Below are 60,083 nucleotides of genomic sequence, written 5' to 3'. Positions count from 1 at the left end.
CTCGCCGAGCAGTGAAAGCATGTAGTCCATTCGCTCGGAAGGGCGCGTGTCACCGAGCTCGGGCAGGTCGAGCAGGCGCCGTGCGCGTTCCGCCGATGGGAAGGCGAAAGCGTCGAGGAGAAGCTTCTTAATCGCGCCGTATTTTTCAGCGGCTGGCGGGCTCTCGAGGAGGCTCAGGGTGCGGGCCGCGGTGGCCGAACCGAGCGCTGCTACCACATGGTGGAAGCGGTTGTCGTCGGCCGTGATGCCTCGCAGGGCGAACAGGGAATCCGCCTGTGCGAACCAAACCGCCGCGTGAGCCTCCCAGAAGGTAGGCAGTTTAAGGGCGACTGCCGTGTCCATGTCGGTAGGTCACCAATGAAGGAGCTGCGGCTCCCACGTCGATCGGAAGAATGGACGCGACAAAAAGCTGGAATTCATCCGAGTTGCTTTAATCAAACCAAACACTCAGGCACTCTGAAAAGCCCGTTTATCGGGCAGCAATATATATACATATTATCCCGGAGCGTTTGCCCAGGAAAGGCGAGAGGGGGCGTGGCCCAGCGTCCTGGCTGCGGCCTGGCAAGTTGAGGGCGAGCCTGCCCGGGCATGCCCGGGCGTCCCGACCGAGGCCTGGCAAGTTGAGCGCGGGCCTGCCTGGGCGTCCTGGACGAGCCCGGCATGGTGATCGCTCCGCGTCCTTGATAGGTGCAAGGCGATTGTGAAAACCCAGCGGTAGCCGCTACAATGTTATCATTACGAAAATTATATATAAAAAAAAAAACCGAGGTGAATTGCTTACTTCCGCTTTTACACCGCTTCAATCCATCAACTTTCCATTCATGACATTGGGATAAAGTGTTATGGTTATATTTCCTATACTATTATTATTACTACGAAAACGATACCACTGTATTAAGAAACCTGGGTTTAATTTGTCCGAAGTAGACGGTGAGTCATAACGCCTAAGGCCTGTACTTACTGTATTGTTGGAAGAGACGTAAGGCTGATGCTTTCGTTATTTGATGGTCATTTTAACAATCGGTTTGTTTGTGTTTCACACTGAATGAAAACGGAAAGGTAGAGCATGGCGATTGTCATATATGACCTGTTCAACAATATGTTCAGCATTAACGGCATATAAATCAAAATGGTGGTGCGTGGAGAGTCAGCCGCAGCACCGCCCTAATGACGACAGACGTAATCACATCACCCTGTCATGTGACCAGATTTTCAGCTCTGATTGGTATAAGTTTGAGGGGACATACATACATATAGAAGGACAAACACTGTTCTCGATGGATCTGCCCGATGGGCTACGCCATACAAAAAACTGTCTGCTACTGAGGTAAATGGAGGTATCCTACATTAATTCGATCATGCTGATTCCAAATCTGAAGTCAGAATTTACTCAGCATATCAGAACCATTGCTCAGCATGTCAGGCACAAAGCACAGTTGTAAACAGGCATGTGGATTTACTTTTGTGTCATAAAGAAAAGTATGATTATTTTTCAAAATAAAAATACAATATATTATGTTTGTCGGAGGTAGGCAGTGATTACCTTAGAGCCAGGTAGAGTGTGTAGATTAGTGTGCCCGACTGTCGTGAAGGAGAAATCCCATGTAATAAGTAGGAAATTTGTGTAGACCGTATGTCAGATAAGCTTGTATCTTCATCCCCATGAGAGGGGTGGGGTATGTTAATTAGTGAGGGATTATGGGTAATTAATCCCCTGTACGTAATTGCCTCTGTTTATATTTTCCTGTGTTCCTTATGACACCACACTACGCACCATAGCCGCGTCAAGCAATCGACACCATAATTAATAACGCTAAATAAAAACCAACCGGGAACCAGGCATCAAGTACTATTGCTGATAACACCGACTTGGTGAGCGCAGAGGCACAAAAGGTTCGTGAAGCCACGCCTCAAAGAGCAGTGATTGGCACAAAGACTGCTAAGATGAGACTCGCTGATAGGAGCGGAGACGGAGACGTCGTGGGATGACGTTAGAGCCTCAAGTACAAAATAGGTGGAACGGCGGACATTTTTCCTTCTCGTTCTGGACCCCATAGCAAACGGTTGCTATTGCTCGTGCGCAAGGAAGATTAATCATGAATGGTCGTGTTCCGACATCTTGATAGTGATCGTGAGGAGAAAGAGCTGCGGACCGATAACTGCAGTTTCCCAAGCAAGAAGGATGAGTGGACGGGCGCTGCCTGCTCGCTGCGCTCTTGACAAAGCCAGGAGTGAGCGGAGGCGCAGCGAGGCCTAGTTCGCGCCAACGAGCGCATTTTTCCGCCAAGGACGCGAGGGGGTTTTGACGATTCCTGACGAGATTCAAGAGCCGATTCGAGTGAAGTGCCACAAACTACACATTTATTTTTCAATTATTTTATCCTTTGTCTGTATTCGGGTCTGTATGGGAGCGCTTCACGTAGGAATCATAGTTTTCGTGCATTATTTTGTGAACGGAATTTTCTTTAATAAATCCGGTATTTTTTGTACATTTTAATTCCGTGTCGGTTTGTGTTGATTTATTGCAGGGTCGAGGACGTCGGGTGGACTCGTGAGGTAAGCTCTTCAGCCTCCTTTCCCTCGCGTGTAACGAAGGTCTGCCATTGAATTAAACGCCTCGGAGTGTTCAACTCGTCTGGTCATCTGTGTTACCCTGCCGTGTTCACCACACAGGGTAGTCACATGACAATACAATACAGTATATATATATATATATATATATATATATATATATATATATATTGTTACAGACACGACTTTGATGTTAAGGTGGGCCGAGCGGAATGGCCGTCGTGTCCGCACAAATTACCCGATTGTACCCGAACGTTGACGAAGCCGCGCCACGCTGGCTCAATAAGGAAAAAGAAGACACCCGGCTGGGTTATAATGACAGACACCAATGTTTCGATTCTCAATTATATTCGTAAGGAAAGGTTAGATTACAGGGGCTAGAGGTATATCACAGGAAGACAGGCACTTAGACACACTCTTATATTAACCCGGACAGACGACAGGTAAACGGGACAACGGCTGACTCACACGGGGATTGATGGCAAGGAAAGGCAGATAGCGATGGCTCAAGGTGCACTCTTGGCTCAAAGCAGGGTACAGTCCGGTCCAAAGATGCGGGGAGGTCACAGCGCTCGGAGGGGACGTTCTTTCTCAGGCGGGTCTTTCTCTCTCAGCGATCGCAGGCAACGTTCTTTCTCAGGCGGGGCGCCTCTGACTCAGCGCGCGCAGGTACTTCTTTCTCCAGCTGGGGGCGCATCTCTCCTCACTTCCGGTAAGTCGCCACGTATATCCGGCGGGGAGTGACACGCCCTCGGCTCGCTAGCGCCGCCCCAGATGGAATCGGTCCGCCCTTCTGATTGGGTGCGGGGGGTTACCAGGCTCCGCCCTTGAGGAGGAGCTGACAGCCAGCCCCTCCGTGGTAACCCCGTGGAGCGCGTGGTCAATGGCGCTAATCGAGCCGGTGTGAGGACGCATCCTCCCCCGCGCCGCCGCCATCTCCTCTGTTGTTGTTGTAATTGTTGGGGAAGAAGATGGAAGGAGGTATGGGAAAGGTCCTAAACTCACTACTGATGCCATATAATCACATTCTGGTGCAACGAAGAGTCATAATTAATGGAAACGAGGCCTTAACTGACATAGACTAAGAATAACTAGCAAGATGTCCGAAAGTTGTCTACGTGTGGTGCGGTGGACCTGGGCACGACATTTAATGGGGGAATAAGGGGAAGGTCGGCTCTACTGATTGTTATTTACATGCAATGGGACTAGGGAATGGGGGATTGGGGAAAGTTGGGGAGTATTGGAGAAATAGGGGAATATTTACAAGCGGATATGGAGGCCAAATTCCATATTCGCAACAATATATATATATATATATATATATATATATATATATATATATATATATATATATATATATATATATATATATATATATATATATATATATATATATATATATATATATATATATATATATATATATACTGTATATATATATTCAAAGTGATAACGGAATTTCAAATGATCGAGTAAAATTACTCACCTACATTGACACGCAGGGTGCCAATATTTTGGCCACGACTGTATACATATGTGTGTATATACACATATATACAGTCACGTGAAAAAGTAAGTACACCCCATGTAAAGTTGACTTTTTCAACATATTTCAACATACAGCTATTTGATCTTCATTTCAACAATATTGATAGATAAAGTTGATATAATATAACAAATATCATGAAACATTTACATTTTGTAGTCCATTGTATAATTTAAATAAACATAAATGCAAATTTCGCATGTGGAAAAAGTAAGTACACCCTTGACTCTTTTCTCCCGCCTCTGGAACAAACTCCCTCACTCTCTTCAATCCCACTCCTCCCTCCAGGTCTTTAAAACGGCTGTTCACCACCATCTCTTATCTTCCCCAATCCAAAACCTTGATCTTTTCTACCCCTGCTAATTTCACCCCAAATCCACTTTTTTGAGGTGACTTTTGACTTCTTTCCTTGAAGTCCTTTGTGTCCTTGCGTTTTATACCTATCCTGCCTCCCCCCAGGCCCTCTCCCTCCAAAAACATCTCCCGATGTCCCTGCTCTCAAATGTTGTGTTTGTGTGCTTCCTCCCCTTCTCTCCCCATCTTGTCAACCGCTCCCCTTTTTATAGACTTTGTTTGCTTGTTTGTTTGATTTGTTTGTTTGATAAATGTTAGCTCTTTCACGAACCTCGACTCTGTGTACAAAAAAAAAAGAAAAAAAAGGTGGTATTGCCCTCTTTGGCAGAAACAACCTCAAGTAGGCGTTTCTTATAACTGTCTACCAGTCTCTGACATCGACTGCGAGGAATTTTTGCCCAGTCCTCCATGCAGAATTCTTTCAGCTGTGCAATGTTTGAGGGGTTTCTTACATGCACAGCTCGTTTAAAATACCCCCACAACATCTCCATGGGATTTAGATCCAGGATTTGACTTGGCCATTCCAGAACCCTCCATTTCTTTCTTTTCAGCCATTCCTTGGTGGATTTACTGGTATGTTTAGGGTCATTGTCATGTTGCAAGGTCCACCTTCGGTTGAGCTTCAACACTCCGACAGATGGCCTCACATTGTCCTCAAGCACCCTCTGGTACAATGAAGAATTCATAGTGGATTCTATGATGGTGAGCTGCCCAGGCCCTGATGCAGCAAAGCTGCCCCAAACCATAATATTTCCACCACCATGCTTTGCAGTTGGTATCAGGTTCTTGTGGTCAAATGCTGTCTTTGGTTTTCGCCAAACATGTCTTCTGGTACTGTGGTGAAATAGCTCTACCTTTGACTCATCTGTCCAGAGTACATTGTACCAGAAGTGCTGGTCTTTGCCCAGGTGTTCATTGGCAAACTTTAGTCTTGCCCTGATGTTCTTTCTGGACAGCAAAGGTTTCCTCCTGGCCCACCTCCCATGTAGATCAAATTTGTGCAGCCTCTTTCTAATGGTTGACTCGTGCACTTTGACATCAACAGTGGCAAGAGCTACCTGCAGGTCCCGTGATGACATTCTGGGGTTCTTCGAGACTTCTTTCAGCATCTTGCGGTCTGCTCTCGGGCTGAACTTGCTGGGGCGGCCTGGCCTGAACAAATTGGCAGTTGTTTGGAGTCTTCTCCACTTGTAGATGATCTTCCGGACAGTCGAATGATTGATTTCAAATTGTTTGGAGATCTTTTTAAATCCCTTCCCAGACTCGTAGGCATCCATAACCTTCTTTCTGAAGGTCTCAGAGCTCGTTTGATCTTGGCATTCAACAACAAAGAGCAAACCAAACTAAATGTCCGAGGTTTAAATAAGACGGGTTCCTCCAAGATCCTCTCTGACGATGTTCTAATCATTTGCACCTGAGCTGGTGCACCTGATTCTAATTTTAGGTATTTGAAGTAGTGATAAATGTAGGGGTGTACTTACTTACTCCACATGTGAAATTTGCATTTATGTTTATTTAAATTATACAATGGATCACAAAATGTAAATGTTTCATGATATTTGTTATATTATATCACCTTTCTCTATCAATATTGTTGAAATGAAGATCAAATAGCTGTATGTTGAAATAGTCAAAACTTTACATGGGGTGTACTTACTTTTTCACGTGACTGTATAGTGTATATATACAGTGCATTCAGAAAGTATTCAGACCCCTTCACTTTTTTCTCATTTTGTTGTGTTGCAGCCTTTTGCTGAAATCGTTTAAATTAATTTTTTCCCTCATCAATCTATACTCAATACCCCATAATGACAAAGATAAAACAGGATTTTAGAAAGTTTTGCAAAATTATTAAAAAGAAAAGACTGAAATATCACATTGACATATGTATTCAGACCCTTTGCTGTGACACTTGAAATTTAGCTCAGGTGCCTCGCATTTCCCTTGATCATATTTGAGATGTTTCTACACCTTGATTGGAGTCAACCTGTGGTAAATTCAATTGATTGGACATGATTTGGAAAGGCACACACCTGTCTATATAAGGTCTCACAGCTGACAATGCATATCAGAGCAAAAACCAAGCCATGAGGTCGAAGGAACTACCTGCAGAGCTCAGAGACAGGATTGTTTTGAGGCACAGATCTGGGGAAGCCTACAAAAAAATTCTGCTGCATTGAAGGTTCCCAACAGCACAGTGGCCTCCATAATTCTTAAATGGAAGAAGTTTGGAACAACCAGGACTCTTCCTAGAGCTGGTCGCCCGGCCAAACTGAGCAACCGGCAAGAAGGACCTTGGTCAGGGAGATGACCAAGAGCCCAATGACCACTCTGACAGAACTCCAGAGTTCCTTGGCTGAGATGGAAGAAACCTAGCACAGCTCATCACCCATCGAACATCACCCCTACCATGAAGCCTGGTGATGGGAGCATCATGCTATGGGGATGCTTTTCACGGGCAGGGACTTTACAGGTTTCAACGATGACAACTGTTGCCATTCCGATGACGTAGGAACAATGTACCCGCCGCTGATCATTCTGTGGACGGAGATCCCATACTGCTGGCATCTGATAATTGGTGCAACTCCACACACTTCACCTGTTCAAAGTCCTTTGGCTTGAAGGAACGTTGGATCTGTAGGCTTCCGAACAGAACAAGATTGCTTCTCCATTGCTCCCATTGTAGTCTAAGTTTTAGGTAGAGGGCTATCCCAGTCGTTTCCATCTTTTTCATTTAACTGAACAATAATAAATTCCTGCATGAGGCTAGTGTGAAAAAATTCTGACTCGACCCAGGACTTGAATCCAAGGACCTCATTACTTTATGTAGTGACAGCCCTCTGAGCTATTGAGTCTTCAGTTTAACCTCAGAAATTTCTCACTAACTGCAAGCTTTATAATGACCGATGTCATGCGTGCCTGCTAGGCAGACGACCGACCGACAACTGTGTGTGTGTGTTTGTGAGTCAGGCTGGATTTGTAGATGGCGGCATTCCATCTGCCACGTCTTTCAGCTTCCTGTGCAACACTGAAAACCAAAAAACCAGGTGGGCATATCTCTCCGACTAAGACATGATTATGTCTTTGTTTGTATTGTAGAGTGAGCTGAGTTTTTTTACTCCAATAAATAATGGTTCTCGAAAGGATATCCAATCCTGTACTATTTTCTCCCATAAAAAAATTAATTCCCAAAATGCCAAATTGGCTCTGATCCCAAAATCATTTTACATGCCGCGAGCTCAGATAGTATTGCATATAGGTGCAGAATATGAAAGAAATTCATGCAGTTATTTTCAGACAGATGACGGATGAACAGACAGGACCTAAAATATAGGCCTCGAGGTGGGGTTATGCTGGGTTGGGGACTAAAAAGCTGAAGGATGGAATGTAGGCCTAACCCATTGGATATTGGCATAAAGATACTTGCACATACTCTTTTGGGTGTGTGTGTGAGCACACTATGTATGTAAAACTTAGACTTACCGTTTCGGGGTTTGTATTTTAAATCATTTAAATGTGTCCTTAGGGCCAGGTGAAAAAGCTTCATTTTAAATGGCAATTACATGGTGTTGTTGAAATAGTTAATGTTAAGCCGAGTTTTAAGAAAAATGGTGGGTGTTCCTCCTGCAATGCTGTACAGCTGTGTTTCTGTGTCTGTGACCAAGTGATAACCCTTTGGTGATGTAATCCCGGACTTTCCTATTGCATTATACTCTATAGCAACGTTATCTTTACGGACGGATTTGTAGCAAGACATGTCCAACTGTCAACAAAAAGGAAGTTCTTTTTTTTTTCCTTTTCTTGTATACAGAGTCAAGGCTTGTGGAAGAGCTGGAACAATGAGTCAGGATGCAACAGAACAAAAGGAACAATAGAGAAAGAGAAAGAGAGAGTGAGAGAGAGAATGAAAGAGAGAAAGAGAGAGAAAACGAAAACGAAACAACAACAGCAGCAGGCAGAGTTGAAGGACAAAATAGAGGGAGACTTGGACAAACAATGGGTGGGAGAGGATTGAGGGGGTAGGACAAGGCATGGGGTGGACAAGATTGATACAGAAGCATGAAAGTCTCAGGAAGGAAATACTGGAAATGGGGAAGGAGGTGGGCTTGGGTGGAGGGTGGGTTAACGTGGGTAGAAAAGAACATTGTTTTGGATTGGGGATGACATGTAATGGTGGTGAACAACGCAATTGAAGGCCTACAGTGCGTCCCGCAGAAACCAGGGTGGGACGAAGCTTGGAAAGAGCAGCGGGTGAAAGACCAGAGAGGATGCGGTAAAGACAGAGAGACCACCAGCCGGTAGGCTAATCATAGACTCGGCTTCATTGCGGGAGATTCCAACGATCTTAATGGCTTTGGTTTCCATGGAATCAAGCTGAGCACAATAAATGCGAGTCAGGGGAGCCAGCTCAGAGGGGAGAGAAGTACTTCATCAAGCTGCGGATGAAGGCTTTGTAGGTGGATAGGAATTTAGGAGTGCCAAGGAAGGTCTTTTTACAACGTAGAATGCCCAGTCTGTGACTGGTATTGGAGACCAACTTTGAAATGTTGTTTGCCCAAGACTGATGCCTGATAGTGAGACCCAGGAGTTTGAATGACTGCACCTTCTCAAGAAGATTGATAAGAAAGTAGATGGGAGGGTTTGGTAGACAGTCCTTTCGGAGAGAGATAGTGAGAGTGTGAGATTTGTCGGGATTGAAAGAGATATTCCAAGTGTTTGACCATCTTGTGATTTTGTGATAGTCTGAAAAGAGGGAAGATGCTGATTCCTCACATCCCTTATCTTCGATGTCTCTCTCTATTTATTTATTTTAAAAATGCATGGTCATTTTGTCCCTCGATCCTGCTGTTTTCTTTTGTTGTTGCTTTAAAAAAAAAAAAAAAAAATTGTTACGGAAACGGAGTACGGCGCTCCCCTTAGCGGGGGGGGGGGGGTTAATCCCCCTTCTATTTGCACTGGCCGTCTCCAATCCTGAAGCTACCCCGCTCCACAAGGCAGGGGGGTAACTCCGCTCGAACCCCGGACAAGATGTTATTTGCCGAGTGGTTTTTAGCGGCCTGCGGTTCGAGCCATTTAACAAGGACTAAACCCGATTCATATGCGTCGGCCAAATCGTGCCACAGGTACTCAATGGGGGAAATCACAAAGACGAACGGATGTGAAGGAAAGAAGGCAAAATTAGGAAGAACAGGAATTTATTACTAATTATGTACACAATCAAAGAAACCAAGGGAGAAGGAAAGATACGAAAATACCTTGAAGAAGAAGAAGAAGACACAGTGCAATTCTAGCTTATCTATACAGGCTTAACTTATTCCCCAGACAGAACAAACAGACAGATCACAGTCAGACTTACACGAAGGGGAATGAAGCAGGAATGAATGGCTGGAAGGGGAGGAAGGTTCAGCTGGACGCTGGCTGGAGCTTGATCCCGCACGGGACGTCAGGCTGGAAATCGACGGCCACCGACGCCACCGCAATCTGGTTCCCACGGCGGCGTTGCTTTGCAGCAGCGGATCGAAACTCTGCGTCAAAGCTCAACTCCTCAACTCTCAGCTCCTCCTCAACGCTCAGCTCCTCCCCGAATGAACTGCTCAGTGCGTCCTCCTCACTCATCTGCCTAAGCAGTCCCTCCCAACCTCCTTTTAGAGGCGCGTGGCAATCAAGCCGCCGGCCTTTTGGAAACGCCCATTGGTGAGCTCGCCTCGGCCTTGATTGGTCGCGAGGGCTCACCGATCCCGCCCCTTGATGAGGCGTTGGCAAAGCCACACCTTGTTCCTGGCGCTTGGCTGACTCCTCCCACCTTCTGCTCTGAGATGACCTCGTGTTCAATGGAGTTTGGGGGCGATGATGATGCCAATAACCCCACCCAATGCAACGGTGGCGAAACGCCGCTTTGGAGGCCACGGCGATATTGTAGGGGATCTATCTTATTTCATTTGGTGCAATGCAATGTCAACTAGTGGAAAACAGAGCCTTAACTGATACACATAATAAAGAAATAACTATAAAGAGGTTCTATGATTGGCTACGTGCTTGCACATGGACTAGCTAAGGGGACGACCTTTGACCTTTATCACAAATGGAGGTATTTACAAGAACTATTTACTAGAGGGTCATATTTACAAACACAGGATTCTCAAATCCACAACAATATATATATATATATATATATATATATATATATATATATATATATATTGAACACAGAATCGAGACTCGTGTAAGAGCTAACACATTGAACATGAAAACATGCACAGACACATAAAACATACAATGAAGGGAGCCGGAGACAAGAGGGGGAGTGAGGGAAGCACAAGCACAACAACAGTGGGGAACAAGCACGTCGGTAGATCTGTGGAAGGGGGAGGGCTGGGGAGGAGGGAGGGGTACATGGTATAAAGCAAATGAACACCACTAGGAATTTCAGGAAAGAAGTTGGGGATTGAAAGGCGGATTTGGGGTGTATAAACGGGGGTAGGAAAGATCAAGGTTTTGGATGGGGGAAGAAAGGAGATGGTGGTGAACAGCTGCTTTAAAGAACTGGAGGGAGGAGAGGAATTGAAAAGAGTTTGGGAGTTTCTTCCAGAAGAGGGAGAAAAGAGGAATGAAGGAGTGAAGGTGAGCAGAGAATCTTGATTTTGGCAGTTTCACCAGAAGAGGGTTGCTGGCAGATCTTGTGCGTTCTGCAAGAATATTTGGGGGCCAGAGCACAGACAGAGCAGGGGGAGCAAGGCCGGAGAGGAGTAGGTAGAAGACAAAGACCACCAACCTGCCTGCGGTGAGAGAGAGAGAGAGAGAGAGAGAGAGAGAGAGAGAGAGAGAGAGAGAGAGAGAGAGAGAGAGAGTGTGTGAGAGAGTCCCTCAGAATCGGCTTTATCGCGGGAGATTCCAATGATTCTGTATGCTTTGGTTTCAACCGCGTGAAGCGTAGCGAGGTGTGAGGCAGGAGCACCAGCCCAGAGGGGAGAGCAGTATTCCATTGAGCTGTGGATGAAAGCCTTGTATGTGGTGAGGAGCTCCGGTGTGCAAAGGAAGGACTTCGCACGACGGAGGATGCCCAGTCGGCGACTTGCTTTGGAGGCCAGCTTGGAAATGTGGTTTTCCCAGGAAAGATCATGGCATATAATGAGACCCAAAAGCTTGAGTGACAACTTGTGGAGAGGATTGTTTAAAAAGTAGATGGGAGGGTTGTCCAGACGGTCTTTTCGGAGAGACAAATTGAGAGTGAGATTTGCCAGGATTGAAAGACATGTTCCACTTGTTTGACCAGCTTGTGATATTGTCCAGGTCTGCAGAGAGTGAAGAGGCTGCTGCCTGTCAATCTAAGGGATGAGGAATGGAGCGGCAGAGATTGGAGTCATCAGTGAAGAGATAGAGGGGATTTTCAAGAGAGTCAGAGAGATCATTAATGAAGACCAGAAAAAGCACAGGGCCCAGAACACTGCCTTGAGGAAGTCCAGCTTGAACAGGAAGGGGAGATGAGAGAATTCCATTCAGGGCCACACGTTGAATTTGACCGGCGAGGAAATCCGCAAGCCATGCTTGGAGGTTTCCGAGGATAACATAAGAGGAGAGTTTGGTGAGCAGGGTGGGGTGCCAGACCGTATCGAAGGCACATGATATGTCAAGGGAGACAGCTCTGATTTCCTGTTTGGCATTGAGGACAACCATTCCATTGTTGAGACAGCAGAAGCAGCATGTCCAGAGTAGAATGACCTGGTGTGAATCCAAATTGATGATTGGAGATCAAGCCATTGAAGAAGAGGAAGGATTTGATATCCGAAGCAATGATGGATTCCATGACTTTGCTGATAATTGGGAGAAGGCTGATTGATCTGTCGTTGCAAGGATCTGCTTTTGCACCATTTTTGTGTACAGCGGTAATGTTTGCTGATTTCCAAGATGCTGGCAGATTACCTTGAGCAAAAGAGAGGGTGAAGAGAACAGACAGAGGGTGAGATAGAGCGGAAGAGCAGGATTTTGGGACCCGTGGGCTGATGCCATCTGGTCCAGTTGCAGAATCAGAGTCGAGGTTTGACAAAAACGTCACCACCTTGTCAGGAGAGAAGGACACAGAGTCCAGGAGCAGCTTGCTTCGACTGGGTGAGGTGTGTATAGACTATAGAGAGATATGGGTTCAGGACACAAGATTTTGAGGCAAACACAGAGTTGAAGCATTAGGATTTTTCACGTGCGGTGTCAACTGTGGAGCCGTTTGAGGTAAGGGAAGGGATGGAGGGGGAACAAACACCAGAAATAGATTTGACCAGATGCCACCAGGATTTGGAAGATGGAGACAGGTTTGAGGGTTAAGTCTTGACTCTTGAGTGTGGAGAGTTATTGTTTCTTGGCTCTCCTCAGGGTAGACACACACTTGTTCCGAGCTTTGTGAAAGGATCTGAGATTGGCTTCCGTTGGATTAGCCTTCCATGAGGCGAAGGCAATTTGTTTCAAGGCAAGTGCTTCACCACAAGATTCAGTGTGCCATGGATGGGAGGAAGAGTAAGACAATTGAAGACGAGATGGGATAAATCTGTGCATGAGAGAGAGCAGTTTACTTTGGAAAATTCGCAGGAAGAATTGATGTCAGAGCAAGTAGAGATGGGAGACCAGTCCAGATGATTGATGGCTGCTTGAAGACCGTGCCAGTCGGCCTGAGTGAAATGCCATACTCGTCGATGCCTCACCGCTCAAGGAGGCTCTCTGAGAATGGCCAGAGAGATGCCCACTTCAACAAGCAAATGATCAGAAGAACCGATTGGAGTAGAAGAAGAGCAGCAGACATTTGCAGGGAAGTTAGTCATAACCAAGTACAGAAGAGAAGATACTCCATTGACTGAGATCCGGGTCGGGAAATTGACGGATTGTGTCAGTCCCAGTGAGTCACAGATGTCCTTTGCTGAGATGCCATGGCTGGTGAGAGATGTACCCAGCCAGCTGGCATGATGATAGTTGAAGTCACCACATATGAGGAAGAGAGAGTTGGGTTGAGCGGATAGAAGTTGGTCTAGCTGGTCCACAGGGAGATGCAAATGGAGTCATCACTGTTTGGAGGACAGTACAGAACACATCTGAACAAAATGTGGGAGCGGAGATGAAGCCGTAGTCAGAGTCCTGGGGGTGGGGTGGAGAGAGGGCAGTGCAGGGAGAGTGAGGAAGAGAGTTTTTGATAAAGATAGCCACCCCACCACCAGGACGAGGCTCAGGTCTATCATACCGGAGGAGGGTGTAACGAGGAAGAGATACAGTGCATTCAGAAAGCATTCAGACCCCTTCACTTTTTTCACATTTTGTTATGTTGCAGCCTTATGCTGAAATCGTTTAAATTCATTTTTTCCCTCATCAATCTTCACTCAATATCCCAGAATGACAAAGAGAAAACAGGGTTTTAGAAAGTTTATGCAAATTTATTAAAAAGAAAAAACTGAAATGTCACATTGACATTAGTATTCATACCCTTTGCTATGACACTTGAAATTTAGCGCAGGTGTCTCCCATTTCTCTTGATCATCTTTGAGATGTTTCTACACCTTGATTGGAGTCCACCTGTGGTAAATTCAATTGATTGGACATGATTTGGAAAGGCACACACTTGACTATATAAGGTCTCAGCTGACAATGTATATCAGAGCAAAAAACAAGCCATGAGGTCGAAGGAACTGCCTGCAGAGCTCAGAGAAAGGATTGTGTCGAGGCACAGATCTGGGGAAGCCTACAAAAACATTCTGCTGCATTTAACGTTCCCAAGACCACAGTGGCCTCCATAATTCTTAAATGGAAGAAGTTTGGAACAACCAGGACTCTTCCTCGAGCTGGCCGCCCGGCCAAACTGAGCAATCGGGGGAGAAGGGCCTTGGTAAGAGAGGTGACCAAAAACCCGATGGTCACTCTGGTTTAGCTCCAGAGATCCTATCGAAATGGAAGAAACTTCCAGAAGGACAACCATCACTGCAACACTCCACCGATCTGGGCTTTATGGCAGAGTGGCCAGACGGAAGCCTCTCCTCAGTGAAAGACACATGAAAGCCCACTTGGAGTTTGCAAAAAGCACCTAAAGGACTCTCAGACTGTGAGAAACAAGATTCTGTGGGCTTTCATGGCGGTGGAGTGTTGCAATGATGTTTGTCCTTCTGGAGGTTTCTCCCATCTCCACACAGGATCTCTGGAGCTCAGCCAGAGTGACCATCGGGTTCTTGGTCACCTCTCTTACCAAGGCCCTTCTCCCCCGATTGCTCAGTTTGGCCGGGTGGCCAGCTCTAGGAAGAGTCCTGGTTGTTCCAAACTTCTTCCATTTAAGAATTATGGAGGCCACTGTGCTCTTGGGAACCTTCAATGCAGCAGAAGTTTCTTGTAGGCTTCCCCAGATCTGTGCCTCGACACAATCCTATCTCTGAGCTCTGCAGGCAGTTCCTTCTACCTCATGGCTTGGTTTTTGCTCTGATATGCATTGTCAGCTGTGAGACCTTATATAGACAGGTGTGTGCCTTTGCAAATCATGTCCAATCAATTGAATTTACCACAGGTGGACTCCAATCAAGGTGTAGAAACATCTCAAAGATGATCAAGAGAAATGGGAGGCACCTGAGCTAAATTTCAAGTGTCATAGCAAAGGGTGTGAATACTTATGTCAATGTGATATTTCAGTTTTTTCTTTTTAATAAATTTGCATAAACTTTCTAAAACCCTGTTTTCTCTTTTAGTCAGGGCCCTTCGGGATATTTTGGTTCAAATTCTTCCAAAAGCATCAAATTTGGCGCAGATGTTGCCCATGCCATACTCTTTCGATTTTTGACGGGCGCCAAGGGCGGTATGATCCGGGGACCATACCGGTCCATCCCGCCATGTCACCTGACCTATGACGTCATAATTAGGATATGCATCCAATCACATGGCGTACTATAAGTGGTCAAAGTTCAAAATGAATCGATCGAAAAATGAAGGCAGGGATCCATTTTTAAGGTTTTCATCAAATCCAATGTGGCCGCCAGGTCACATGACCTATGACGTCATATTTATGACATGTATACAATCATGTATACATGAACCCGGATCATGATCGCACAAAAATTAAACACAAGGATATGGCATACAGTTCATAAAACATCAAAATCCGTACCTTTGTAATTAGACTGATGAACTGCATATGCCTGAAAATTAGGAAATAGACATGTAAATATTTCCTCTAATTGTCAAAAATAAGGTCAGAGTTCGATTACCCAACCCAGAAACATAAAATGGTGAACCTCGCGTAAACCTTGACAAAAAACTCAAAAACCAACATGTTTGACTCAAAAATGATCTTGAGGGTTGACCCTGACCTCGAATCATCAAAATAACATCATAATTGGATTCCTCGACCTCGAAAACCCCTGAAAAGTGGTATCGTACATGATTCAAACCCTTTTGGTTATTTAACTGATTTTCCTCTAATCCGGGTGGTGGCCATTTAGTATTTCGCCAATATGGGGCCCCCGGAGGGGGGGGGCGCCCGTCTTGGCGCCCGTCAAAAATCGAAAGAGTATGGCATGGGCAACATCTGGGCCAAATTTGGTGCTTTTGGAAGAATTTGAACCAAACGGCCCCAAAATATCCCTAAGGGCCCTGACTATTTGTTCTTATGGGGTATTGAGTGTAGATTGATGAGGGAAAAAATGAATTTAAACGCTTTCAGCATAAGGCTGGAACATAACAAATTGTGAAAAAAGTGAAGGGGTCTGAATACTTTCTGAATGCACTGTATTAAGGAATTAGAGACATCTTGAAGGAGGAAAGTTTATGTTAAGCAGATCAAGTCTGGTTTTTCAGAAGCAACCTGTATGGAGAGATCAATCAGGTTTGAGCGAAGGCCCCGGATGTTTGAGGTCCATACCGTTAAGGAAGAAGGAGGGGGAGCATCGGGTACAGGACAGGGGAGGGAGACGTAGAGTAAGATGAGGGGTGAGAGGGGGAGGTAGGGAGAACTGTTGCTAGTGTGTCAAATATTGCAGAAGAGTTAGGAGATAGGGAAGGAGGAGGAGGAGGAGGACAAAAGGTTTGATGGTGATTGGGATGAGGCACAGTGAGGTGTTGTTTGAGGGGAGGCAGAGCAAAGTAGAAGGTTGGAGGAGGTGTAGGTATGAGATGGAAGTGAGAGGAAGTGGGGAGGAGGCAGCGCTGAGGAGGAGGGTGGAGGGGGAGAATTATAGAAAGATGGTAAAGGGGGAGATTAGAAGGGGAGGGGTGGGGGGGGGAGTTTTGAAGGGGAGGAGTGAGGGAGTTTTGAAGGGGAGGGAGAGGGGGGAGTTTTGACGGGGAGGAGTGAGGGTGGAGTTTTGAAGGGGATGGGTGAGAGGGGAGTTTTGAAGGGGAGGGGTAAGGGTGGAGTATTGAAGGTGAGGGGTTAGGGTGGAGGGGGGAGTTTTGAAGGGGAGGGTGAGGGGGGAGTTTAGGTGGGGAGAATTGAAAGAGAGGGGTGAGGGGAACGTTTAGGTGGGGTGAGGAGGGACTTTAGAAAGTGGATGATTCATGAAAAACGAACATTTATTGCAAACTGGGTTTATTGTGATTTTAAAGTCAGTGATCCGTTTAAAAACGACAGAGGAAGGGTGGAATGAAGGTGAGTTTAGAAAATGTAGAAAGGAATGACTGTAAGAAATTTAATTTTTTTTTTTTAAATGGAATGAATTGAAGAGGAAATTGAAAAAAGCCTTTTAAATGGGAAGAAAAACAGCGTGTTGTAATAAACCTGCAGGGGAAAGTTTAAACATATTTAAACAAAATCGTTAAAAATAATCTGGAAAAAGTCCCTGAAGTGAGGGCGTGGATCTGAGAAAGAAGGAGAAAAGGTTGAATGAGTATGGTGGAAACTAGAATTGGAAAGGTGAGTATCGGCTGGAGATGGAAGGAAAAGGTGGAAGAAAAGGAGATAAAGGGGGCTGTTCATTTTTGGAGATCTGCTGTTCGTTTTGTTCTGTTATGTCCTAATCTTTTCTATGTTCTAGCTCCTCCATGAGCCTCAACTCTGTGTATAACAAAAACAACAAGCATTCTGAGTATTGTGCTGAAATACATGTCCCCTACCCGGGATTGGGTAGCTCTGTCATAGAAGACAGTATTATGACTTACCGCACTCCAAATTATAGTTCGGAAAACTGTTGGGGAAATTCCCAAAGTTCAAAGTGCCATAACTTTGTCAAAAATGATCGAAACGTCGTGAAGTTCGAACTTGATCTGTAACTTATCATGACGAAACCATGTACCAAGTTTGAAATCATTAGCATTAAGAGTTTAGGAAAAAAAAAGTCTGGAAAGCTGTTCTTTGCGTGACGGACTGACGGACTGATGGACCGACAGACTGACTGATGGAGGGACAGAGTGCAAACCTATAGTCCCCTATGGTGTACCCTGGTAGGGGACTAATAATGACTGCACTGTGGTCACAACCTGCGACAAAATCAGGTAACAGGCCATTTGGGAAACGTGCATTTAAAACACTCTTAAAAGATGAATAGAACGATTGGGAAAGACACATTTTATGTGCTATTAAATAATTAACTTGACATCTGTCATGCATGTCACCCTCCGCCACGATTGTATCAGAACGTAAAAGATTAATTCAGCACCTCTTATCCATGCCACCCTCCGCCACGGTTATATCAGAACAAGCTGATTTGTCATGGTCACGGATTGTTTAACCCCAATATAGGGCCGTTCAAAAATTACATAACGCTATTTTTTAGAGGGGTGACCACGTGTGCCAACAAGCTTGATTAAACCTTACTTATAATTTTTATTCGACAGATGATTAGATTTTCGTGGTCCCTCATTGTATCACTCGACCCAAACAAAGCCAATGGATATCTGACACAAGACACCGGGCCTACAGACCTTGGCTGATTTCTTAGGCCCACGAGAAAACAAAGATGGCGCAAATATTATTTTGTCTGGATGCCTTGGTGGGTGGAGTCAAGCGACAAATGTGGGTGGAGTCCAGCAGCTGTCCAACCAATGGGTACACACTTCGAAAATATACCCTGAACAAGAACCACAACAGCAACAACAACCATATGGAGCCTCTGTATACTTGCAACACGTCGCAGGTAAAAATATATATAAACAAATGGTTTTGAACTTTTCTATATTATAATAGCCGTAGATGATTCTGTCTGTCTGTCTGTCTGTCTATCTGTTGGGTGTCTGTCCGGGGTGTGGCTTACTCGGTTTGCAGAGTAGCTCCACCCATAGCTCCACCCATTCTGGGAGTGGCTATAAACAAATATCCACCATTTTATTAACTCGCATAGCTTTGAGTCCTGTTTTGTAGGCCTGTGGTGTCTTGCTCTCCCCCAGTTTTATTTCAAATCAAATTCGATAAATCATTTCATTTTTCACAGTCGCTAACATAGTTTTAGACTCGGTTGAAAAAAAACGGGAAGAAAATCCGATGAAAGTTGCCGTTTATAGAACGAAATGAATTCTCAAAGGCCTGTAACTTCAAGGCCATTGAGTCTCTCTCACGCCTTTATCTCCAATCTAACTCACCATATGATTTCATTTTTATCGATGGTTTTACTTTTAGACTCGGTGTCAGCAATAATTGAGAACAATCCACACACGCGGGAAAATGCAGAGATATATTTTTTAAAATCGCGTCATGGTGTATCATACACCGCCCAACATGACACCGCCGGCAATGTGTCGATATATATTAAAAATTCGCTTTTGCTTTTCCGTTATGATATATTACTATTTCGTTTGATGATAGTCGTCACAAAAACGTCAACAATGATGCCGACATATATTTATTCGTTTTTATTTCATTCAACATATTAGCCGGAAGTAAAATATGTTTAAGGAAATTACCGAGAGATATTTCTTCGTTTTTTTTATTAGTTATGTGCGCATACACTTTAAATAGGTTTATTTGAAATCTTTAATTTTCCACAAACATTCCACACACGCGGGAAAATGCAGAGATATATTTTTTAAAATCGCGTCTGGTGTATCATACACCGCCCAACATGACACCGACGGCAATGTGTCGATATCTATTTTAAATTCGATATATCATTTCATTTTTCACAGTCGCTAACATAGTTTTAGACTCGGTTGAAAAAAAACGAGAAGAAAATCCGATGAAAGTTGCCGTTTATAGAACGAAATGAATTCTCAAATGCCTGTAACTTCAAGGCCATTGAGTCTCTCTCACGCCTTTATCTCCAATCTAACTCACCATATGATTTCATTTTTATCGATGGTTTTAGAGTCGGTGTCAGCAATAATTGAGAACATTCCACACACGCGGGAAAATGCAGATATATTTTTTAAAATCGCGTCATGGTGTATCATACACCGCCCAACATGACACCGACGGCAACGTGTCGATATATATTAAAAATTCGCTTTTGCTTTTCCGTTAAGATATATTACTTTTTCGTTTGATGACAGTCGTCACAAAAACGTCAACAATGATGCCGACATATATTTCTTCGTTTTTATTTAATTCAACATTATTAGCCGGAAGTAAAATATGTTTCAGGAAATTACCGAGAGATATTTCTTCGTTTTTTAAAATTAGTTATGTGCGAATACACTTTAAATAGGTTTATTTGAAATCTTTAATTTTCCACAATATAATTTACTTGCCATTTATCATTTGATGATTACGAGACAAATTCCTTTTGAGGATCGTGACAATTCATGCGCTGCGTGGAAACTTCTATTTCCAAAATGAATGAGACGATCGATGAAGAACGCAGACTTGAACAGGATGCAGCAAGAAAACGAATGAGACGGGCGAACGAGTCCATCAACGAACGTCAATGCAAACTTGCGGGGTCACCCGTGGGAATCCCACGGGTGACCCCGCTAGTATATTTATAATATCTGTGAGTTGTTGGAAGTGGGTTTAACACTGAAATTTTATTTGCTATGACCGATATTGTGGTTTTGATAGTTTTAGAAAGAGGGCCATGAAATGATGAGTTTCTAATGACGTAATACTCCTGAGAGTTTTATGATCTTTAACATAAGGATGGTCTGTTGTTTCACGGGATAAGCAAGAGGCACTTGTCTATGAGAAATGCTGTCTTGATTTCCTAGTCCTACTCAGCACAGATTCTTTACCACAATTGTCTGACCACCAGTCAGGAGACAGATTGATCATGTCGAGAAAATTAACAATTTTATAAATTTGGCTTGTCGACCTTTTGGCCAATGTTGACCAAAATAATTTGGCCAATGTTTTGGCCAAAATAATTGGTGGTTAAATTTGTAGACCTGTGTGCAAATCCTCTTCAAATTTCAAGTTAATCAACTGAAAATGGAGGATTTTAGAAATTCGACCGAAGTTGACCTTTGGTGTATGTTGACCTTTTGACCTCAAAATCAATAAGGCTTCTTGATTATGACCAACTCTTCCATTTGGTGAAGTTTCGTGAAGATCAGTTTCAAATTGTGACCTGTAGGCGATTGGCATACAAACAAGCAGACAAACAGACAGACAGGCAGGTGAAACCATAACCAGAAGTTGGCAACCATCGTGCTGGTTTTGGAAAACTGTAAGATAGAGATGGATGACTTAGGGATCTAGAAAAGTAAGAGTAATGTAATGTTGGTCCTTGTCTGTAATGCCATAGCCCAATTATCTGGTCAAGCCTAAGTACCTTCCATTATGCTCGGTCACGACTGTGAGGAGGGTGTTGGTTTAATGACTGGACAGTGGACATACTTGGTACTTTGAATATATGCCATAAAATACACCCAGTGCTGTAACCGAAAGATCTCATCTGAGACCCAATCAAATGAGTCACCAATCACATGACACTCCTTTCCCTCCCCCACTGTCCACCTCACAGGCTGAAGGCACAAAAGAAGCATTTGGGTTTGCAGTGGGCTGACTCAACAACGAAACAAAGATGCGTCAACACACTGAAGTAGCTACAGTAGTGTGTGCCTTCAACCCCAAATGCTTCAAATACTGAACTGATGTGGTCAAAAAGCTTCACTTGACCTCTTGCTTTTCTACAAAATGAATCATGTCCACACAGAGTTCTGCTTTGGGATGGGATTTATAATGGGAGAGCTGTTCTTAACTTCCTTCCTCCAGAATACTAAAATGACACCATGCGAAGCCGGGTGCCGGTTGAGAAACTCCTTAGAAAGTTCCTTTTTTCCTTCCATTCTGTCGAGAAACGCAGATAGACAGGCCGACCGATACAACTATGTGGTTGTACTTCTCAGCACTCACAGGTAAGGGCCTACATTCATTTTAAATGTCTTAAAGTCTCTGTCCTCTGTAACCTTGTGATATTCGTTATCTCCCATGTACCAACATCAGTGCATAAGGGTTATTCAGCAGAATGGGCAGTGACAAGACTCGGGACCAAAGCTTGAGAGTTGGGGTGGTAAGGTAAAGGTGTTTCAGTACAGCAGAATGGGCAGTGACACGACTAGGGACCAAAGCTTGAGAGTTAGGGTGGTAAGGTAAAGGTGTTTCAGTACAGCAGAATGGGCAGTGACACGACTAGGGACCAAAGCTTGAGAGTTAGGGTGGTAAGGTAAAGGTGTTTCAGTACAGCAAGAATGGGCAGTGACACGACTAGGGACCAAAGCTTGAGAGTTAGGGTGGTAAGGTAAAGGTGTTTCAGTACAGCAGAATGGGCAGTGACACGACTAGGGACCAAAGCTTGAGAGTTAGGGTGGTAAGGTAAAGGTGTTCCAGTACAGCAGAATGGGCAGTGACACGACTAGGGACCAAAGCTTGAGAGTTGGGGTGGTAAGGTAAAGGTGTTTCAGTACAGCAGAATGGGCAGTGACACGACTAGGGACCAAAGCTTGAGAGTTAGGGTGGTAAGGTAAAGGTGTTTCAGTCCAGCAGAATGGGCAGTGATAGGATCAGAGGCCATATCTTAAGAATTAAATATAAAATAAAGGTGTTTCAGTCCAGCAGAATGGGCAGTGATAGGATTAGGGACCAAAGGTTGAGAGTTAGGGTGGTAAGGTAAAGGTGTTTCAGGCAGAGTGTAGTTAATGCATGGAATGGTCTGCCTGGAATAGTAGTGGCAACAGAAAGAGTTGCTGGGTTTAAACTAGATGGTATTCATAGAATACCTACCCTGCGCAGTCAACTGGCTGCATGTCAACTTTTCTGTTTTTGAAGGTTTTTTTTGATCCAATATGGCTGCCAGATCACCTGACCAAATGCCATCATAATTTACATTTTTTACATCCTTTACATAATTTACATTTTCCAATATAATTGTTGCGTAAATCACATTCAATAAATTTCATTCTGTTTTGGTCAACCATTGTACTTATTAAATTATGACGTCATAATGAAGGCACCGATGACATCTTCATTCACATATCTTATTCCCCATGGGGAGTACTTGACAATGAGCCATGTTAATTTTTTTTCCATGGAGCAGTTTCGGAGATATAGAGGTGCAACGTTTTTCCAAGATGGCGTCTGTACCACGTGACCTATGACGTCATACTTATGAATAAAAAAATTCCTATGGTGAAAATTTCGTGTAAATCGGACCAACGGTTGCTGAGAAAATGAATTTTAAAAATGCAGACACGCATCGACGTGCACGTACACGCCAGGGGTGTAGTCCAGCCGGAGCGCACTGGAGCGGAGCACCTGCACGTCAATCCATCGGGGGCGAAGCTTAGCTCCACAACAGTTAAAATAAATAAATAATAATAAACACCCACGTTTAGATCGGTTTAGTTATTGCAATTTGTGTGCTTTCTTGGCTAAATAATAGAATAGGGATCAACCTTGCGAATGTCGATACGTTGGACACTTTGTCTTTGGAGCCATATTATAACAACTAGTGAGGTACCGTGCTACGCACGGGGGGGAGGCCAGAAGCAAACAGACAATGCAGAAATGGCGAACATGAAACCAATAAATTCCACATTGCTGTAGCACCTTCAGTCGCACGTCAGACATGGACAGCAAGTTCGTGAAGGACTTCCATGAAAAACGTACCTGTTCGCAAACAAACGGGTACGTTTGTTCTATACCCAGTCAATGGCGAATCTGCATGCAGCGATCCGCAAATTTCACGTTTAGAAAGTAGAAACCGTCACGACATTTCGTCATTCACTTGAACTCGATATCTCTTTTTTCATTCCAAACAGCACAACTCCAATCACAAATGAAATAACATTAATATAAAAATTAAACTTTTAACAACATTCGTGACATAAACAAATATTTAAATCCTGATGTGAAGTTCCGTACGGTTGGGTGAATACAATTACGAATTCAAAATCGTAATTGTATTCACTCAATTCAAATCATCAATTGATACTTTAACAAAATACTGTTTTAAATGACGGTTGTATTGGGATATGATCAAACCCGCGCATTGCCGTAATCTGTCCACTTCCGCATTCGCGGCAGGTTCATATTTATCATCAAAATCTAAAGAGTATTTGTAGAATTTCAACAAAAGCCACATCACTGTTCATATCGGTAAATATTATTCCATCGTGTTTGGAAAAACTGGAAAAATGGGAAAATTGGAAAATTGGAAAAACAATATAGCCTATTTTACTCCAGGGGTCACAGGATTACCCACCCAGATTATCGTTGCGATTGGTTCAGCCATTTTTTGCGGTACCTGGGAACGGACAGACAGACATTTGGTGGATTATAGTAAGATACACGTTATGGGGAATGTACAGACATGGACAAATTCCTGAATCCAACAAGGTCCAGAAGCGAAACAAACTTTCCAACCATTTTATATCCAGATTTCAGGAATTATCTTTTGACTACAAAAAGTATTTACACCCTGGAAGATGTGACGTCATGGAAAAGTTTGGATGTTTCCCACTGGTTGAAGTGTAGGTGGATCAGTTCTTGTGAAGAATGGCGCTCACGGGGCATGAACAAAGGTAGGCTTATAATAAAACAATGACACGGACTCGTGTTGGCAGAGCAGGTAACCATGATGTTATATATATACACTGCATATTAACATCATCCTTATCTGCTCTGACATCTTCGTCAATATTCTCGGATGATTACCCGCCCCCAAAACTTTAAAACTTTAAAACAAAACTTTAAAACTTTAAAACAAAACTTTAAAACTTTAAAACTGTGTGTGTTGTGTGTGTGTGTGTGTGTGTGTGTGTGTTGTGTTGTGTGTGTGTGTGTGTGTGTGTGTGTGTGTGTGTGTGTGTGCGTGAGTGTGTGTTGTGTGTGTGTTGTGTGTGTGTGTGTGTGCGTGTGTGTATATGTGTGTATGTGTGTGTGTGTATGTATGTATGTATGCGAGTGTCTGTGTGTGTGTGTGTGTGTGTGTGTGTGTGTGTGTGTGTGTGTGTGTATATATATGCGTGTTTGTGTGGGTGTGTGTATGTGTGTATGTGTGTGTGTGTGTGTGTATCTGTCTGTATGTGTGTATGTGAGTGTGTGTTGTGTGTGTGTGTGTGTGTGTGTGTTGTGTTTGTGTTGTGTGTGTGTGTGTGTGTGTGTATTTGTGTGTGTGTGTATATATAGTCACGTGAAAAAGTAAGTACACCCCATGTAAAGTTTTGACTTTTTCAACATATTTCAACATACAACTATTTGATCTTCATTTCAACAATATTGATAGATAAAGGTGATATAACATAACAAATATCATGAAACATTTACATTTTGTGATCCATTGTATAATTTAAACAAGTGAATCCACTTGGATTCCGCCCAGGTTGGCACATGGAAATTATGATGTAGCATAATTATCATCTCGGGTCAAGATTTGAAATTATGCCATGGTTTTTGTAAAATTGCTACTAGTATTCACATTATGTACTTTCACCAAAACATACATCATCATAGAAACATACATAGAATTTGGGTCCTCTGGGTCATTTGGGTCCTCTGGGTCATTTGGGTCCTCTGGGTCATTTGGGTCCTCTGGGTCCTCTGGGTCCTCTGGGTCATTTGGGTCCTCTGGGTCATTTGGGTCCTCTGGGTCCTCTGGGTCATTTGGGTCCTCTGGGTCCTCTGGGTCATTTGGGTCCTCTGGGTCCTCTGGGTCCTCTGGGTCATTTGGGTCCTCTGGGTCCTCTGGGTCATTTGGGTCCTCTGGGTCCTCTGGGTCATTTGGGTCCTCTGGGTCCTCTGGGTCATTTGGGTCATTTGGGTCATTTGGGTGCTCTGGGTTATTTGGGTCCTCTGGGTCATTTGGGTCCTCTGGGTCATTTGGGTCCTCTGGGTCATTTGGGTCCTCTGGGTCATTTGGGTCCTCTGGGTCATTTGGGTCCTCTGGGTCATTTGGGTCCTCTGGGTCATTTGGGTCCTCTGGGTCATTTGGGTCCTCTGGGTCATTTGGGTCCTCTGGGTCATTTGGGTCCTCTGGGTCATTTGGGTCCTCTGGGTCATTTGGGTCCTCTGGGTCATTTGGGTCCTCTGGGTCATTTGGGTCCTCTGGGTCATTTGGGTCCTCTGGGTCATTTGGGTCCTCTGGGTCATTTGGGTCCTCTGGGTCATTTGGGTCCTCTGGGTCATTTGGGTCCTCTGGGTCATTTGGGTCCTCTGGGTCATTTGGGTCATTTGGGTCCTCTGGGTCATTTGGGTCCTCTGGGTCATTTGGGTCCTCTGGGTCATTTGGGTCCTCTGGGTCATTTGGGTCCTCTGGGTCATTTGGGTCCTCTGGGTCATTTGGGTCCTCTGGGTCATTTGGGTCCTCTGGGTCATTTGGGTCCTCTGGGTCATTTGGGTCCTCTGGGTCATTTGGGTCCTCTGGGTCATTTGGGGCCTCTGGGTCATTTGGGTCCTCTGGGTCCCCTGGGTCATTTGGGTCCTCTGGGTCCTCTGGGTCCTCTGGGTCATTTGGGTCCTCTGGGTCCTCTGGGTCCTCTGGGTCCTCTGGGTCATTTGGGTCCTCTGGGTCCTCTGGGTCATTTGGGTCCTCTGGGTCATTTGGGTCCTCTGGGTCATTTGGGTCCTCTGGGTCATTTGGGTCATTTGGGTCCTCTGGGTCATTTGGGTCCTCTGGGTCATTTGGGTCCTCTGGGTCATTTGGGTCCTCTGGGTCATTTGGGTCCTCTGGGTCATTTGGGTCCTCTGGGTCATTTGGGTCCTCTGGGTCATTTGGGTCCTCTGGGTCATTTGGGTCCTCTGGGTCATTTGGGTCCTCTGGGTCATTTGGGTCATTTGGGTCCTCTGGGTCATTTGGGTCCTCTGGGTCATTTGGGTCCTCTGGGTCATTTGGGTCCTCTGGGTCATTTGGGTCCTCTGGGTCATTTGGGTCCTCTGGGTCATTTGGGTCCTCTGGTTCATTTGGGTCCTCTGGGTCATTTGGGTCCTCTGGGTCATTTGGGTCCTCTGGGTCATTTGGGTCCTCTGGGTCATTTGGGTCCTATATTCCTATCCTATAACATATATATCCTATAACCTATCCTATATATATCCTATATCATATAACATATATCCTATATATCCTATAACATAACATATAACAAATATATCCTATATTATGTACTAGCGAGCGGCCGCGTACCAGCCAAAGGGGTAGCCCATGGTTAGCCTAAATATAGATTTGATGACGTCATGTTTACACATCTGAGCGACAGAAACTGGCTACACATCTGAGCGACAGAAACGGAGCTTCACTTTTGGAGAGACAGAAATTCCCAGGCAAACGCTATAACGCACCAGGTTTACAACCTGTGCGTTAATAAACATAAATGCAAATTTCACATGTGGAAAAAGTGGGTACACCCCGACATTTATCACTACTTCAAATATCTAAAATTAGAATCAGGTGCACCAGCTCAGGTGCAAATAATTAGCACATCGTTAGAGAGGATCTTGGAGGAACCTGTCTTATTTAAACCTCAGAGATTTAGTTTGGTTTGCTCTTTGTTGTTGAAGTGTGCGGCGTCACCATGCCTAGATCAAAAGAGCTCTCTGAGGTGTTCAAAAAGAAGGTTATAGATGCCTACGAGTCTGGGAAGGGATTTAAAAAGATCTCCCAACAATTTGAAATCAATCATTCGACTGTCCGGAAGATCATCTACAAGTGGAGAAGATTCCAAACAACTGCCAACTTGTTCAGGCCAGGCCCCCCCAGCAAGTTCAGCCCGAGAGCAGACCGCCAGATGCTGAAAGAAGTCTCGAAGAACCCCAGAATGTCATCACGGGACCTACAGGTAGCTCTTGCCACTGTTGATGTCAAAGTGCACGAGTCTACCATTAGAAAGAAGCTGCACAAATTTGATCTACATGGGAGGTGTGCCAGGAGGAAACCATTGCTGTCCAGAAAGAACATCAGGGCAAGACTAAAGTTTGCCAATGAACACCTCGGCAAAGACCAGCACTTCTGGAACAATGTGCTCTGGACAGATGAGTGAAAGGTAGAGCTATTTGGCCACAGTACCAGAAGACATGTTTGGCGAAAACCAAAGACAGCATTTGACCACAAGAACCTGATACCAACTGTAAAGCATGGTGGTGGAAATATTATGGTTTGGGGCAGCTTTGCTGCATCAGGGCCTGGGCAGCTCATCATCATAGAATCCACTATGAATTCTTCATTGTACCAGAGGGTGCTTGAGGATAATGTGAGGCCATCTGTCGAAAGTTGAAGCTCAACCGAAGGTGGACCTTGCAACATGACAATGACCCTAAATATACCTAGAAATCCACCAAGGAATGGCTGAAAAGAAAGAAATGGAAGGTTCTGGAATGGCCAAGTCAAAGCCCGGATCTAAATCCCATCGAGATGTTGTGGGGGGATTTGAAACGAGCTGTGCATGCAAGAAACCCCTCAAACATCGCACAGCTGAAAGAATTCTGCATGGAGGAGTGGGCAAAAATTTCTCCCAGTCGATGTCAGAGACTGGTAGACAGTTATAAGAAACGCCTACTTGAGGTTGTTTCTGCCAAAGGGGGCAATACCACCTATTAGAGCAAAGGGTGTACTTACTTTTTCCACATGCGCAATTTGCATTTATGTTTATTTAAATTATACAATGGACTACAAAATGTAAATGTTTCATGATATTTGTTATATTATATCACCTTTATCTATCAATATTGTTGAAATGAAGATCAAATAGCTGTATGTTGAAATCTGTTGAAAAAGTCAAGACTTTACATGGGGTGTACTTACTTTTTTACGTGACTGTGTGTGTGTGTGTGTGTGTGTGTGTGTGTGCGTGTGTATATGTGTGTATGTGTGTGTTTGTGTGTGTGTGTGTGTGTGTGTATATATATATATATATGTGTGTATGTGTGTGTTTGTGTGTGTATGTGTGTGTATGTGTGTGCGTGTATGTGTTTGTATGTGTGTATGTGTGTGTGTGTGTGTGTGTGTGTGTGTGTGTGTGTGTGTGTGTTTATGTGTGTGCGTGTATGTGTATGTATGTGTGTGTATGTGTATATATGTGTGTGTGTGTGTGTGTGTGTGTGTGTTTGTGTGTGTGTATATGTGTGTGTGTGTGTGTGTGTGTGTGTGTATGTGTGTTTGTGTATATGTGTGTATGTGTGTATGTATGTGTGTGTATGTTGTGGTAAAATGGGCGTGTCTTTTATTAATTATGGTAAAAGGTACGTCTTTCATTTATCACTCATTTTAGGGGAACTCAAATGGTTTGTGTCAAGTTAAATCATAATGTGATAGTGGATCTGGCGATGACGTCACGGTTGACACATTTTTGCAGAGCTCCGGCACCTCAAAATTTGGCACCACACGGTTAAACCACTGGTACGCACGTGCGCCCCATGCATGCAAGCACAGATAGCTTAACCTTGATTTTCGCTTCGCGAGCGCAGTGTAATAAAACATTTAGTTTGAATATTATTTTTATTTTCCTACATAGCACCTATCGCTTCCCCCCCCCCCCTCAGCCCCCCTCCCACTTATTAATTTAAAGCTTGGCGGATTTATTTAATTTGGTGTTGGTGTAGCACAGGCATGGTGGGCCGAATGGCCTCCTCCTGCACCAAAGTTTCTTGTTATTCCCTATTTGGTTTCCTGTTTATGTAATCCTTTGGTGGGAAGGGCAGAAGAGGTCAGTTGTGGTGTGTCCCCCATTGATCATGGCTTCGATCCACGAGGGAATCAAACACACCAAAGAAACCCCGTTCTGATGCAACGCTGACAGTATGTGCTGCATGCCGGAGCACGCCATCCTTCGGACAGGGACATAAATCCGGCTTTTCCTTGTGCATTTACCTTGACGTGGACTCGTTTACAGTAGATTTACGTCGATTGAAAAATCTCGTTTGTAGTATGTGGAAGAAAAGTAAACTAATCCTCATTAATGGTCATAATTATTCCTACTTTATGGGGTCGGCCGGGATCTAAAAACCTGCAGCATCTAAAACCTCCGATTGAAGGTCATTGGGAATGTGCCCATTGGAAATTTGCCCATTGGGAATGTGCCCATTGGAAATTTGCCCATTGGGAATGTGCCCATTGGAAATTTGCCCATTGGGAATGTGCCCATTGGAAATTTGCCCATTGGGAATGTGCCCATTGGAAATTTGCCCATTGGGAATGTGCCCATTGGAAATTTGCCCATTGGGAATGTGCCCATTGGGAATGTGCCCATTGGAAATTTGCCCATTGGGAATGTGTCCATTGGGAATGTGTCCATTGGGAATGTGTCCATAGGGAATGCGTCCATATTGGGCATGAGCCCATTTGGAATGTGCCCATTGGAAATTTGCCCATTGGGAATGTGCCCATTGGAAATTTGCCCATTGGGAATGTGCCCATTGGAAATTTTCCCATTGGGAATGTGCCCATTGGAAATTTGCCCATTGGGAATGTGCCCATTGGAAATTTGCCCATTGGGAATGTGTCCATTGGGAATGTGTCCATAGGGAATGTGTCCATATTGGGCATGAGCCCATTGGGAATGTGCCCATTGGGAATGTGTCCATTGGGAATGTGTCCATAGGGAATGTGTCCATATTGGGCATGTGCCCATTGGGAATGTGCCCATTGGGAATGTGCCCATTGGGAATGTGTCCATAGGGAATGTGTCCATTGGGTATGTGCCCATTGGGAATGTGCCCATTGGGAATGTGCCCATTGGGAATGTGTCCATTGGGTATGTGCCCATTGGGAATGTGCCCATTGGGAATGTGTCCATTGGGAATGTGTCCATTGGTCATGTGCCCATCGGGAATGTGCCCATCTTCCATGCAATGGGCATGCCCTGCTCATTTCAGCCACCAATTTGTCAGGATATTACTAAGAAAAATGAAATATTTTAATATAAGCTGATGGGGATCGATATTCTCTTGGAAACAAAAGGTTGACATCATTAATTCGTTTAGCAAGCGCTGTTTTAATTAATTTTAAAGCTTTGTGCTTTCTCCAGGATGCTGCACTATACAACACCTGAAACTCCCTAGTTGGGGTGTGCTCGTATTTGTGAGTGAAGGAAGAGTGCAGGCAAATGGGACATATATTATGTGACAGACACTGCAAAGATTGACAATGGACTGTTTATTGGGCACCGTCACTCGAATCTGTTGACATATGCTCACACTGTGCCTTCAGAATGTATTCACACCCCTTGACTTTTTTCACAAATTGTTGTTACAGCCTGAATTTAAAATGGATTAAATTGACATTTTTTGTCACTGATCTACACATACTAGCCTATAATGTTAAAGTGAAATTTTTTGTTAGGAAATTGTACAAAATAAGAAAAAATGGAAAACAGAAAGATCTAATTTACATAACTATTCAATCGCCTGAGTGAATACTCTCGCAGGAACACCATTGGCAGCGATTACAGCTTCGGGTCTTCTTGGGTATGTCTGTATCAGCTTTGCACACCTGGATTTGGGAGTTTCTCCAATTCTTCCTTGCAGATTTGCTCAAACTCTGTCAAGTTGGATGGAGAGCGTCGGTGAACATCAATCTTCAAGTCTTTCCACAGATTCTCAAAGGGATTCAAGTCTGGGCTTTGGCTGGGCCACTCAACGATTTTCACGTTTTTGTTCTGAAGCCATTCCAGTGTTGCTTTGGCTTATGCTTGGGGTCATTGTCTTGTTGGAACGTAAATCGTCGCTGCAGTCTAAGGTCTTTTGGACTCTGAAGCAGATTCTCCTGAGGATTTGCCTGTATTTGGCTCCAATCATTGTTCCCTCTATCCTTACAAAGCTCGCAGTGCCTGCTGCTGGAAAGCATCCCCATAGCATGATGCCGCCACCACCCAGCTTCATGGTAGGGATGGCGTTAGATGAGTGATGAGCTGTGCTTGGTTTCCACCAGACGCAGCACTTTGCATTCAGGCCAAAGAGTTCAAATTTCATCTCATCAGACCACAGAATATTTTGTCTCATGATGTGAGTGTTTCAGGTGCCTTTTTGCAAACTCCAGATGTGCTGTCATGTGCTTTTTCCTCAGAGGTGGCTTCCGTCTGGTCACTCTCCCATAAAGACTAAATTTGTGAAGTGATGTGGACACTGTTGTTCTTCTGGAAACTTCTCCCATCTCAGCCAAGGAACTCTTGTTCTGTCAGAGTGGTCATTGAGTTATTGGTCACCTCCCTGACCAAGATCCTTCTTGCCCGGTTACTCAGGTTGGTTGGACTGCCAGCTCTAGAAAGAGTCTGGGTAGTTTCATATTCTTTCCATTTCCTAATGATGGTGCTCAATGTGCTCTTGGGAACTTTCAACACTAGAAATTGTTTTATACCTTTCCCCAGATCTATGCCTCCTCACCATTCTATCTTGAAGTTCTACAGACAGTTTATTGGACTTCATGGTAAAGTTTCTGCTCTGATATGCACTGTCAACTGTGGGACCTTATATAGAAAGGTGTGTTTCTTTCTATATCATGTCCTTGCAATCAATTGAATTGGCCACAGGTGGACTTCAATCAAGTTGTAGAGACACCCCAAGGATGATCAAAGGAAATTGTATGTACCTGAGCTGAATTTAGAGTATTATAGGAAAGGGGTTGAATACTGGGGGTAATTCATTGGTAAAACACCAGCGCAGTCCTCTTCGGAACCTTCCAATCACCCCTTTTAGGATGAGCACTCCTGAATTAATGAAGATGACTTGAGGAAAAAATCTTTACCTTGTCACAGAATATCTCTGTCAGGAACAATAATCTGAAACTATACTATACTCAAAACTATACTCTGAGGTTTCTGGACTTTAGACCAGACTCTGGTGGGTTAAACCGGTTTTATGAGCCTCAGCCATCCCTCTTCCCTCGGAGCATATTTCTGGTGTGGGCAGTAATTCTATTTGTCTGAAGGCCTTTGAGCTTCTGCATAGCCAGATGACATAGCTCGCTCTAAGGGCCGTTTTGGATGCAGTGTCCATAATAATCTTTCTCTTTCCTCTTGGGATGCCTAAAAGGGCAATGCATTTGCTGAAAGATGTATTCTAAAATCCTCTACTACCTATTTCTACTGGAAAGTAGTTTACAGACCATCCTCAATGTTCACAATCCGCTATCAGGTCTTCGTATTTGCCTTTCTTTCTGGCATATGCATTGGATAGGTTCTCTTCCATCGGGACTGTCAGTTCAATAATGATGACATTCTTAGTTACTGCCGAATAGATGATGATATCAGGCCGTTTGGCAGTTTCCATAATTTGTGGAGGGAACACTATTGGCTTATGGTCTTCACCCATCAGAAACATCCAATCATTAGCCTTCTGTAGGATGTCCTGTATTTCTACCTGTGGAAGTGGCAGGGCTGGGTTCCTCTAGGATGTAACATCAGCTGTACGGAATGCAATGGTGGGAATGGAGTTTAGCTTTGATACAATACTGGTCTCCTTATTTGCATCTTCGATATAAGGAGCCAGGCCTGATGCAATTGCTCTTAGGGTTTGGTCATGGCACCAGTTATATCTTCCATTTTGGAGTGAGTAGCTGTACCCATTTAAGATGTGTGGAGCAGTGTGCAATGGTGATGATGGCACAGTTGACACAGTCCAAGGTTGGTTTTGCCCTACAATCTTAGGTTGGCTGGGGAAGGGAGTTGGTCGTGCATAGCGTCGATGTGGAATGACAGCAGTTCCGTTGTCCGTACATATAGGAGTTTCTTCCATGATGTATCGGTCTGTATGGCGGAATCCCATCTCAACCACTGTCCTTGTTTAGCACATCCATACAGGCAGACCAACATGTCTTCCTCGTCGATATCCTTTACCAAATTAGTGAGGCATTTCCTGTGCTCTCTTCTGGTCATGGCTCTTATCAGCGCTTGATTTTTCCTGTAGCTGAAGCCTGCTCAGTCAGTTTGACCTCTGCACATCTCATTCAGGATAAGGTGTCGCTCCTTCTGTTCTAACTCTTTCACACCATCCCACCTAGTCTTGTTTTTCTTTGTTTCTAAGCACTCTCTGTACAGTTTGGGTCTTTCCATCCCTGGAGTGTTTGTTCGGGTGATACTTGGTACACTGCATACATTTCATGGAGGTGGTAAGCCTTTTCAGTTATAGACCTTTTTCTGGTTCTGTACAGGGCACTGTTGGATGTACATATGCTTACCCCTCCCTAACTTTTCAGGTACTTGGTGCAGGTTGCCTCTTGACTCTCAATGTAAGATATTGAGAAGTTATAGATGGTGAACTCCCAGGTCATTTTTTGGCACACTTGCATTGTTGTATATCCACATATTCATGATTCCAGACAGATTGCTTTCCTCTGTTGTTTGTAACATTCCTACCAGCTTCGTCTTAACCATTTCTCTGGTTATCATCTTTCAAATCTTTTTGCTACCAGTCATCATCTTTCAAATCTTCGTAGATCAGCTTTCCGAGGAATCTTATGGGTAGACTGTGGATATACGTGATCTGCTTCCCATCAATTTCGAGTTGGGGATCGTAGGCTATATATTGTGTCATGTCTTCCATGCCTCTGCTCTGCATTTGGGACAACTTTCTTCATAACGTGAGACTTACATTTGGAAGGCTTAGCTTTCATGGTTCTTGGCCACTGAAGGAACGTTTGAACATTGTTGATGAGTTGTTGACATTATTCTGGACTTTTTGCTACCAGTCAGGTCATCTGCATATGCTTTGGCATACGTTGTGATGTCTAAAACAGTCATACAGTATCCTAGGTGGTTGGACTGGTCTAGGAGATCCAAGCAAAGATTGAAAACAGCCAAAAACAAAATACAGGATTGTGGGCAACCACTATCTAAGTTGACTCAAGACATTTCAGCTTTTCATTTTTAATTATTTGAAAAAAATATAGAATAAAATTCCACTTTGACATTATGAGGTAGTATGTATAGATCAGTGGCCAAAAATTTCAATTAAACCCATTTAAAATTCAGGCTGTAACAGAACAAAATGTAAAAAAAAGTCAAGTGGTGTGAATACTTTGTGAAGGCACTGTACAGAACACTGGGTCAGCCTGCTACAGTGGGACAAAGCATTCGTTGACCATTTGGTTTGTGGTGGTCTTCCTGTGCCTGCATGGTATCTGTGTGCCTGGGTGGTGTCCCTGCTGTGTTGTGTTCATGCTGTGTTGTGTCCGTGCTGTGTAGTGTCAGTGCTGGGTAGTGTCCCTGCTGTGCCATGTCTGTGCTATGCCATATCCATGCTGTGTCGTGTCCATGCTGTGTTGTGTCCATGTTGTGTTGTGTCTGTGCCATATCGTGTCCATGCTGTGCCGTGCCGATGCTGTGTTGTGAACTTGTGTCCATGTTATGTCATGTCCGTGCTGTGCTATGTCCACTGTCCATGCTGTGCCATGTCCGTGCTGTGTCATGTCCGTGCTGTGTCGTGTCCATGCCGCATTTCTTCTGCAGGGGCATAAACTGATTTATCAATTCATCCAAAATCCCTGATAAACCGTCAATTGAACGGAAAAACAAAACCTACCAATCTTTAGTGAACACGTGACCTGCGTTTTCATCTTCGCGAACACTCCGTTGTCGCCATATTCATCTGAATTGATCACATATGGCTCAAAATGATACGGCTCCATCATTCCCCCGAAAGCGTTTCCATCACTAATTTTGTCTCCAATAGTTTCTTCACACTCCCACTGATCTGTTTAAACATACTGCGAACCTTCAGATTTGCTCATGACGGAGGAATCAGTATCGGAATCTGAGCTCAAAATACAGTTTATTGATGTAAAGCTACCATTTAGATCAAGGTGAGTTCATAGAGTGACGTCACTGGCGAAATCGAAAATCAGACAAACAGGGGTGTTTAGGGAATTTTTCGACATTTGTGATTGGTAAATACAAAAAAAATTACTTTCAAAGTAGATGCAATTGTTCACTGCGTGTGGGAGGTGAGAAATTACAATGGGTAACGATTTTGAATGTTAATCACAGATGGTAAAAGAGACAGACACAGCTATAGGACCTTGCACGTCACACATTCCGCACAGGTCGTTGCGAACCGGGGTCACAAAAGATACACATTCATTATGAGATAATTATTTCATTCTAAAATACACAATTTGGTGTCTGTCCGTCTGATGATTTTTGACCGCGATACATTCACCTGTTACTTATAAAATCGCAATCAAACTTGACAGGAAGAATAAGGGTCACACGATGGAGGTTGTAGTGATTTAGCTCCACCCCTACCCTCCCACACCAAGGGGGTTTTCCCTGCTAAGATGATTGTGTGTTGAGGTGTATATCCGTGTTAAGATAGCTTTATTGTGGCATTTTTCCAAAGCCGCTTCTAATAACAAAAGTAACAAGAAAAAGAGGAATCAGAAATTGCAAACCCTCGCCAGGATGTATTTTCAGTGGTTTTTAAGGCTTTTGTGTTAAAACAAATATGGCGGCCGAATCACGTGAGCGAAGACGTCATCATTATTTGTTTTCTAAACTAATTTATTCCTAGATTATGCTCAATAAATTTCATCTTGATTGATGAAGTTTTGTACTTGTCGAATTATGACGTCATAATGGAGGCACCTATGACATCATCATTAACATATTTTATTCCCCATGGAGAGTTCTTTACAATGAGCCATGTCTCAATTTTTTCTATTCAGCACTTTCAGAGATATAGAGGTGCAAAGTTTTTCGTTTTTTCCAATATGGCGGCCGAATCACGTGACCTATGACGTCATAATTATCATTAAAAAAAATATATAGGTGGAGTTGCAACTATGGGGAAAATTTCCTGTCAATCGGACCAACGGTTGCAGAGAAAATCATATTTATTCTGTGTGGACAAACAGACAAACAGACAGACAGACAGACAGACAAACAGACAAACAGACAAAGAAAGAAACAAACAAACAAACAAATAAACGGACTCAAATGCAATACCCTCTCCTCTGGTGAGGGTAATGGCAATGCTCATGATAATAGCATAATATTAATGTTATTACAAAACAATGTTAATACGAAAAATATCCTATCCCCCCAAAGGGCGTTTCGTCCTTGAACAAATGCTGTGTTAACGTGTATAAATAGCTTACCGTGGCATTTTTGTGGGAGCACTGGCCCCTACCAGGAGAAGTAAGAATATTATAAACCATAAACATATATGATTACCTTTTTAAACAGTCACCAATGATGTTGAACGCTAAATTGAAAGAAATTTGGAGGAATCCCAACATCCGTGAAGCTATCTTTGCTTATCACATAGACGATCGCACCTGATTGTAGATCTACTGTAGTCTATATACCCCACAAGGATTAATAAAATGACCCTTCCTGCCGCTTCAGTGGCGTTTTTCCATGGCTGCTTCTAATAACAAAAGTAATATCTAATAACAATCTTCTAATAACAAAAGTGCTCTCCCCTCTGGGCTGGTGCTCCTGCCTCACACCTAGCTCGTCTTCACGCTGTTGAAACCAAAGTGTTCAGAATCATTGGAATCTCCCGCGATGAAGCTAACTCCAAGGGTCTTTCACTCACTCACCGCAGGCAGGTTGGTGGTCTTTCCGTCTTCTACCGACTCCTCTCCGGCCTTGCTCCCCCAGCTCTCTCTGGGCTCTGTCCCCCAAATATTCCTACAGGTCGCAAAAGATCTGCCTGCAACCATCTTATGGTTAAACTGCCAAAATCAAGACCCTCTGCTCACGTTCACTCCTTCATTCCTCTTTTCTCCCGCCTCTGGAACAAACTCCCTCACTCTCTTCAATCCCACTCCACCCTCCAGGTCTTTAAAACAGCTGTTCACCACCATCTCTTATCTTCCCCCATTCAAAACCTTGATCTTTTCTAACCCCGCTAATTTCACCCCAAATCCACTTTTTTGAAATACCAACTTCTGTCCTGGAAGTGCTTGGTGTCCTTGTGTTTTATACTTCTCCCCCCCCCCCCCCTTCCCACGCCTCCTCCCCCCAAGCCCTCTCCCTCCCACACATCTCCCTGCTCTCAAATGTTGTGTTTGTGTGCTTTCCCTTCTCTCCCCATCTTGTCTGCCGCTCCCTCTTTTTATATATTTTGTTTGTCTGGTTGATTTGTTTGTGATATAAATGTTAGCTCTTTCACGAGCCTCGATTCAGTACACAAAAACAAACAAAAAAAAAAAACATTTATGATAACTGCATAATATTGATGTTATTACACAATATCCTCCCTCCCCAACGGGTTTTGTGATTTGACTTATCCAACCAAGATATCTAGTTTTGTATTTTAATGAATTTTCTGAAATTTGTGGAATTTGTTTTTCACTTGGAAGTTGTGGGTTACGATGTGTAAATAAAGGTGGAAAAGTCTGATTTTATTATGCAATTTAATTCCAGGCTATAAGGCACCAAATGGTGAAAAATTTGAAAGGGGTGTAGACTTTCTGTAGGCACTGTATATATTTGCTCCTTTTATGTCGAGGATGATTATTAATAATTTATTTGGCATTTCATGTCTTTTACCTTTCCCCTTTCTGCCTTTTAGTTCTACTTGCTGTGCTCCAAGGTGCCTCGACTCTAACCTGCGGCTTGCAATCTCTTTGCAAACATGAAAATTTCACATGTTGTGACAACTCTTCTGCAAAGATCCTGGATTGCATCAATAACATCGACATGGAAAAATTTATCATCTTAGATCTCAATGGAAAAAACTATGAAGAGTGGAAAACCAGACTGAGTCAGCGTAAAAAAATATGCTGGCTTTCCCTGTCAGAGAATAGGATCGCAGAACTGGATTCAACTTTTTTAGGAAGTGCAAAGTATCTTGAAACTCTCAACCTGAGCAATAACCAGCTTTCTACTCTTCCTTCAAACTTCCTCAAATCTGCTGATAATCTGAAGACCCTTGACCTCTCGAGTAATAAATTTCACGAGTTGCCCAAGTTCCTTCGAAACCTTCCTAACTCTTTAAAGAATCTGTATCTGCAATCCAACCAAATCAACTGCACAACTTCGAATTATTGTGATGAAGGCTACAGTGAAGCTGTGAACGATGCAATGAATCGTATTGGTTGTGAGCAATGCCCCCATTATAGCATTGTGGAGATCGTTGCAATCGTTGCAGCAACTGTGGGTGTATTGGGTTTAGTGGCTCTGGTCATTTGTTGCCGTGTCCGCATCTGCTGTTTCAAGAAGCGGCAAAGTTCCGTCGACATACCAGTTGAAAATTCCAATGAATGTGTCACCCCGAACGTTGCGGCCACAGACAGATACTTCCAAATACAGTTCCAAAGAAACAAAATGTCCGGTAGAAGGCACGATCGCCAAAGGAATCCACGTCCTGCAACCGAGCAGGTGCCTGAGCCAGACATCTATGTGAACGTTGGAGCACAGAGAGCAGAGGCCCTCGGGAACCACCAACCAAGAATGCAGGACGATGAACCGGTCTACATGAACCAAGAGTCCATTTGGCAATCACATATGAATAGTGATTATGAAATGCCAAATTAGTAGCCAAGGAGTTAGTAGACAATGCAGGTTAACATGATGCTAGATTATACCTGGTATTTTTAGCCATACCTACTGTGGCGACAGTCCCACTGTGGCGATTTTTAAAGCGAACCACAAGGAAACAGCACGAAATTGCTACAACGATTTAGGCCACGAACAATTTCACAAAATGTCACCGGGATTGCCGGATCTGGTTGAGGAACGAATCAACAGGACAATATTTGCGAATCAACTTGATTAGCAACGAATGTAGTAGAATAAACTCGACGCAGAAAGAACTAGAACGAGGCAGTGCGACGTGTGAGCCGAAGTAACACCAACTAGGCGAAGACGTACAACGACGTGTTACGAAACGCAACGGAACAGGTAGACGGAGAACGGAAGCGCAACTAACTAGAACGAACTAGAAAGATCTGGAACGTGTCAGAACGATGCAGAACGAATTGTTCTGAGGCTATAAATACTGCGCATTTCCGTGGCGCTTCGCCAGTCCTTGAGAACATTTCCTTCCACGTTGGACCAGGTGGGCGACACCATGGTTGTTCTGAACATTCTGTAACTGGACCTGCAACAAATATGTAGGTAGAGTGAATGATACTGGATGAAAGACCTAGCTGTCAATGATACAAAAGTACTGGGCTAGCACGATGTTATATATTATTTTAAATAATTTCATGTAACTAATAACCTGCAGGAGGTCGTGTGCTAGTTGTAGTCCCTGAAGAGGGGTGAGGATGACAACCCACAGGAGGCACAGTGACTTTAAGAACCACATAGTGATGAACCACAGTGATGTGAGCTACTCTGGAAACTGACTTCGAGGAGAATCGGGCCCTTCTTATATAGGCCTACCCCTCGTACCCAAAATCGTGCTGGGTCTACTTGCATCGTTATATACCGTGCTACATCGTCATGGTCGTTCTGTATTCTTTCTTCATCTCATACAGCCGTTGTAACTCCTTGTGCCTCGTTGCTTTGTCGCATAGCTGTTAGTTCTTGATCTTCTCTGCTTTCTGCGATTACCAACGACCGTCGTTCCTCCTCATTGCGCATCGAGTCAGGTCGTCCGACCACCGTTCTGTGTCTTCTCTCCTCGCGGCAGAAATTGAACCAGAACCACAACGGAAAGCGGCGATCTTAACAACGAAGTGCTGAGAGTCACAAAGAATTGCAAAGAAGAGGAAGGACTACACGCGAATACACAACGACAATGGACGAATGTGATGAAATCGTTGCGGCGCAACGACAGTTTTGAACATTTCAAAACTGTCGAAGCGCCTCCGCGATTCGAGACGATCTGCACGATGCGCAAGGAAAGTTTAACAGAACAAGAATGAACTAAAAAGAATCAGAACGTCCAAAGTGATTTTCTCCACGAATGCCAGATCGTTGTGGTTCGCTAACAAAAATCGCTACAGTGGGACTGGGGCTTTATTAGGTAATGTGACCAAAATGTCGGGGACCAAAAACCAATCCGAAGTTTGTCAACCCGCAAGCTTTTTCATCAGTGACAACAATGGTTATCTGTAAATATATGCTGATTCCATGCCGGTATTTATGTCTTTCCAAGGAACAATTCCAATTTTTGGTTCACGACTTATCAAACAGAGTGACCACTATATTCGTCATGGGTGTGTGTCTGTCTGTCTGTCTGTCTGTCTGTCTGTCCGCAGCATAACTACCCGATGATATCATCCGATCTTGAAACTTGGGTGGGAGGTTGATATCATGATCTAGTTGTGGCCTGCCTCGAGTGGGCGTATCGCGCCCATTGTGGGCGGAGCCACGCCCGAAAAAGATGTCTTTTAGGGGGTAATCGAGTTCAATCTCCATCTTCTCCGAGGGAGTTGGTGGAATCTGACAGGGGTTTCGGTATTTGGTTAGGCCAATGTCATGTGTCTAGCCCCACAGAGCTCGATTTTTCATTTTCGCCCCAAGGTCAAGGTCACAAGGTCACGAAATTTCGAAAAGTCGATTTTTGATGGTTTTATTACATTGTTTGCTTCCTAATGGGGTGAAATGTCGTACATGATCTTATACTATCACATACATCATGAAATACAAGTTTTCCAATAAATTTCAGAATCTTCGACCTTTTACCTTTGAAGGTGACAAAGGTCAAATTTTCAAAGTTGTCGGAATCAAACCGAATTTGCGGTATTGTGTCGCTAACTAACCTCATAACTGATTATGGTCCCGATTTGATGCATCAATCGTCGATGATCGTGACGATCGTGAGGATCGACTTGATAGTCCGTCCTTTGTCATTGAATACAGCTGGCTCGTGAACCATCGTCGTCTCCTGACTTGTTTAGTATAATTTTGACATCGCATATCATGTTCATTATGTATTACAAAATGGCTGAATTTTCAACCCCTTATCCCTATCCCAAATCCTTCAAATACTCCATCACTCTTTTCCAATTTATCTTCTCTCCTCCAAACCTTCCTTCCCATTCATTCCATACATACTATTTGACACTCAGTCTCTCGATGCGCCCTTTCGTCACTCGCCTATTCACCTGTCTCTTGCCTTTTCTCAATTTTAATTTTCTTTAAATTACCACTCAAGCCCGGAGTTGCCTTACCGGTTAAGGTGGCTGGCTTTAAACGTCCACAGACACAGAAAAACATTTTTTGATTGTAATTGTTTTGATTTTAAAGCAAGAAACAAAGAACTGAACGTGTTTTTTAATTCCAAATTTTTTTTGTTAGGTTTTCCAGTTAAAAAAGCAAACCCATTGGTACCGCCCTTAAAATAGCGATGGTCGTGACGTCATCCGCCTGACGTAATCGAAGGCAAGGTTGTCTCAGCACGCAACGGATATTGGCTGCACAACTGCACAAAGTGAATTTGATGAAGATTTTTCTGATCAAGAATCCTTTGATAGTGGAAATAATTATAAAACCTATCGGGGAAGGCGGGGAAAGTTGAGCATAGGGGTAAGTTGAGCCACCACATCCCAGCCAGTTATGAATGAGTCAGACTTTGTGGTGGCGCCATCTATAGATGCCCCATTGCATAACTCCAAATTCTGCCATATTGTTTTCTAAATAGAAACAGAAACCAGTGTTGCAGAGGGAAAAATCCAATTTGCAGCCATAAAAGTAAAAAGGTGTAAAACAGGTAAGTTCACGTTTCTTCCATATGCAGCATAGATATAATATGGATATCAGATGACAATTGTTAGTCCAGGTATGTGTCTCCATTCTTGTCATAGACTTTAATACGATGGATGCATAGAATATGTGTGTATGTGGAGACGTCTCAGAAAGTTCAGACTGGGGTAAGTTGAGCCAGACCCTACTGGGCAAGTTGAGCCATGGCTCAACTTGCCCCGTAGGGTCTGGCTCAACTTGCCAACTCATGTTGGTGGAGATAATAATAATTAGCATTTATAATGCGCTTTTCCCCAAAGGCTCAAAGCGCTTACAGAATACCATATTATTACCCCGGTCATTGGATACATTGCGAGCCTGCACCACACTGGGTGTACCATCTCCACTCCCCGGGGAGCATTCCTTGCCGTGCTGCCCTTTCAAGCGCTCCGAGCAAAGCTCGGGCAAATGTGCTGGCAAATCAAGATTTGTGCATTACATTGCTCGGGTTGATGTACTGAATGGAGAGGAATTTCAGTTTGAAGGTGTCTTCCTGCAGAAGGTTGCTGGAAAAGTTGGATCTGACAACCCAGTGTTTGTTCCAAACCCAAAGGATGAAGCAGGATTTGAACTGCAAGACATCGTGCGTAAGCTGCCACAGCCTAAGTGCGTTGGCAGTTCTGCCCGTTGTTCTGGACAGCTTGTGTTCAATTGCGACTTGTCAGTTTGGCAGCTTAATTGACTTGATTTCTGACGTGTTTTAGTTTTAGTTCCAGATCCAAATGATGAAGCTGGCATTGATGAGCAAGATATTGTGCCTTAATTGCCACAGTCTGACTGTTGGCCTTTCTGGGTGTATTTGGGACACTTTTGTTTTATTGTGATTTAAAACTGTGGCAGCTGTTTTCAACTCAATCCAGCTGCCACATTGAATTATAACCATGAACACAAGGCACATGTAAATATTTCGTTCAGTGTTGTAACAAGTACATTAAATATTTTTCAGGCAGACAAATTTTTGTACTTCAGTTATCTTTATTTGGGGCAATGATCAACTATTTGGGATACTTTTTGTTTAATTGTGACATGAAACTGTGACAGGTGGATTGAGTTGACTTTTCTTACCACAGTTGACAATCTTGTTTTTCTATGAGAGTGACTCAATTTGTTCATAACTGATTACTATAACCATGAACACAAGGTAATCATTTCGTTCAGTGTTGTAGAACTTTACAACATTAAATATTGTTCTGGCAAAACAATGCTTTTCTACTTTAGTTATCTTTATTTGGGGCAATGATCAACTTACCCCTATGTGGTACAACTTACCCCAGAGGTTGGATCAACTTACCCCTCAGGCGGGGCAAGTTGAGCCATTTGGCCTCCGTTTTTTCAAAGGTCACAGTGACTTTCAGTGTGGGGATAGAAAGTAAGAACTAGCTACAAAATGTTTCCCAAGGATTAAATTAGAAGGCAAGATACTCATTTGTGCAAGATCATCAGTAAGTTCAGTCCTAACATTCCAAGAACAAAAACTGGCTCAACTTGCCCCGCCTTCCCCTACCGGCAGAAAAAAAAATATTATTGAGATGACGTGGTGGGTCACGTGGGTAAACAAATTGCCGTTTATGGGGAGGGGTGGGGCTAATCGAGCTTAAAAGTGCACCAAAAACATTAAAATCTTCGTTTCAAGATATTTATTCAAGAAAATAACAACAATTAAGTGTTAAGTGAAACCATCTAAAGTCTAAACCAAACATGATTTTCTGTGTCTGTGGACCTTTAAGATCTTAGGATCTTGAGTTTGAGCCCCTGTTATACCACCATTAAACATACAAACATGTGCGCATACGAAATAACAATAATAATCATACCACCCAACCCCCTTCTATATGTGTACATAATATATATATGGCTCTTTCCGCAAAATTTAGATTGTATTGCAGGCTTATCGTTTTCTATTTAATGATGTGAAACTTCAGTGCTGCAGCAAATAACTGCCATTAACAATACTAGGACGTGCCCGTACGTGGGTGCCCGTACGTGCGTGCAAAAAAGCATGCGTGCAAACAACAACAAAAAAAAACTTTGAAACCACGTGGCAGTAACGACCACAGAACCCCCCCCTCTATTTACATGAAATGGTTTGGTCCATTCGCAACGACCACAGAACCCCCCCCCCCCCCTCTATTTACATGAAATGGTTTGGTCCATTCGCAAAGCCAAAGCGAACGGCGAACGGCTAAGTCGCCATAGCTCGGTAACTACTTCTCCGATTAATTTCAAACCTTGAAAAGGCACATCCTCGGGTCCCCAGCAATATACCTGGCAAGTTTCAAGTATATCGGACCCGTGGTTGTCGAGAAACAGCGGTCACAGACATACAGACATACACACAGACATACAGAGATTACTGGAATTATAGATAGACTAGGGCATGCCCGTACGTGGGTGCAATGCCCGTACGTGGGTACGTGGGTGCGAGTACGGTGACAATCCCCCCCCCTCTATTTACATGAAATGGTTTGGTTCATGAAATGGTTTGGTCCATTCGCAACGACCACAGAACCCCCCCCCTCTATTTACATGAAATGGTTTGGTCCATTCGCAACGCCAAAGCGAACGGCGAACGGCTAAATCGCCATAGCTCGGTAACTACTTGTCCGATTAATTTCAAACCTTGAAAAGGCACATCCTCGGGTCCCCAGCAATATACCTGGCAAGTTTCAAGTATATCGGACCCGTGGTTGTCGAGAAACAGCGGTCGCATACAAACATACAAACATACAAACAAACATACAAACACACACACAGAGATTAGTGGAATTATAGATAGATATTAACTCCGCAAATCTTCTTCTTCCACATATATGTAAGAACAATCACTTGGTGATTTTGCTTCCATGGTATTGCAGGCAGATAATGAAGGGTTTGGTAACGATTTTGTAGGTTACCGGTGCTGTTTGAACTTGGATGTGTTGGTTTGTTCTCTTATGGTGGTGGTTTTGTTGGACATTGCTTTGCAGTCTATAACGAAATAAAAAAACAACTAAAAAGTTTGGAAACGAATGAGATGTTTGAGGAAGATTGTAAAGTATGCCTGGGGGCATTACAATTAATTAATTAATGGGGTAGAAAAGATCATGGTTTTTGATGGGGGATGATCTGAGATGGTCGCGAACAGCTGTTTTGAAGACTTGGAGGGGAGAATGAGATTGAAGAGAATGTGGAAGTTGATTCCAGAGGCGGGGAAACAGCGGGTTGAGTGGAGGTGAGCAGTGGTTCTGGATTTGGGTAATTTCACCAGAAGGGGTTGATCTGGTGGATTGTGTGAGGCTTGTTCTCCATTAACGTAAAAAAAATTGACGACCCTAATTATACTGTCACGGTAACGCCAGCGGAATATCTCAGCGGTCACGCTATTGAGGTATCTAGTCTGGGTTTGATTCTCGACCTGACCATAAATGACCATAAATTGACCACTTGGTGTTTTGCAGGCGGGGTGTTGGACCAATGAGTGTGCTGTCCTCCAAATGAAAGTTCGGTTGGGGCGTCTGCTGCTGCCATTGGTTGATCCTGCGGTCGAGTACAAGAGTAGGGCAATTGTGTGCTGCTACCTTGGCCAAATTTCAAATACCTGGCCAGTCACCGAATTGTGATGTGCCAGATGACATGGCATTACACCCAAAACGATGACACACCCACAGTGAAGAATACTTAAATGGAATTTATGTGTAACCAGTAGTAAAGATCTGCAAAGACCACAGCTATAAGAACAACAGTGTTCCACTACTATCGGGGACACCTCTTCGTGATGGGTGCACCTCCCAACACAAGTCAGGGGCCAAATCTTCCCCACTCTTGCCTGCTCCCCAGATTCTCCAGGACAGTCACGGTCAGAGTTCCGATTGGTCCCCATGGATCGGCCATTTCTGTTTCTGTCTGTCTGTCTGTCTGTCTGTCTCTCTCTCTCTCTCTCTCTCTCTCTCCTCTCTGTCGCCACCTGCTGGCCGTTTGTATGCTGGTTGTACTGTCATGGCGTCTGCTTGTGGAGGCCTGTGAGTGCTCTGTGTTGTTGCTCCATTCCCCCCCCCCCCCCGTTTTCCCCCCTCTGTGTCCTTGTACCTGTTCGTGGAGTCTTCCTGGTGATTCCCATATACGTTGAGACGGGAGAGAGAGCCGGAGAGCACAGGGTGATCGCTGGTAAGGGTTCGCCGTTTTTGGGCGTCGCCCGATCGGTGTTTGCTCCTTCATCTTAAACCTCTATTTCCTTTTTTTCCTTTCGCTTATCCTTCCTTCAGTTTGTTTTGTTGCCTCCCTTTTCCAAAGTTAGGGAAATCGGAGAGGTCTGATTGCTTCCCATTCCCGGAGTTCGGGTAGGGAAGATTGTATTATATATTCACCCTCCCCGAGTTGGGGAGGGGTTGTAAGTGCAGCTGTTCCAGCATGGCAGCTGCACTATCTCGATTTACGGCCTTTCAGAGCCTGACCCGTAAGCACGGGTTCTTTTGTGTACCTCCGGAACGTGAGGTTAGTGTCGAGGACGTTGTCCTCGCAACCGGTCGTGTTGTCGGGATCGACAAGGTTGTTGCCGCTTCGCGGATGAACAAGCGGATCGTTATTTTTTTGTCCGACGTGGATTGTGTCCCACAAATTGTCGAACAGGGTTTGACAATCGATCCAGATTTATTTGTAATGATTTCCCCACTAGATAGCCCAGCGATAAAAGTCGTGATATCCAATTGCCCCCCATTTGTATCCGACGATGTACTAATTAAAGAGTTGTCCCGATACGGTACCATCGTGTCTCGTATCTCCATGATTCCCTTCGGGTCACGAAACAACGATTTAAGGCACGTGGTTTCATTCCGGCGGCAAGTGTTTATGATTTTAAAAAATTCCCAGAAGGATTTAAACCTTATAATAAAATTAAAACATCAACAGAACGAATATACAGTGGAAGTGTCCACCAACGTTCTAAAATGTTTTGGCTGCGGACAATTTGGGCATGTTAAGCATGACTGCCCCCGAAAAGAGAATTCTCCACAAGTGCAACCTCCCCTCCGAACCGGGAATAAGCAACCCCCCCACCTTCCCACCACCGGTCCAAACCCTTCCACCACTGACCCAAGCCTTCCCACCACCGACCCAAGCCTTCCCACCACCGAACCAAGCCCTCCCACCACCGACCCGAACCTTCCCACCATCGACCCAAGCCCTCTTACCACCAATCCAAACCCCCCCGCCGTACCCCCTTCCCCTCCCCTTGAAACAGGGGCCCCTCCCTCTACTGAAGGATCTAATTGCAGCCATCTCCTGTTAACTATAGATCTCACCCCCCAGGCGACATCGTCCAATCACAGCTTGTTGCCTGCTATAACTGATCCTACCTCTCCCGCCGTGGTAGCCGATGGGAATCCCCTCCCGATGATCACGTCCTCCCTCCCCCCCCTCCCCCCAAACCCTTGCAATCTCTTCCCACTAACCAGGACGAGTTTCAATTAGTCTGCCCAAAAGGAAAAAGACATCTGCAAACAACAGATGAAAACGGTCATCTCTTTAAAAAACCTACAACTGAAAACCGACAGCCCGTCCTCTCTGCCCTAGATTTGTCCCTCGTCACAGAAAATCGTTTCTCGGTATTGGAGGACATAGATGTGGATGAATCCTCGCCCTTGTCTACTGACCTAGAAACTGATATGGTTGAACCGCAAAAATTAGTACCCCCCCCCCTCCCCCCCCCCTCCCCTGAAGATGGCTCATTTCTCTCCCTCCCCGTCCCCCCCCTCTATGGACTATGCCCCATCCGATAACGTGGAGGGATGTGATGACGGTGAGGAGATAAATGATGAAAACCAGTGTGACACACCATCTGAGCCATCTGATATAGATGACTCTGTTAGTGAATGTGGTAGCCTTAAGGAAGAAGAAACCCCTCCAATCCCTCCCTCCGAGATAAAAAGGTTTCTTAAGGACACATTCCGAAAAAGGAATGTTGTAATAGAAACCTTTTTTCCGGAGCTACCTGATTTTATACATTCCGCTAAACTGATGGTAAAACGGCCCCACGTTTTTAATTTCAATTCCTCCCAACGTCACCGTTTAAAGAAGTGGTTGCAAAAAGCTAAGAATGAACTGCTATCAAAAAATTGAGTGGTGGTCACTCCTCCTTATAGCTGTAATGAGTTTTTCCATTTGTAGCTTGAATATTAACGGAGGATGTAGCTCTGTCCGTAAAGTTCAAGTAAGGGATTTTTTATTACAGAAGAAAGTTGACATTGCCCTCTTACAAGAGACCCATGCCAACGACTGCTGTGTCGCAGAGTGGTGTAGGCTCTTCCCCGGCCTGTCCTTCTTTAGTAACGGTGACTCCCGCAAAGGCGGTGTCGCAATAATTCTTAGCCCCTCCTTTTCGCCTTCATCGCTTAAATTCGACGAAATACACAAGGGATCCCTAGCATCCCTAGAATTCCACTACTGTGGAAAATTCTATACTATTTTTAATATCTATGCCCCAAGTACGCCTGTAGCTCGGCGAGTTTTTTTTAATGACCTTGGGACACACCTAACGTCCCTCGACAGTCAAAACGCCCTAAAAAACCAAGACAATCATGTTTGTATTGGTGGAGATTTTAACTGCACCCTCCAACCCCAACTCGACAGGAACAGTGCAGAGCCCCATCCTGCCTCCACAATCCCTCTCACCCAATTTTTAAAACAAATGAATTTGACAGATATATGGCGGGTACAGCACCCATCAATCAGGCAATACACATGGTGTCGATGCATTCAGGGTAATATTGTACTTGCTCGCTTGGACAAGTTTTATATTAATCCTCCACTTGAACGCCTCGTTCTGTCATCCAAAATTTGCCCATCAGGATTCTCGGACCACAGCGCAACATTTCTCAAAATTTCTGCCCCCTGCCCGAAACACAAGAGTGCTTTTTGGAAATTTAATAACAACTTACTTGATGATAGTACCTTTAAGGACATTTTTCCGGAAATTTGGAATATTCTGGTTGCCTCCCAAGGGAATTTCTCAAACCTCAGACAATGGTGGGATAATGCCAAAACGCACATCAGACTGTTCTGCCAACAATATCGTGCGTATGGTGTTCAAGAGGAAAGAAAAACCACAACCTTACTTGAAGATGAAATCCTGGAATTACAGGAACAGCTTCAGGGAACCGCAAGTGTGAGCTACCAGGGAATGAGGCAACAAATCCATGGAAAAACGGCCTTACTGAATTCCATATCCGAAAGGCGAGCACAAAATGCTTTATTGCGCCTGAAGATGAGGTACATACACGACCTTGATGCTCCAACCAAATTCTTCTTCAGCCTTAAAAGGGGGGCCTCTTCGTCAATGATTACACGCTTGCTCCATGATGGGGAACTCCTTTATGAAGATGGCAGAATCAAGGAATGTGCCCGGAAACATTTTAAACAACGGTTTATGCGGCATGACATTAACCAGGATGCAATATCGGAACTTGTTTCTAACCTTCCAACATTGGCGGAGGATCAGAAGCAGCAGTTGGAGGATCCTCTTAGGTTACCTGAGCTCACCGCTGCCTTGAAGGCCTTGGAACCTGATAAAGCCCCTGGACTGGATGGGCTGACAAGTGAATTTTTCCAGTTTTTTTGGGACACCATTGGACCTCACCTACTGCGGGTATTGAATGAATGTTTAGAGGATGGACAACTGCCGTGGAGTTGCCGGAGAGCAGTCACCACCTTAATTCCTAAGAAAGCGGACACTCAACTTATAGAGAACTGGCGTCCTATTTCTGTTTTATGTACGGATTATAAAATTTTAGCCAAAGCCTTGTCTAATCGAATGAAACCTTTTATGAATGTACTAATAGGAGAACATCAATCCTTTTGTATTCCTGGACGCACTATTTTTAATAATATCTTTCTTATCCGTGATACCATTCGGTTTTGTAACAATTTTAATATGAATGTTGGTCTGTTTTTTATTGACCAAGGAAAAGCCTTTGACTGTATTGACCACATGTACCTTTTTAGAGTTTAAGAGAATTTTGGGTTTGGACCTATTTTTATCTCGTACGTTAAACTTTTGTATTGTAATATATCCAGTGTTCTTAAAATTAATCAAGTATTGTGTAGCCCCATTGCTGTACAACGGGGAGTACGGCAAGGTTGCCCGCTATCTGGACTTTTATACTCTCTTGCCATCGAACCTCTTCTGCTCCAATTACGTACGCACATTTCTGGCTTCACTGGATCAATTCTTACCACACCGCTAAAAGTCTCTGCCTATGCAGATGATGTCTGTATTTCTATAAAAAATAGTGCTGACGTCACTGCGGTGGCTCAGGCACTAAAAACATATTGTCAGGCTTGTTCAGGCCAGGTAAACTGGAAGAAGAGTGAAGCCCTTTGGATAGGACCTGGAGATTGCCCGCCAATTGTCCTACCAGGAGGAGTGAACTGGCAGAAAAGTGGCATTAAATACCTCGGTATTTTCCTCGGAGACAACACCTTTGAGCAGCAGAACTGGGTGGGATTACCAGACAAGGTAATGGCAAAACTGGCCCGCTGGAAAGGACTTCTTTTTCAACTTTCGTACCGCGGAAGAACTCTCGTCATTAACAATCTTGTCGCCTCTATGCTATGGCATAAGATGATATGCCTACAACCGCCCGGGAGCCTTTTTATTACACTGCAAAAGAGCATTGTCGACTTTTTCTGGAGCGGGAAACACTGGCTCCAACCCCCCGTGGCATACTTACCACTCACTGAAGGTGGCCAAGGTCTTATTGATATCCGCAGCCGGATTATGATCCTCCGGCTTCATATCGTGCGCCAACTTGTATATGGAGATGAAGCCCTACTCTAGAGGCCTCTGGCTAACTGCATATTACAGCTTACATGCAAGCTGGGTTACGACCGAGAACTTTTCTTGATGAACCCTCATCAAATCGATTCATCCTTGCTGCCCACCTTTTACCAAGGGGTGATGAACGCCTGGCAAGCCCTGTCCTTTTCCCGTGAAATGGCAACATACAACATGGAAATGTTGTTGAATGAGCCCCTATGCTACAACCCCTTCCTGGAAAACAGCTTGAATAATAGGGGACTCGTTCAACGCTTTGTTGATGCCAAGCTGCTGCGAGTGAAAGACCTCATGACAGAGTCTGGGAGCTGCCGGCTGAGTGCTGCCGCTGTGGCACAAAAAACCGGAATAAAATCTGTCAGGATCATCTCTCGGTTCCTTCAAGGGATATCCACAACGTATCGTAATACCTGTGAGGAACTTGGCCCTTCCCTCGAGGAAACAGCGGGTGACTTCCCCAAACTCCTAGTCTTCAGCCCGCCACTTAATCTGTCCCCTGGCCTGAACAGCCCTGATGATACTGCATTATCCCTTACCGCCTTTCCAAAGAAAACTTTGTACAACGCGTACGTTAAAATTTTATACGCAAACACATTTTCTGAGCACCCGAGGCTTCGATGGCGGGATGTTTTACCCCCAATACCACCCCATTGCCCCAATTGGCGAAGTTTTTATCTCTTGCCTACTCCAAAGTATGTTGGAGATATTCAATGGAAACTTGTACACTGGATTTTACCTTATAATGTTTTACTGAACCGGTTTTCTACTGCTAACTCTAATCTATGCCCTTTCTGTGCATCCATTGAAACCCTACCGCATATATACCTTGAGTGTGAACGATTGCAACCTCTTTTTACATTCCTTCAGGAACGCTTTGTGAAGCTTGGTTCCCTCTTCAATCACAATGTTTTTATTTATGGTGTTTTAGGACCGTCTTCCCTTAGGAATGTGGTTTTAATGAATTTTTTAATTGGCCAGGCCAAGTTTGCAATTTATAAATCCAGGAAGAAAAAAATGGGAAACGCTTCTGACTCGTCATATGATGTACTGCTCACCTTTAAGGCTCTTGTAAATGCAAGACTAAAGCTAGAGTACCGGTTTTTTAAAATGAACAAGAATTTAATATGTTTTAAAGAAAAGTGGGTTTTAATGATGTCATATGCACACTTGATGATGATGATTTGATAATAACTTTTCCTTGAGACCATTTTTATTGTGTTTTGTTTCTTTATGACTGAACATAACTGATTTTCTGTACTCTTGTAATAAAAGGAAGAAACAGTCAGTCTCTCTCTCTCTCCAGGCCGTTTGTGTTGGGCGTGGCGTCATGGCGGCTGTGAGCAACTGCTCTATGTTTTGGTGAGTCCGTTGAGAGTTTTTTCCCCCTCTCCTGCCCCCCTCCCTCTCCTTTCCCATCCTGTGTGCTTCGGCATTGTGTTTTCATCCGTTCTGCACCCTTGTCTTCGAGAGAGAGAGGATTGAGAGCGAGCCCATTTTGGGTGCGGCCTACTGGCTTTGACGGCGCTTTGTAAACCATTTTTGTGCTTATAATGCACGTTTATTATTTACTTTAGTTCGATTATTTAGGTTTGATACCTTCTTGTCCGGTTCGGACAAGGGGGGAGGGGCGGGGGGAAATTTCGCTGGTATGGCGAATATACGCTCTCGTTACAAGGCGTTCGAAAATTTAACACGTAAGCACGCATTCGCATGTGTTCCGCCCTAAGGAGCTCCTACTGAGGACATTATCCTTGCCGTGGGATCCATCATAGGAGACGGTAATGTTCGTGCGGCGTCACGAATGAACCAGAAATTTGTTGTCTTCGTGTCAGAAGAAAAACTCGTTCATGACGTCGTTAGTACCGGTCTAACCATAAAAGGGGGTCATTATATTACGGTATCCCCTATGGATACGCCAGCTACCAAGATAACAATATCCAACGTACCACCGTTTATGCCAGGCGAGAAACTCCTATCCGTTCTGTCTCGTTATGGTAAAATTGTTTCCCGAATCTCAATGATTCCGCTCGGGTGTCGCAACGATCGTGTTAAACACGTAATGAGCTTTAGGAGGCAGGTGTACATGATTCTCCCGGATCGCGGAGCCGATACAGGTTTAAATATATCCTTTAAAGTATCGTTGGACGATCGGGAATACCACATGTATGCTTCCTCAGCCTCCTGAACTTGCTTTAATTGTGGAGAATTCGGACACGTTAAAAGATTCTGTCCTAAGGCCTCTTGTCCGAAGTGTGGTGAACCGGGACATAACGAAAGTGATTGTAAAAAGGCCAATCCCCCCACCGCGCCTTCTGACACCCCGACCGTGCTCGCTGACACCCGGACCGTATCTTCTGTTACCCCTACCGTACCTTCCGCCACCCGAACCGTATCTCCTGTCACCCCTACCGTACCTTCCGTCACCCGGACCGTACCCTCTGACACCCTGACCGCACCTTCGGACGCCCCGACCGTACCTTTTGACACCCCGACCGTACCTTCTGGCACCCCGACCGTACCTTCTGACACCCCGACCGTACCTTCTGACACCCCGACCGTACCCTTTGACCCCCCGATCGTACCTTCTGACACCCCGACCGTACCTTCTGACACCCCGACCGTACCTTCTGACACCCCGACCGTACCTTCTGACACCCCGACCGTACCTTCTGACACCCCGACTGAGTCGTCTGACACACCGGTGCTTTCCGATTCCAATGTGATGACACCCACCGATGTGACTGACACAACTAGCATTGCCCCCTTTCCCGAACCCATGAACGAAGAATCCATAGTGTATTCTAAAAAGCGAAGAGCACCAGTGTCAAGCAATTTCGCTGGTGCTGCAAAGAAGGCGGTCATGGGCGGCACCATTCCCGGTGCACATGTGTCCGAGTGTCCCTCTGACATTCCCTCACTAACTGAGTACATGAATACCGTTGTCAATGACACCAGCGAGTCTCATTATATAAATGAGCCGAAAAATAAAATTTGTACCTCTCACCTGGAAGTTTCCGAGTGCGAAACCTCCAGTGAAAGTATTACCATTTCCGAGCTGGGGAATGTTTTTCCGCTTGTCCCCCCTTTAAATACCGAGCAGACTAAGGATTCAATAAACGTTCCCACTGTACAAACGGGGCCGGTAAATCTGAGTTTGCTGGGATCTCAAACCCAAGCTCCGACCCCAGATACAAATATCCACCAAAGTGTTAACGAGTGCTCTCGGGAACACCTTGGGAAACTTGTAAAGGTGCCTCCAGACAAGACCGCGGGGGCAGCGGGTAATACCCCAGATCCTGACGACATGTTATCTGACGTGTCTGAGTCCGAAGATGACATTGAGGCAACCGCGCTGTCACAAGCGATGACAGGTCACTCGCAGGTATCCCCTCAACTCATTCTTACCTTCCTTAACGAAACGTATCGTCACCGCAACATTGTCATTAAAGACTATTTCCCTGACTTGGCTGCATTCATGTGCACCGCAAAGTCAATAATCAAAGCGCGTGAGGATTTTGACCTGACGAAATCTCAATTCCACAGGTTAAGAAAGTTTGTTACCCGAGCAGGTACGGAGTGTTCCCAAGCACAGGGCGATTTCATTAACACGGAATGAAAAACATTTCCTTTGCGACTTTAAACATGAATGGTGGGGGTTGCAAGTCACCTCCGTCAGGCCCAAGTCAAAAACTTGTTTGATCGTAAAAAGGCAAATGTTCTTTTACTACAAGAGACCCACATCACACCTAACGTGGAACATGACTGGTGCCAAACTTTCAAAGGGCAATGCTATTTTAGCAATCTGTCAGCCTCATCTGCTGGGGTTGGGTTTTTTCTAAAGCCAGGTCTAGCTTTTGAGTCTTGTCATTTTCAGGAAGTCATAAAAGGCCGGCTTATTTCCCTTCAGCTCGTACACCAAAACTTCCGCTGCACCATTTTCAATGTGTATGCACCTAGCGAGAGCAGGGACCGAAAGGCCTTCTTCACCTCCATGGTAAACCACCTGAAATCAGTTGATCTCGACCAATGTGTGTGCATTGGTGGTGACTTTAATTGCACCTTTGACCCTTCGAAGGATAGAAACTCTGCAGAACCCCACCCCGAGTCCCATGCGGACCTATCCCGTTTCTTTAAGACGGCCGGTCTACTGGATGTTTGGCGATTGCATCACCCCAACATAGCCCAGTATACCTGGTGTCGATGTGCCAATGGCCGGGTGTCTTCGGCAAGACTCGACCGCTGGTACATTAATGTACCCTTTAGGAACGTCACGGCCTCTTCAGGTTGTTTTCCGTCATTGTTTTCAGACCACCATATGGTAACCTTAGATCTTTCTTTTCCTCGACCCACATGCAGAAATAGTTACTGGAAGTTTAACGTTAAACTTTTAGAAGATAGTTTATTTACAGACTCCTTTCGTGATTTCTGGGCTGAAATGAGTACTAAAAAATCTTCTTTCTCCTCAATTAGTCTGGTGGGATAACCTAAAGGCCCAAATTCGAGTATTTTGTCAACAATTTAATTCGCACTGTACCAATGTAAAACATATCACGATGGCTTGCTTGGAAGCAGACATCTTAAGGTTAGAGAGCAAGTTGGCCAATGAGAGCAACCCAGTGAACTATCGGTTGCTACTCGAGAAGAAGGCCCAATTAAGGGATTTGATCCATGAAAAAGCAGCGGGCACACTGGTCAGGCTAAGAATACAGAATATAAAGGTTTCAGATACCCCAACTAAGTCTTTCTTTCACCTAGAAACTGTAGAGAAACCAGCACGACTTATATCTTCGGTTTTGGACCCAGGGGGGAACATCCTAACAAATCCGAGTGATATAAGATTAAATGTAATCGATTTCTTTTCTGAACTTTTCAAGGCCAAAACAGTTTCTCACGAAATGATGAATGTTTTGACCTCTTATCTTCCTTCTGTGACTGAGGCCCAACGTCTGGAACTAGATGCTCCAATTACCCTTCCAGAGCTAACCGGTGCACTTGCTGAGATGGAGTCGGAAAAGGCCCCTGGCATCGATGGCCTACCCGCCGAATATTTTTTGGCATTCTGGGACATTTTGGGCCCAGAGCTGCTCAACGTTCTGGATGCGTCTCTTTTATCCAGAGAATTACTGCTCAGTCTTAGAAGAGCAGTACTCTGCCTGCTACCCAAGACTGGCGATCTCCGACACCTGTCAAACTGGCGTCCGATCTCTTTGTTGTGCACGGATTACAAACTGTTTTCCAAGGTCCTTGCGAACCGGTTGAAGACAGTTATTGGGGACCTGGTGTCACCTGATCAAAGTTGCGGCATCCCTGGCAGATCCATCTACGACAACATATTCCTAATCAGAGATTTGTTAACTGGTAAATGTGTCAAAGAGGATTTTGGATTGGTGTTTCTTGACCTTGCAAAGGCCTTTGATAGCATTGATCATGAGTTTTTGTGTCATGTTTTACATGCTTGCGGGCTTGGCACTAATTTTAGAGCCTACATAGCTTTGTTATATGCAAATATCTCCAGCTTGATCAAAGTTAACAACGAATTTTGCCCACCCATAAAGGTTCAGAGAGAATACATAATATTCTGGGCCCCGTGCAGTGTTCTGGGCCCCGTGCTTTTTCTGGTCTTCATCAATGATCTCTCTGACTCTCTCGAAAATCCTCTCTATCTCTTTGCTGATGACTCCACTCTCTGCCGCTCCATTCCTCTTCCTTCAGATCGGCAGTCTGCTGCCTCCTCACTCTCTGACGACCTGGACAAAATCACAGACTGGTCAAACAAGTGGAACATGTCTTTCAATCCTGACAAATCTCACACTCTTACTATGTCTCTCCGAAAAGATCGACTGGACAACCCTCCCATCTACTTTCTCAACAATCCTCTCCAAGAAGTTCTGTCACTCAAGATTTTGGGTCTCACTATATGCCATGATCTTTCTTGGGAAAACCACATTTCCAAGCTGGCCTCCAAAGCCAGTCGCCGACTGGGCATCCTCCGTCGTGCGAAGTCCTTCCTCAGCACACCTGAGCTCCTCACCACATACAAGGCTTTCATCCGCAGCTCAATGGAATACTGTTCTCAGTAGTGTAATAATGTTGCTTCTGGGACACCTCCGTTTAACATGTGAAATCCCTATCTAATGTCATTTACCCCCTTGTCTTTTTCAAAAATCATAAACACCTCTATTTCTCCCACCCTCATCTTTATGAACCTTTTGTCTGTAGTACCTATCCTTAATGTTGTTCATTAGACCACTCAAACACTACAAATATTTGTTTTCTCTTATAGACCTATCATCCTTCTTCTACATATCATCTGGCAGATTAATCTTTGACCCACTCAAACATTGACCCATTCACTTCCATATTAATTCTTTCCCTCCCTCATTGCCCCTAAACACCTATATTTCTCTCACCCTGTTCTTTACGAACCTTCTAACCTTTTGACATGTTATCCTTATTCATTAGACCACTTAAACACCTGTGATCCTTCTGACCTCATGGACCTTTTAACCTTTTACTCTTAATATCATCTGGTGAATATAACCCACTCAAACAACGACCCTACAAATATTTGTTTATGCGTGGGAAATAATTTAATTCTCCTACAACTCTCTTCACCATCTAATATATTAACAAAAAATATGTTTGAGTTTGGTTCTTTATTAAGATATTTTAACTGAGCTAAGATAAAATGGTAAACCTCCCTCAATGTTCTTGCTTGAGCGCCTCCAGTGCCACATACCATTTTTAAATTAAAGTATATATTTTCCTGACAACCATCAAAGTTTTCCGTCCACTCAAAAATATTTCCATCTTTTTTACCCAATTCACCGGTATTTAAATTAATTCTCTTATTTGTTTTGTGAACTTTTTTACCAGTTGCCTTTTCAATTATACCTATTTGATATTTTTCACATTCATTATGTTTTCCATTTATATACCAAGGTTGATTACACCTCCACTCTTTAGTCTGGTTGATACTTGGTTCTATCATTTATATAATAGTAAAAAAGGCGGCGGTAGCCCGTTAAAATCCCCAACCCCCCCCCTTTTTAACTTATCACTTATATATATCTTATCACTTATATATATCTTATCACTTATGTATATCTTATCACTTATATATATATCTTATCACTTATATATATATCTTATCACTTATATACTTATATAACCATAAGGGAGACTATCAATTCCATTTTCTAAAATAAACCTCTTATCATCAAAAGCCCCCAATGCTTTCTTATTTATCTCTTCTGAATATAATTGATGTTTATAACTTCTTATTCCATTAATCTTTCTAAACTCTTCTTTCTTTGTTGTTAAACAGTTATAATAATCCTTAAAGTTTATTGTTTCTTTAATAACATTTTTCTTTACACCTTTTAACTTCTTATCAGTCTTTTCAACGTTATTCACAATGTATTTATAAGCATAAGCCTTTGACCTCAATCCCACAAATTCACTCATAACATTTCCTCCTAATTCATCCTTGAACTTTCCAATCACCTTTTTATTTTTAGAAGAGAACAACTCACTCTCTGGACTGTAATTACTCGTGTCATAGATATTAATGTCTCTTTTCATGTCTGAATAAACATCGTTGGTATTAATTTTCAAAATAAAACTATCTGTATCCATATAAAGTAGATTAACATCATTTTGATATTTCTTCCTCAAGTTATTATAAAAGTAATCATACATTAATGACTTTGATAAATCAAGAATTGTTGTTCCAATATAAATAGGTTTGTTCATTTCAATACTCTCTTTAATCAAATGGATCGCACAAAAGTTCTCAGTAAAGACCTCAGCTCGAGTAAAACTCGGTCTATTAATTAATTTTGATGCTTGTTCCCAAGATGTTGATAGTCTGATATTTTGTCTTTTCCTCACATTCTCCATAGTCTTACCAAAGACCGCATTATTCATCAATTTATAAAAGTCTTTCTCAAAATCTGTTTTTGACTCTGTTCTTCTTTGTGTATTAAAATCAATGTACCCCTTTAACCAATGACTTTGATTGAACTTTAGAACCCTATGGATCTTCTCTACTCTTAGACCTTTTGATAAATATTGTCGCAAATTTCTTTGGTGTAGAACATAATTTTTCTTGTTATATAATGTAGTAAGTAATTTTTCTGTTGATTCACCTATATCAAACGATCGTTGATAATCACTCAACCATTCTTTCTTTGGACTTGCTTTCTCACAAGCAAATGGGAGATCTTTGTGTAGGTTATGGAGTTCCTCTGGATATTTTAAATCAATTTCAAAATAATAACCAACTTTTTCTTCATCCAATTCTTTTTGTGTAGAGATACATACATCTTGTAAAACGTTTTTGTAGTCTTTTTCCTTTACCCATCTAAGTTTTCCATAAGGAAGAGCCTGAGACATTGCCCAGCCATACAGGTTGTTCGCGTCATAGTACATCAAGTAAGAACTCTCTTTCGTTGGATCATAATTTGGAAGATATTTGTTATTTGCTTTTGCGTATCTACTCGAGCAGACTTGTGAAATTCCACCTCTTTTTGCCTTTTCAATCATCAAAAGCATATCAACATCGGTTATCAAATCCAAATCTTGTTTTGTCATTTTCAACATCGCACTCCAGGCCAATCCAGGTGCTGTGTAGTAGTGAGCAGGATCCAATCCATATCCAGTGCGACAAACAGATCTAAAGGCTTCAAATACATCGGCCAATAAAAGCACATCAGTTTTGAGATACAAATCGTGATACTCGCCAAGATTCTTGATGTTATATTTTTCCCAAACATTTTGTGCGTGTACATAATCTTTATCAGATATATGACTATTATTTAATTTGTTATAGAAATTTTCTTTTGAAGGAAGTTGTGTTTCATTGAA

General features: G+C 43.8%; 1 protein-coding gene across 3 annotated transcripts; it reads left to right on the top strand.

Annotated features, from left to right (window-relative positions):
- Positions 1 to 21,422: 21,422 nt before the first annotated feature.
- On the top strand, positions 21,423 to 41,543 carry LOC137424561 (uncharacterized). Of its 3 annotated transcripts, none has more exons than XR_013622485.1 (3): positions 21,551 to 21,703; positions 38,286 to 39,324; positions 40,669 to 41,543. XR_013622485.1 is itself a non-coding variant. In XM_068112147.2 (2 exons), the coding sequence occupies exons 1-2, from the start codon at positions 21,676 to 21,678 to the stop codon at positions 39,248 to 39,250; spliced, it is 993 nt and encodes a 330-aa protein (XP_067968248.2). In that variant the 5' UTR covers positions 21,423 to 21,675; the 3' UTR covers positions 39,251 to 41,543. The 3 variants fall into 3 exon arrangements, 1 of the variants encoding a protein (XP_067968248.2); XR_013622486.1 differs by having other exon boundaries at positions 21,592 to 21,703; positions 38,286 to 39,303; XM_068112147.2 differs by having other exon boundaries at positions 21,423 to 21,703; positions 38,286 to 41,543.
- The last annotated feature ends 18,540 nt before the right edge of the window (positions 41,544 to 60,083 follow it).

This window comes from Myxine glutinosa, chromosome 1 (genome assembly GCF_964187855.1).
Source record: "Myxine glutinosa chromosome 1, kmMyxGlut1.1, whole genome shotgun sequence".
In the NCBI taxonomy this organism is placed as follows: Eukaryota; Metazoa; Chordata; class Myxini; order Myxiniformes; family Myxinidae; genus Myxine; species Myxine glutinosa.
This window is presented reverse-complemented; position numbering and strand designations above follow the sequence as displayed.

Bases quoted from the DNA above. Each gene is read 5' to 3' on its own strand.
- LOC137424561 (XM_068112147.2), top strand. From the start codon at position 21,676: ATGTGGTTGTACTTCTCAGCACTCACAG. The intron at 21,704-38,285 runs GTAAGGGCCTAC...TCTGCCTTTTAG, and splicing joins GTACTTCTCAGCACTCACAG to TTCTACTTGCTGTGCTCCAA.